The sequence below is a fragment of the Ctenocephalides felis genome, unplaced genomic scaffold (genome assembly GCF_003426905.1).
Source record: "Ctenocephalides felis isolate EL2017-DRISC unplaced genomic scaffold, ASM342690v1 CF-g0.4_SCAFFOLD_03571, whole genome shotgun sequence".
NCBI lineage: Eukaryota > Metazoa > Arthropoda > Insecta > Siphonaptera > Pulicidae > Ctenocephalides > Ctenocephalides felis.
The window spans coordinates 14,205,537-14,267,389 of NW_020539725.1; the positions used below are offsets into that span (position 1 = coordinate 14,205,537).

General features: G+C 29.5%; 4 protein-coding genes and 1 long non-coding RNA gene across 6 annotated transcripts in view; 3 read left to right on the top strand and 2 right to left on the bottom strand.

Moving 5' to 3' along the window:
- Positions 1-3,580, top strand: part of LOC113384810 (ETS-like protein pointed) — a 124,924-nt gene extending 121,344 nt beyond the window's left edge. Inside the window, exons 8-9 of the mRNA XM_026622572.1 lie at positions 120-396; positions 3,476-3,580. Coding sequence (XP_026478357.1) covers positions 120-396; positions 3,476-3,539 — 341 coding nt within the window. The 3' untranslated portion in view covers positions 3,540-3,580. The remainder of the gene's footprint in view (positions 1-119; positions 397-3,475) is intronic.
- A 3,545-nt stretch (positions 3,581-7,125) lies between these two features.
- On the top strand, positions 7,126-11,334 carry LOC113385283 (ATP synthase-coupling factor 6, mitochondrial-like). The gene is made up of 3 exons (XM_026623126.1): positions 7,126-7,236; positions 7,400-7,551; positions 11,065-11,334. The coding sequence occupies exons 2-3, from the start codon at positions 7,400-7,402 to the stop codon at positions 11,228-11,230; spliced, it is 318 nt and encodes a 105-aa protein (XP_026478911.1). The 5' UTR covers positions 7,126-7,236; the 3' UTR covers positions 11,231-11,334.
- A 204-nt stretch (positions 11,335-11,538) lies between these two features.
- Positions 11,539-13,494, bottom strand: LOC113385661 (pentatricopeptide repeat-containing protein 1, mitochondrial-like). Its single transcript, XM_026623508.1, has one exon. It carries the CDS (start codon positions 13,492-13,494, stop codon positions 11,539-11,541), a length of 1,956 nt encoding a protein of 651 aa, XP_026479293.1.
- An 881-nt stretch (positions 13,495-14,375) lies between these two features.
- Positions 14,376-39,650, top strand: LOC113384587 (poly(U)-binding-splicing factor half pint-like). Of its 2 annotated transcripts, none has more exons than XM_026622327.1 (12): positions 14,376-14,628; positions 16,591-16,656; positions 17,913-18,073; positions 18,208-18,266; positions 19,037-19,253; positions 23,359-23,486; positions 23,854-24,015; positions 26,812-27,127; positions 35,375-35,523; positions 37,980-38,154; positions 38,801-38,963; positions 39,448-39,650. In XM_026622327.1, the coding sequence occupies exons 1-12, from the start codon at positions 14,547-14,549 to the stop codon at positions 39,555-39,557; spliced, it is 1,788 nt and encodes a 595-aa protein (XP_026478112.1). In that variant the 5' UTR covers positions 14,376-14,546; the 3' UTR covers positions 39,558-39,650. The 2 variants fall into 2 exon arrangements, with proteins under 2 accessions (XP_026478112.1, XP_026478113.1); XM_026622328.1 differs by having other exon boundaries at positions 19,037-19,250.
- Positions 39,651-50,602: 10,952 nt separating this feature from the next.
- LOC113385349 lies at positions 50,603-51,446 on the bottom strand. Its single transcript, XR_003367988.1, has 2 exons — positions 51,288-51,446; positions 50,603-50,919 (listed from the first exon to the last, which is right to left on the bottom strand). It is a non-coding gene; the product is annotated as an uncharacterized LOC113385349 (long non-coding RNA).
- Between the last annotated feature and the right edge of the window lie 10,407 nt (positions 51,447-61,853).

Consider the following 61,853-nt stretch of genomic DNA (forward strand, 5'->3'; position numbering starts at 1 on the left):
GACCACAAAATTTAATTAGAATAACACATCCATGTAAGGCATTTTATCTCAACAATGACAACTTACTACTCTTAAAGTATTAATTTATTTGTGATTGATTTGTGAATTTCTTTCACTAGGGTCCGGTCCAATACAATTATGGCAGTTTTTACTAGAACTTTTAATGGACAAGAATTGCCAGCCTTTCATTTCTTGGACTGGCGATGGCTGGGAATTCAAATTAACAGATCCTGATGAAGTGGCAAGGAGATGGGGCGTGAGAAAAAATAAACCGAAAATGAACTATGAGAAATTATCTAGAGGTTTACGTTATTATTACGATAAGAATATAATTCACAAAACGGCTGGGAAGAGATATGTATATCGATTTGTTTGTGATCTACAGAATTATTTGGGGTAAGTGGATCGAAGTCTAAATAAAACCTAAATTACCTTTTATTATACATGTTAATTTGTGTAACTTGTTTTGCGTTGTATATGTTGTTCTGTTTAATTTTTTATTACATTTGAGTTGATTCATAATAAAAGGGTATGGGCAATACAGAATCGGCCCCATCCTAATATTTTTATATTTATACGCCATATTAAGGGTTTTTTTTTTGAAAAAGGATATACTATTTTTTTTTTAAAAAAAACGAGATAAAATTTTCAACTTCATCTTATGGCCGAGATCTCATTGAAAAGATGCCAAAGTGGTCCATTCTTTCAAACTAACTTTTTGACGTAACCATAAAAGATATTGAAAACAAAATTAACGTGATTCTACTCATATTGGCTTAGAACACATTATGTACAATGTTGTGCCAATGCTGATTAAGTTGAAAAATAAAAAGTACCCGAATTAGAAAGAAAATACTTGATGTCCTTAAGTGCTTCTAAAAATATTATAATTTTATTGACAAGGCTCGCCCGTAGGTAAGCGGTTAAGAGCGACGGGACTTGTTTCAGAGGTCCCGGGTTCGATTCCCACTGAGAGCAGCCTGTTGTCAGGCAACGTTGACAACGATTTTCACTTGGAAATATAGATAGCAATATGTTTCCAAGTGAAAATAGCCCTCACCCGGCATTGTTGCACCATACTTGCCCTATTACAGAGATTGTAATAAAAATTTATCATACAGAGATGTGACAACTGTTTGGGTTGCTATCTGTAATAAAACAAACGTAGTTTGTAAGAACTTACTCACAACAGCTCATAGAACCCATTAGTTCTGATTGCTGTTCAAATAAAATTAAAAAAGAAAATTTATTGACCAATAATCCGCTACTAAATTTTTATTACTCGTTTACTTATACTAATTTCGTAGAATTAGAACAAAGCTAATGAATTGATATATGCAACATAAAATATTACTAAATTTTTAAAACGGAATCAATTAAAAAATGTCATTTTTGAACAATTAAATTCTTGAAAATTTGGAAACTTATAAAGGGGTATTCTAGTCTTGAGACACAAATTTTATGTTATTTTTGAAAGGCCTTAATAAAGGCAGGCAATGTTTCTACTATCCATTTTTTTGAACATTATTAGTTCATCATTTGATTTCATAAATCATTATTAGGCTTCTAAATAATATGATGAAAAAATAAAGATTATTAATCATTCATAATAAAATATGTACTCGAATTATACTCGATGTTCTCAGTGCTTCTAAAAATATTATCATTTTATTGACCAATAATCCACTACTAAATTTTTATTACTCGTTTAGTCGTACTATTTTTGTAGGATTAGAACAAAGCTAATAAGTTTATATAAGAAATTGACATAAAGTGTTAAATAAAAAATGCGATTTTTATCTATTAAAATCATTGAAGATTTGGAAATTCATAATTTTTGGTATTCTTGTTTAGAGACATAAATTTTATTTTTGGAAGGCCTCAATAAAGGCAAACAATATTTTTACTATCCATTTTTTAAACGTTATTAATTCATGTTATAAAAATATAGAAAAAATTGAATTTAAAAATAAAATAAAGATTATTAATCTAGAATGATGGCATATTCGTATGAACTACGAACAAGTCATGAAAATAGCTTTGGTATGAACTACGGAAAAAATCACGAAAATAGCGACTGTCTGGAAAAAAATTACATTTTTTTTATACTCTAGATAGAATTTAAAAAAATCGTAAACATCGGAATTTGAAGATGAGAGTAGTTCATTCGAAGAGAAGTCTATAAACAAGATTCTTCAAAAATCTGTAAAGTAAATCGTTAAGTTCAGTAGAAGTTCAGAAATCGTGGGTATCATATCGAAAAAGATATTTTCTAGAAAAACGCGTTTAAAGTTTTGCGAAGGAAGTAAACGCATGAGAATTATTGTGATCAAACAGCTATATTTCCGAAAGTATGGAAATTTTGACAAAAAACCTCTTATACACATATTTATTAAATAGATAAACTTTGAAGATATTGAAAAAAATCGATTTTTTAAAACTTCTAGACTAGTATATCCTCTAAAAATAATTTAATTTGATTTATGAAAATAAATCCAAGTTTAGATTTATATAGGACATAATATGGATTAACATTAAGGCGACCATATTTTTTTAAGTCAAAACCGGGACGATAATTTTTAGCTACGCTAAATCGGGACACGAGGGGGGGGGTTGCAACAAATGCTACAAGAAAACACTAAAAATCAGTTTTTATATGATTTTTTTTAATCGGAACTGCGGCCTTTTAGTAACAACTTTATTATTCATTTACATGTAATACTTTTTTATCTATGTTTTATCTCTGTGTTTCTCGCTTTTGAGCCTTGTATAAAACTCTTGTATTTTGTTAATTTACCTATTAAAATTAAAAAAACTGGACATTCCGGGACAAAAGATCTATATCTGGGACAAATATTGCTTTTAGAAAAACCCGGGCCACAAGGTGGAAATCCGGGACTGTCCCAAACCGGGACATATGGTCACCTTAATTAACATATCATATACAAACATATTTATAGGCATATTTAAATATAATTTAAATCTTATTACATATTTATATTACATATATAATACACATACATACACATATATATATATATATATATATATATATATATATGTGTGTGTGTGTTAAATTATATTTATTATAAATATTTTAATTTGAACATTTTTGAAACCAATACTATTTCGTAATAGAGCTAATAATATCCAAAGGTAAATAGGTAACAGTACATCTTTTGAATCATTTTATTATTCATTAATTCGAGCTGGTACATTATAAAAAATAACTATTTTTATTATTGAAATTGAATCATAACTAGTTTATTTATTTCTTAAGCATCAGAAGCAAATTTATGGTAATTCAATTTTTGCTGATGATAGTCGGTAACAAAATGCAACAAAGAATCGCTAAAACCTTACGTTATTGCAAAAATGATTTTTGTTTACCGAAATATATTTCGCTTATTTTTGTAGTAATTTTGTAAAGGTATATTAAATTATTATTAATGTTATGAATCCTTTTTGTTCTTAGATATTCTCCCGAAGAACTCCATGCAAAGTACGATCTGAAGCCAGTGAAAAAGGAAGATGAGTGATTTTTGTATGACCCAATATAATAAGTGATTGTTATGATTTTGGACATAATGAAAATATTTAAATATAATTGAATTCTAGAAATTTATCAAAGACAATATTAAAATTGTTATTAATAAAGCAAATGTTCTGAGAGTGATTAATATTAAAATAGCCGATTATTATAAATTCTTAAAAAAAATATTAAAAAAATTATATTTATAGTTATATAAGAGAAATATATTTTTAATAACAATCACTTTCAGTATATTTGCTTTTTTGTGTGATCTATAATGATTAATTATTATATTTAAGATTTTTTTTATAGAAATGGTATCTCATTGCAATGTTTTGTCTATTTCATTTCCCACCGTTAAGTTTTATATAAATCAACAAAAATATTGTTCATAAAAATAATTACAACACAGTTTAACTTTTATTCATTAGTTTCATTTTGAATTAATTTCATTAAATCTTCAAATTGTTTATACTTTTATATAATGTTATTTAGAAGTGATCTCATTATATGGACAAAGTTATCAAAATGCAAAATTATATTGATTTAATTTCAATGTTATAATATTAGGTTTTTTCCACTAAATTGTAATATATAAAAAAAGTATTAGTTAATAATTCGTGCCTTCAAAGATAAAATAAAATATATTTTTACAAATACACATACTGTACAATTATATATACTATTATATTTGTACGATTTGAATATTATATTTAAAAAATATTATTTAGGTATATGTGTACATTTTATTTATAAATAAATAATAATTTTATACATTTGTATAATATATAAGCTAAAAAGTTAACAATTAAGTTTTTAGCTAATAATTTTATAATAAAGCTTTTAATATATTAAATTCAGTATACTGATATTTTATTTAATACATACCAATAAAGTAGATCAGCTACTTAAAAATAATAAAATTATTTCTAATTATCTTTGTCTGTTTATTATATTTTATAATGAATATAATATAACTACGAAAAATATCATATGTAATGCATCGATGGTAAAGAGGACTAAATGGGATTTTTGTGTTTAATATGAATGTGTAGTAACTGTAATAATTTTTAGGTAGTTTTAAAAAACTGAATTGTTAAGAAAATTGTATATAATTTATTGACTATAGTACTTGCAAAAATAGAAGATATTGCTTACATTTCTAAAATTTAAAAGTCATTAGATGCATATCGATGAGGACTATCGTTTCTCAGTCTTGAGCGACGATCGACCGAGCTGTCTCTTTGTAATTTGCATAAATGTGAAACTTTTCGACCACGTTTTAGCTTACAATCCTGAATCGATTTTGGAAAATGATAATGTTCAGTTTTCGGTAAAGATCTATCGAGCGGTTTTCTTGTAATTACAACTGTTGAAAACAAATTATTTTTCGATTTTTATAAAATCTTTTTGTGGAGATAGATACAAGTAGTTTAATTTTAAAAATTCATCAAAGTTTGAAAAAATATGATATCAGAATTTAGGTCAAAAGTCGCTTTTGTGATGTACACAGTCAATCAAGTCGTGAAAATTAAGAATTATCTCCTCCAAAACCAATTCATTCCGGCGTTCCGCAAGGTAATGTTCTCGGTCCAATATTATATCTGCTAGTCACTTGTGATATGCCACATTATAAATGGTTTTGGAATTAGCAAAAAAGTAAATAAACAGTCTACAAAACTTCTCTGGTTTTGTAAAAAAAAGTTGCCATTCATTTAAATCATTAAATAATATATAAGCATATTATATACGTACTCGTGCCAGTATTTTCTTATAATATTTTACAAAACAATTTATTAGGTTTAAAAAAAATGTTTCGACGTGAAATTTTACGTTGCGATAAATTCCATGCACTAAACAGCCCTATGAAAATTGGTTGAATTTTATAGGTTTATTAATATTTAGAATAAGAAGCTTCAATTTTAGGACACACAAATACGTGCTTATAATATACGTTTGAAAGATATAAATTGGAAATCGCAATGTTTTGACTTAGTTGAAAGCGAAAACATTATTTTCGAAATAAATAGTAGAAATTTTTATCTAAATATTCAAATCTCAATTTTGGTCGATTAAGTCAATTATCACATCTATCGAAAAGTTCATGCAACCTGCCTTAAGGCAAGGTCCAAAAAAAAGATCATGTCTCTTGAAATAAAGCGTGAAATTATTGAAAAATATTAGGATGGCGAAGATGTATAATACATCATGGATTTGTACTGTGTTTGAACAGAAGGGGTGGATAAAGGGTATAACTCCAGTTAAGGTCCTTATAATAATTTATAAACAGCTTTCTGACTCTAAAAGTTCGTGGATAAACATAATCATCTCGAAAAAGTTGCAAAAGTTTTAGCTTGAAAAATGCTCATCAAAACATGTTTTAATTCATTTACGCATTATCATGAATGGACAGGAAAAATAATCATTAAATTAAAAAATAGTGAATTTATTTTTACAATTAATAAAAAACACTCTGCTGGCACGAATTAATGGCATTTTAATGTATTTTACGGAAAAAGTTGCTTCGAGATACGAGATACGTGCGTGGTTACGGAACGAATTGAACTCCTATGTAGGGGCACCAGTCTATTTTGAAAACTAATCGAGTTTCCTCAAAATTACTTTTAAATTTTTGAAATTGGATCAATTATTTATTTCTGAAAACACGTCGACAAGTTGCAAATAATAACGCATTTTAATAAATATTAGAACTAGTTGTGCGTGGCCTCATGCCTTAAGGCAAATTGCCTTATTCTAGTACCAAAAATTAAAGTTTTTAAGTTAGAACTTTGATAAAAATAGATTTTGAAAATTTAAACAAAATAATTAATACAAAATACCGTTTTAAAAAACTGTATTTTTATACTTTGAAATATTTTAGAAATTTCGTTTTTTTTTTTCAAAGCAATCGCGATACGTTAGCTGCGTAGAAAGCGCGTGGGCGCCGCGTTGCAATATAACGGATAAACCATGGTACGGAACTCATATAAATAAGAATAGTTCATTTTTGACCGCCAAATGACATTTTTTTTACTTTTTTATTGGATCTCTGAAACCGCTGGACCTGCTTTTACAAAAATATTCATTAATTGTTCATTTTGTCAAGACAAGTAAAATGTTTTTTGAATTATTTAAATCGGACGCTCCGTTATCTCAAAAACTGAAATACCATAGATAAAAGAAGAGTATAAGTGAAATACCATTTTTGGCACTTTTTGCACCGTATCTTCGAAACGGTTTATCAATAGGAAACGATAGAAAACGTTTCCTTATCAATAGGAATTGAATGTTTTTTGAATCATCCAAATCGGTGAATCCGTGTTCTCGAAATCGTCGACGAAAAATTGTATCCAGACATACATACACACACACATGCATCAATTTTTGTAAGATATGTCTAAATGTTCAGAAACCTCTGAAACGTAAAGATATATAAAAATTTTCATTTTCTATTTTTTGCTATTAATATACTTACCCTGTAGGAAGTTAATAAAGTGTTGAGAAGCTTAATAATTTTATACAATTTAAATTTTTAAATGTTACATCAACTGTCAAAGAGCGGATGTGGCGCCATCTATGCTGTGACACTGGTAGTAAGTGATTTACATCAAAGCATTGGGGAAAAGTCTTCTTTATGGTTGACATTTGGTAAATTCATTAAATATTGTAATAATATCGCAAAAAGACTTATATATATAACAAAGGTTAGTATCAATTGAAATGTGTTCTTAAATTCAAGTAATATACTTTTGTTTTGAATATTATCTTAAACTCGCAGCGTAATAGTTACGTAATTTTTGGTTATGTAGCACAATTTGAGTTTTTAAGTTTTATTAAATTAAACTGGTTACTTATTATAATTTGTAGATGATGTCCAGCAAGTTAATCGCCGTCAGAAAGTCCCTTGTGGATATCACCAAAAGAGGAATTAGCACAAACCTGCCAGCCTTACAAAAAGCAGATCCCATTCAGCAAGCTTTCGTAGCTAAGTTGAAGGAATACAAGCAAAAAGGAGGATCGTGAGTTCATTAATAATATAAATAAAAATCTTACTAATACTCATAGAGCATAAATTTGTTTTTACATTTTCTATATGAGTGCTTTTATTTTATGTTAGTTATATAATTATTTTATAGTGATTAGAAAAACAGTTTCTATATTTAACTAGATGACCTGATAGGTGTTGTCCTGTACCCATGTCTACAATTCAAAAGTTCTAAATTTTTTAATATTCTATCCTATACTTCTTAGTATCCTATTTGATGTCTTACCTTTGTGATTCATTTATGGTCTTAGCATAAATGCAGTATAAGAAATTCAGAAAAAAATATAGTATCTGCAATAAAAGAACAATATCACTCTTGATTTTACCACACAACATAATTGCCTCAATAATTTAGTCTATAATTTTCATGATCTCGTAAATTATATTAGTTGCTCTTTGGCAATTATAATTTCTAAAGTACATTTTTCTTACTAATAATTTAATAAACATTATCGCTTATGTTCAAATATTAGGTGAATTAATTTGTAAAATTCTTTTTTGTTATACCACGTTTTATAGTGACTGACATTTCATGTCAAGTCGCACGGGAATCCTGCCGAATGGGATAAAAAGTATTTTATGTCCTTCTCCTGGCTCTAAGCTGCTGTTATTGAGTTATAAGTGGAGTAACTAACACGACTTTCTTTTATAAATATATAGATGTAATACATAATTCATAATTATGACGCCAATCCTTCCAATAAAAATAGTAAATATTAATCATTTTTAGTACCAAGTCCAACATTATTAAATATGGAATCATTGTTGAAATGTTCTTTATTTATTTATTTATATATACGCCAATCGGCTATGTACAGTAAATTTATAATATTACACTAATAATTTTATAATTTGAAAATCTACTAATATTAAATTTCAATACTAACATATAATATGAAAGAATATACATACACTTTATGCATAATACTTTGGTAACACAATACTTTGGTTGTATAATCTAATAATTAATTGCACGTATTATTTTATTGTATAGATGTGCTCTAAGGTATTATTTTTTTTTTATTTTAGATAAAAAAACATCTTAAAATATTAACAAATATAACATTGCCAAAGCATTTTAAGTCCTCTTTGTGTAAATAAACGCAATTATCCTCTTTAGTACATGATACTTATATTAATTATTTAAAAAAAACTTCCAATTTCTGATTGTAAACTTCTGTTGTTTTTGTTTTATTTATTTTTAATATTTAGATTTCTGATAACTTTTTTAATTTATTATATTACATTCTATATTTTTTATTATTTTTGTGTTTGATATTATTACATGTTAGATATTTTATTTGTTTGCTATTTTATTAGTTAGATCTTCTAGTAATTTGATAAACCTATAAATATTTATATTTTTATTAAGAATTGTATACAGAATATGCATGAGATTTTATATCAGTTATGATACGCCAAAATAGATGTACTGTTAAAAGTATATTCAAAGAAATTGCATTCTTTTAAAAATATTGAATCCTATTTCACATAGAGTAGATTTGAATAAATAATATATTTACAATATTGATGTCAAGCATAGTTTTCTTATTCTAAATAATTAGTTTTGAAATAACAACAAAATTAAGCAAATTTTCATCTCATTCTTTGCTGGCACTGTAAATTTAAATGGATTAAATTATTAAATAAAAACTAGTTGGTTTGGTATTTAGCCTTGAGGCAAGTTACATGAACTTCCCGAAATGTGTAAATAATCGACTTAATCAAAAAAAAAAGTGTAAATAATCCTACTTTAAAAAAAAACGATAATAATTTTAGCAAACTTTGACGAATTTTTAAAATTAAACTACTTGTCGTTAGGCCGTAATATTACAGTAAGTTCTATAAGACCATGATGTATATCGCCAAAAAAATTTCCATAAAAATCGGCTTAAATTTTCTTTTCAACAGTTAATTATAAGAAAACGGCTCGGTAGATTTTCACCTAAAATTAATCAGTACCATTCCCAACTAATATATTTCGAACAGTTTTTGATATTTTAAAATCGGTTCGGTAGGATGAGCTTAAATGTCGACGAAAATTTAACACTTTTTTTCAACAGTTAATTACAAGAAAACGGCTCGGTAGATTTTCACCTAAAATTAATCAGTACCATTCCCAACTAATATCTTTCGAACAGTTTTTGATATTTTAAAATCGGTTCGGTAGGATGAGCTTAAATGTCGACGAAAATTTAACACTTTTTTTCAACAGTTAATTACAAGAAAACGGCTCGGTAGATTTTCACCTAAAATTAATCAGTATCATTCCCAACTAATATCTTTCGAACAGTTTTCGATATTTTAAAATCGGTTCGGTAGGATGAGCTTAAATGTCGACGAAAATTTAACACTTTTTTTCAACAGTTAATTACAAGAAAACGGCTCGGTAGATTTTCACCTAAAATTAATCAGTATCATTCCCAACTAATATCTTTCGAACAGTTTTCGATATTTTAAAATCGGTTCGGTAGGATGAGCTTAAATGTCGACGAAAATTTAACACTTTTTTTCAACAGTTAATTACAAGAAAACGGCTCGGTAGATTTTCACCTAAAATTAATCAATATCATTCCCAACTAATATCTTTCGAACAGTTTTTGATTTTTTAAAATCGTTCGGTAGGATGAGCTTAAATGTGGACGAAAAGTTTTTTTCAAATTACAAAGAAACGGCTTGGCAGATCGTTGCACAAAACTGACAAACGATAGTCCTCACCGAAGTACATCAAATGGCTTTTAAATTTCTAAAATCGGTTCAGGCGTTTTTGAGAAAACGTCGATCAAAAGTCTAATTTTGACAAATGCCAAAAAGACCATACTGATTTTTGCAAACTTTGACGAATTTTTAAAGCTGAACCAGTTGTCGTAGGGCCGTAATATTTTAGTATGATCTAGAAGACTATGGTATCTATCGTCAAAAAAATAATCATAAAAATCGTCGAAATTTTTTTTTTAAAAACTTTATTACAAGAAAACGGCCCGGCCGATCTCTACCAAAAACTAATCAGCACGATTCCCAACCAATATCTTTCGAACGGTTTTTGAATTTTCAAAATCGATTCAGAATTGCGGGCTAAAACGTAGACGAAAAATTTTTCACTTTTCTGCGATTTATAAAGAAACGGCTTGGCCGATCGTCGCACAAAACTGACAAACAATAGTTCTCGTCGAGATACATCGAATGGCTTTTAAATTTTTGAAATCGACCCAGCCGTTTTCGAGAAAACGTCGATTTACGGCAAAAAATCTGTTCACATACACACACACACACACACACACACACACACACACACACACACACACACACACACACATACTTTTTCCAAATTTGGTCTCATTCGATTCAGAATGGCTTGAAACGTCGAGAAAACATAAAATTAGCGAATCGGGTTTTTTGATGAAAACATAAACTTCTCCTTCGGGAAGTTAATTATTGATTAATTAAAAAGTTATTGATTAAATTATTTTGTGATCATTTTTTTCAGTGGAACTAAACTTGTTGAACCCACTCCTCAAATTCAACATGAATTGAAACAAGAGCTGGACAAGGTAGCTAAGCAATATGGAGGTGCCGAAGGGGAGGATATGACCAAATTCCCAAGCTTCACCTTCCCAGAACCAAAAGTTGACCCAATTTCGGCAACAGCTTAAGTGATATTAATAATTAAATGTTAGTATAAATAATTCTGAAATTAATGCCATCATTATTTGAACTTCGTCTTGTTGAATAAATAAATTACACCATTGGAAGATAATAAAAATATTTTATTTTCTATATATATATATTCTAAATTTTAACAAATTTATATGTACATAATCAATAAGTTTGATTCATTATTATTAATACTATTGATGTCATAGTATATGTATATACATATAATATATGCATATGTCTAATGATGCCAAAAATTAAATAAGACATGCTGATTAGGATATAACATATAACCATTACTATGCTATTATGCAATAGCTCTTATAAACCGTTTCTTAATCTTTCTTCGTTTCTCAAATATTTTTCTTCCTTCAAAACCATCATCTATTGGTTTACGATATTGATCCCAAGGATGAATATCACAATTTGGATATTTTGCTTGAACTTTATCAATCCAAGATTTGTATGAATTTGAAAACTTTGGGTACAAAGTTAAGAAATAATCTCTATTAATATGTTTCAAATCCTCACATGGAACATTATTAGCTAACTCTTCATTGCATCGTTTACATTTTTGATAAAAATTTTCAAGAGTGCTATAAAAATATTTATTTGGTTCAATATCTTCATTTAATATTTCTTCCATAATTAATAAAACATATCCGAATGACATCTTTTTACATGCAACATTTAGCATTGCACCCATAATTTCAGCATTGCCTCTGAATCCAGCACCACTGATATCATCTAGTAAATCTCTAGCCTCAAATTTTGATTGACAAGTCATTGCCAATACTCCGTAAGTAATAATATCAGGTTTCAAACCAGCAGTTTTTATCATATTCAAAACTTCCTTTGCGCTTTCATATTCATAACGTAACACTCTTTTTTTCATCAACATGTTAAAGAAACAAACATCAACTTTAATACCAGTTTTTTTCATCATTCTTAGCAAAGCAGTCTCAGCAGCATTTGTTGAAGGTATCACTTGGAGTAATTGTGTGAAAGTTTTTAAATCTGGTACTGCTTTATGAACATACATTTCTTTTAAGAAACCAGAAGCACCTCCTAATAAAAGTAATCTATGCTCTGGATTTGTTATGCCTGTAATGTCCACGATTTTCCCAAAATGGGGTGTTTGAGATAGTAGATTAGGCAAATTGTTCTCTACTTCATTTGCATCTTGTGTTTTTAATACAGAATTGTTTGAAGAAGAATTTAATAAAATTTGATTAGATGGTCCATCTAATCTTTTAGAACCTTCATTTAAATTATCAAAAAATGATTTTGATTCTTCAATATCGCCAAGTCCACAATCTCTTATACAGTGCAGTAATAAATTGAATGTATATACATCGGGCTTTTTCTTCATATGTAATATTTTTCTCCACACCAATAATCCATGTCTAAAACCTGCAATTTTATCACTAATACTAGCTTGTAACAAAAAATTCATAGTACTTATAGGAACATTCAGTCTTTTATCAATCATTTCATCAACAAGCATAAAAGCAGTTTTAAGATCACCACATCTTCCAAAAGCTTTAATCATCGCATTATAATTTGTAATATTTGGTTCATAATGTTTTTCAAACATCAATTCCCGTAATTGAGTGGCTCTTTTTAAACCATCTTCTGGCCAAGGACTATTAGCGCAAGCATTAAACAATGAAGTATATATCCCTCCTGAAATTTTCAAGTTTCTTTTTTTCATATCATTAAACAACATAAAAGCCTTTTTAGTATAACCAACAGCTGCACAGCCTGATATTAAGATACTATAAATGTACTTATCAGGTTTAGCCCTGTCTTCTTTTAACATTTTGATTTCTAAGATATCTAAAGCATTTTTCAATCGTTTGTTTTTTAATTCCTCCTTCATTAGTTTTGCATAATGAATTGTAGGTAGATAGTTAGGCCGCTCAGTTAGATATTCATCTTCTTCCTTATCTCCAATATCACTATCGTACTTGCTAGTAAATATTGCAGTTCCTGACAAAACACCAAATCGATCGGGATCATCTTTATGAATTAACTCTCTAGGAATTTCAGGTTTTTGTTTGAAATTTTGAGAATTTGGAAGAGATCCTTTAATGATGAGTTCAGTTGACCCCTGTTTGAGATTATTGTTATGATAAAATTGTTTCTTAAGGCAAAACAATACAAAATTAATTGCTGGTTTTTGATTAGCTATTCTGTTAAGACAGCTTTTATAATTTAGTAGTCTATTCACAGAAAACATGGCATTGTTGATATTATTCATTTGTCATATGTAAAGATAATAAATTTTCAAATAATCGATTAGGGTTAGTTTAAAATCAACGCATAACCTCTTTCAAGTGTGACCTTATAATTTATTAACAAAATGATTTTAAGTGTATTTTGATTATAAATACTCATAGAAAGCATTTCCAAGTGGATAAGGAATAATATTTTTTAAAAACACTTTAGTTTCTTATTTATTACTTTTTGTAACACACGCAAAGATTTGACACAATAAAATGCAGGTTATGACTCCTTACTCTTAGGCAACTATATAAACATAGCATTATTCTCGTACGTGAGTTTCATCAAATTTTTAAATTCCAAGTTTTAATTATTTCTAATGATTAAAACTAAATAAAGAATTGACAAATGATTGAAATACATAATTTACTTTATAAAATTGACTACTTGCATAAGGAATAAAGTTGTAATATTTAAATTCAGTCCACTTTATAACAACATATATAATAATAATTTAGTAAATATTCCTTTATCGTATTATGATCGAATTATTATTTTTAGACTCACTTTTACAGCTCAATTAAATATAAGTTTGAAGAATTAAATATGATAAAAAACGAGACATATGAGTTTTATTTCTTAAAATTGATCAAATTGCAAACCTTTATTTTTGGAGAAAGTCAAAGAAACAAAACGCATTTGTAGTTTTTAATAATCATGTTAATGCTTCTACAATAATATTAAATTATTATTATTTTAAAATTAGCGCGTTGAACTCATTTGAAGTAGGCAAGGTAAGATCTGTTTATAAAGCGGACAAATGTCACTCGCGCGCACTTTTGTTTGCGGACAAAAGTCATTCGTTTGCGATTATTTGCATCTGGCAATTTTCATGGCCATCTTGATTTTGATATCAATTCTAACTGTGATGCAGATTTTGACTGAACGTAATAAATATATTTTTGCGTGTAATGTAATTGTGCTCGAAAAGTTATATGTTGATAATTCTGGACCGCTCTTCTATAGGAATTACTTCAAGATTCGATGATAAATTTACGCTTGAATGCTGTAGCAGATTGAAATTGCAAAATGCCCACTGAAACGACCGAAAACTACTGTGAAGACATGGTTGTCCATCAAACTCAAGAAATTGAACAACAATTCATTAAAGGTATGACTATTCCGCGATGCATTCTTTTTATAATAGATTTAACGATTTATTTCGGCGCAATATACTAATTGCGGTATATTCTGTCTGCTTGAGTTGTTCCAGAAAACCAGGTAGAACGCCTTCACTTATCCCGATGCCGACGCTGTGTTCTTGAGCTTGGCCACGAATTTACATAAAAAACTTTAATCGTAAAGATATCTTAGTCATAACTAGGGAATTTGCATGAAAAGATAGTTCATATTATTCTATCAGCGTTCATACAATATTTACAACTTATTCCTTACTTTGTAATAAATATCAAATGCAATAAATATGATTAAGAGGTATTTCATAAAGATTTGTTTTAAAGAAATCAGTTTTTCGGTCTGAAATTAATTTTGAAAACTTAACAAACTACATGCAAGTTCTCCATAATGTTTAAATTATGAATGAAAGAAACAAACTATTTGAAGATGATCCACAATACTTTCACTATTTAAGAACTTTTATGCTTTATAATTTTTTCCATATTTTCATAATGACTACTATATAGTTATTTATAATGACTACTATATAATTATACACACCGTGTTTACAAATGTGAAGTAAGTATGTGCTACATGAGCGAGTTAAATTTATATGATGTTTCATGAGATTGGTAACCGGCAAGAGTAAATTTTAGTTAAAATAAAAATCATTTATCATATTAATGTTTTCAAAAATTGGCTAGACATTTAGTAATAAGTTTTTTAAATCTGTGTTTCACTCGTCGTCTTATATAATAGATAAAATTTCAGTTATAGATTAAGTAATTTGAAGTATTTTGTGCGCTTGTTTTGTATTTTCAGGTTAACATCTCTTTCTAAAGATTGGGAACTATCGCATGTACACTCCATGATTCATACTAAATCACCATTGATAAGTTTAGTGGCAATTATAAATGGTGCAAATATCTACATAATACCACAATTTTATTTGTTTTAAATTATTTTTTTTGCATTTTATTTCAAATGATTTAAAATGCATTCATACATCATTTTGTTGATTAAATAATGCAGGTATTTGTGGTTTTTTCTATTTGTTCAGATAACTGCCTGCTTCACTGAGGATTTGCAGATGCTACAAGACTTCTACAATAATATTGTGACTATTGTGAGATCTCCATTATGAAAACTCAATTCCAAACATTATAGATATATATATATATATATATATATATATATATATATACACAATTATTTCTCAATCTGGGTGTTCGTGAAAATAATTTGACAGATAAATTATACATGAGAGCATTTAGAGTTAAATTTATTCGAACAGTCTATTAAATATTATAATTAGTGAAAAATAGTAAAGATATAAACCATTATTTATCATTAATATAATTGCATTATGCACATAAAATTTATTTACATAAGTATAACAGAATTATATTTAATTTACTGTTATATGTTTTCTTAAAGATATCCTTTGAAACAAATTTCATATGAAAGAGATGAAGGGGAAAATTATTTTATATATTCGGTAAATATCTAGTTCAATTCATGGGATCACTATTTGTTCATTATTATTTTTGGAAACTTAATAGTAACGTGCATTCCATTTTTCTGACTTCAGTTTGTGATCTTATTACTGGTCTTCCTAAACCGAAGTATTTGCTATAGTAGTTAATCTGAGAATAATATTACAATCTAATATTTATATCTGAATATGGGTGGTTTTCGTTAAATCATTCCAGGAAATATTTTGCTTCAGAGGTGATTGCTAAAACGTTGGTGTAACCGATTTGTTTACTCTCTTCCCATGCGGATTTCATTCATGTTTCAATGTTAAAATGGTGATGAATCCAATCACTATGCAGGGTAATTTAAATTATTAATGTTTTGTTTGGGTTCAAGTTGTATTATTTATGTTAAATTAAAAAAAAAGTTTATTACTTTTGTGATGACAAGTTTTGGCTTACACTATTTTATTTTATTTTAGGACCTGCGCTGCCTTATCTTACTAGCCCTTTGTATGATATTCAGCAAACTGGAGAAGTTATTTTAGGTAAGTCTTTCATTTTTATTATACAGTAGTATAATAATCTAGTTAATTCTATGCTATTCAGATCCAGGATATATTTTTGCATATCATAATATTTTACAAAATATCTAATTTAAATGTCTATAATTTCATATTGATTTTTTGTAATTATAGTTAACTTGCTAAAACATGTTAATATGAAATAAATTCATAATTATATAAAACTAATTTTTATTTATCTTGATTAATGTTATTCAACCTTTAATTTGTTATATCACTATTACATAAATGTTTTTTTTGCAGGTTTATTAACCGAATCCATATTAATGTTTGATTTACCCAGAATTACATAAATGTACTAATAGTAATTATTATAAATTATATAATTATACAAATTCAGGACTAATTTAACTATCTATAATGTAGTGAATTGCTATACTTAATTAACTTCCTGAAGAACATTTAGTCTTTTTGCGAAAAAATCCTATTTGCTAATTTTGTTTTCTCGACGTTTCAAGTCATTCTGAATCGAATGCCAAAAAATTTGGATAAAGTATGTGTGTGTGTGTGTGTGCATGTGAGCAGATTTTTGAGCTTTTATCGATGTTTTCTCGAAAACAGCTATATAGTTTTCAAAAATTTAAAAGCCCTTCAACGAAGTTCCATAAGAATTAGCGTTTGCCATTTGGCGACGATCGGCTGTTTCTTTGTAAATATCAGAAAAGTGTTAAATTTTTCTATCTTCTTTCAGCCTATAATCTTGAATTGAATTGATTTAGAAAATTCAAAAACTATTTGAAAGTTATTGGTTGAGAATCGAGTTGACTAATTTTCTAGTTTCTAATCAGAACCAGTGCCGAACATCTATATACAGTGTTTTGTAGGTAGAGCTACTAATTAGTAATTTTAGCCGACACTTTGTTAAAATACATTTCTAGACAATGAAATAGATCAAATGAATTTTTTGAACAAATTAATTTAATTTATACAATTACAGATATTATAAGTATGTTTGAATGAATCAATTGGAAATCGTATTGATCTTTTTTTAATGAAAGTGAAAATGTTGTTTTTGAAATAATAGTTGAACATTTTACTAACATATCTGTATCTCAATCCTTATTGATTGAAGTTGATTTTGTATACATATTGGGTAAGTATATTCAACTTGCCTTGGCAAATTGCTGCTTACTAGTTTTTGAATGTGAACAATTTAGTTACTTGGGTATATTGCAAAACTGTATGAATGTGGAAGAAAAATATATATCTGTTTTTTGCAGGTCCTGGAGCACACAGTGGCACATTGATGTCCATATTGGGTGGTGCACTTCCAAGATTATCTTCTGATCAACATGATGCAGTTGCTAAAGCAAAGAAATATGCAATGGAGCAAAGTATTAAAATGGTCCTGATGAAGCAGACCCTCGCTCATCAGCAACAGGTATTTTTGATTAGGAACTTTAATAATTCAGAAACATATTTTTTTTTATAAATATCCAACAATAATTTTATTTTCATGTTTATTTTAAATAAATAGTAATTTCATTATATTTAAACGATTTGAATTTATTTTAGCAAATGGCAAGTCAAAGGACACAAGTGCAACGGCAACAAGCGTTAGCATTGATGTGCAGGTAAGTTGAAACTGATTTAAGTGTAATTGTTAAATATCTGAAATGAAATTTATCATAAATTGAAATATTTTTTTTTGCAAGTTTTATCTAACTTACATAAATATCATTATCGATTTATCATTGTTGTATCATTAACGATTTTTGTTAAAATCAGAAACATTTCACTAATCTTATGGTTTGAGTAAAAAAAATCATTTTCACTTAATTCTTTAATATTTAACCATTTTTGTTATAGCTACATCTACTACATATGTATATATATATATATATATATATATGTATATAATATGTGCGTGTACATATATATTATTTTTTCATAATGCAAATTATCAGATTGATGCTAGTTCTTCTTCTTCGGCATTCTTCAATACATTGTTTAAGATCTGTTCTTGAAGTTCTTGGTTTACAAGATAACTTGATAAAATGCTTAAATCATAGCATGAAGAAAGTTCTAGTAGCATAGATGCTATATTTTCTCTCATTGTTAAAATATGGTCAATAGCTTGATCCAATGTTGCATCAAGTTCTTTAATTTTTTTCTCCATTTCCTCATAGAATTCATTTTCATCTCTATCTAATGTCATGATTTAGAAATTGTTCAATCTTTTAATACTATACTATATTTTGAACTATACTATATGTTGCTTCTGTCAAAATGAACAATTCAAAACCAATATGGTGGTAATGCATAATTAATTGATTTCCATCAGATCATATTTTTTATTGTTTTAAATGTGGAGGCCATGCGTAATCAAGTATTAATTTTCCAGGGTTTATGTTGGTAGTATAAGTTTTGAGTTGAAAGAAGATACAGTCAGGCAAGCTTTTCTACCATTTGGCCCAATAAAATCAATAAATATGTCTTGGGATCCTGTAACTCAAAAACATAAGGGTTTTGCCTTTGTTGAATATGAAATTCCAGAAGGGGCACAGCTGGCTTTGGAACAAATGAATGGCGTCATGATTGGAGGACGGAATATTAAGGTGGCAAGTATTTATTCTGAGATAAATAAAATTATCAGACTAAGAAAATATAAAATTTTAAAGCCCTTCTTTCTAAATATATATATTGCATCATATTGACAATTAAGTATTACCTTTAATGCAAATTTGTAATGATGAATTTATTCAGATACTGTTTATCTATACTTGTTTTAAACATTGAACTTCTTTAAGTATTTATACTTGGGTTTTTATTTTTTAAATTATTCACTTTGAAAAGTCACTCAGCCGCTTTCAAAATATTAATATATTTGACTTTTACTACTATTTTTTTTTGTATTGTCATCTCAAATTGTTGGATAATTGTTTTCAATATTACTTTACTTTATATATAAGGTATTATTAAAACAATTATCCAATAATTGACTTTAATAATTTGGCTAAGTGTGCTTTGAAATATTGTTCATGCAAGCTCTGCTTATGAATGAAACGTAAGTTGATCATATAAGCAAAAAAATGAATTGGATATTTTTTAAAATATCTAATAAAAAAAAATTTATTATTATTTTGAGAATACTCACAATTGTAATAAGCACATGAAATAAATATTGATATTTCGATTATATCCAATTCAGATACATTTGTTATAAAAAAAAATTACAAATTTATAAATTCTCGATGCTATCTCGTTTCAGATATTGATCCATTGTCGAACTTTGTAAAATAAATATCAGTTCAAAACTACCTTTATATTGAATAATATTGACTCTAGAAGGACGGCACTAAATAACTGACTCATTTGAGCTACAATAATTAAATTTTTGGTGGCCAGAATATCAATAATAATGCTATGCAAACTATTTTCTTCTAAATTATTTTCTATTATAAAATATATCAACTTTATATACTACATCGGGTATTTATGAATTTATTACTTTGTTTCAGGGTTCGGAACCACAAAATTGTTTGGTTGAGGTTCAGTAGTTGAAAAATTCGGATTATTTGAAACTTAAAGCAATTATAAAACAAAACTGAAATTTATAAAAAAATTATTGATGCCTGGGCAATGAGTCAAATTATCAAGAGCCGTTCTTCTAGCGTGCCAGAAATTGCTACTTATAAAAAACACTTTGATTCAAATATAAACATGTAAATATTTTGTCTCAATATTATTTTTCTCATTTAAGTGAAGTGATCTTTGACTGGTAAGTTTGATTGTATAACATTTTTATATCAACTATAATTATAGCATTGAGATTTTATGATTGGTAACATAAACTTTAAAATGATAATGTATTTCTATACAGGTGATGGTGTTGACATCTCTGAATTATTCTATATTTATTTCATGCAGATGATTATTTCAATTTTGATAATAAATTGAGAATTACAAAAATATTATTTACTTCAGCATGTTAGTTTAATAATGTATGCAATAGGATTGCAGAAAATACCAATAAACCTACCCAAATACACATCTATATATATATATATATATATATATATATATATATATATATATATATCTTGATATTGTTTATTTCGACTTTGAAACATATTGTTAAGGTTTTTCAGACACAAGTCGAAAAAATAAAAACACAAAGTAAATATAAAATCTCCTACAATATGTTTTAAGCTATTATACTATCTAAATACAGCTAAATCTAAATACAGCTAAAATACAAAAAGAGTAATAAAATATAGTAACAAAATAAAATAAAACAGAATTAAAATTATACGTACCAAACCAGTTTAAAATTAATTTATATAAAATTTGACAATAAATAACATCAATATTTTATTCTAAAACAAAAAAATATGTATATATATAAAATTTTAAAAATAAAATCAAGTAATCAAAATATTTCGAATTCTGAAAAAGAAGAAAAGAAAATATCAAGTGGTAAAAAATTGTTGAAATCTTAAAAAAATCAGACTTACATACATTAATTAAATTTTGATAGCTGTCGAAAAACAAAGAAGAAGAACTTGTCTTATTTACACAATGTGAATTTAAAATAATGAAAACAGATTCGACAAACTTTCTTAGGTCAACATTTTGTTCAATATGTAAAATGATGGAATTGTTTAAATCAAAAGTGTGTTTAAAATTTTGCATATGGTCAGATAACATTGTTTTGTATTGATTTTCATTTTTTGAATTATAATTATGTTGAAGCATTTTTTTAGGTATTGATTTTTAAAATTATATATATACATATTTTTTTGATTTTAGAACAAAATATTAATGTTATAATTATTTATATAAAATAATTTTAAACTAGTACGTATAATTTTAATTTTGTTTTATTTTGTTTTGTTACTTTATTTTATTGCTCTTTTTGTATTTTAGCTGAATGATGAGCTAGTATAATAGCTCGAAACGTATTAAAAAAGATTTTATATTTGCTTTCTGTTTTTATTTTTTCGACTTGTGGCTGAAAAACTTTAACAATATGTTTCAAAGTCGAAATAAACAATATCAAGATATATATATATATATATATATATATATATATATATATATATATATTTTGTAGAGTTTCGAACAAGAATCCAAAAATAATAAAAATAAAAAAACAAGAAAAGTTTTTAATAAACAATTTCTTTATTTAATTATTTGTTTACTGTCGACGTTTCGGAACTAGGTACGTTCCATCTTCAGGACATATGTCCTCTATGAAATTGTTTATTAAAAACTTTTCTTGTTTTTTTATTTTTTATTATTTTTGGATTCTTGTTCAAAACTCTACAAAATATACACAAATCCAAGATTCTACTATTATATATATATATATATATATATTAGGGTGGTCCTTAAAATGGTCATTTTCGAATTTCCTTGCTCCCAGGGGCTCAAATGGTTCCAATTAGATAAAAAACAATTCTCTGAAAGTTTTAGCTCTTAATATTAACGTTTAGATAGAGCGCAATTCAATCAAAGTTTTGTATGGAAATAGCATGCAAAAATTTTCAAAAATTTTAAAAATGTTTTTTACATGTAATTTAGCGAACCAATGAATGAATAAAACTCATTCATTTGTCGCTAAGTTATACCTAAAACATTTTTTTTAAATTTTCAAAATGTTTTCCATGCTCTTTCCATACAAACTTTGATTGAATTGCGCTCTATCTAAGCGTTAATATTAAGAGCTAAAACTTTCAGAGAATTGTTTTTTATCTATTTAGAACCAGTTGAGCCCTTGGGAGCAAGGAAATTCGAAAATGACCATTTTAAGGACCACCCTTATATATATATATATATATATATATATATGCAATACTTTTTTTCTTTTTTCCTGCGGTGAAAAATTTGTTGAGAAAAAAATCAACAGATATGCATCCTGATAATAAATAGAAAGAGGGCTAAGATATGTTTTTTAAAATAAGTTCAATAGATCAGTATGTTTCGGGTCCCAATTTGACTCTTCTTTACATAGAATCAAAAACAGAAACATGTCACAGAAATTATTACTTCGCAACAAAGCATGTTAGTGAAAAAATAAGTAAAAATGATTAAAACTTGGAAAAAGAAATAAACTAAAAATAATTTATTTTTTCACCAACAAGCTTTGTTGTGAAGTAATAATTTCTGTGATATATTTTTGTTTGTGATTAGTGTATTAATTATGCTTTGTTTCCACTGAAGAAGAGTCGAATTGGAACTCGAAGCACATGGATCTATTGAATTTATTTTAAGAAACACCTTAGGACCTTTCTATTTATTATCTGAATGGATGTCCCTTAAAAAAGCTTTCTGTTTTATAAATTTGAATTTATAAAATATATTTGAAAGTAGTGAAATTTATAAGCTTATTTTTATTGTTTTGTTAATATCTTGCTCATTTTGTTTGTTATTGATAAGATAACTTTAAAATATAAGGTTATAGAAATATAAATAAATTTACTGAAGTTGCTGAATAAAAAGTACCGATATGCACAGAGAACCAACGATAATGTGATTTAGGTACTTGTGGCTGTATTACATATACCCATATGTTTAAACTTTGGCTGATGTTAATAGGATTTGTAATCTTAATATGTACATAGTTATTAATTTTTTCCCAATACTTGTTTTGTGATAGCTGTTATATAATTACAAGTGCAGTTTTATAAATTATTTCTCTTACTTCATTGTTTAACTATACAGGTTGGCAGGCCAAGCAATATGCCCCAAGCTCAACAAGTCATTGACGAAATACAAGAAGAAGCTAAAAATTACAATCGGATATATGTTGCAGGCATTCATGCAGATCTTACAGAAAATGATATAAAAAGGTACGACAACAATTACTATGTTTTTTTTTTTAATTTTTAATAAATATTATTTTCTGAAAACTTCTAAAAGTTCTAAATATTTCCAGAAAAAAAAACATTGTAGATACTGTATAATTTTCAGAAAACTTTTTTGAAGAAAATTTATTAAGAAAGTGTAGTAATTATGCAATATATGTATTATACTTAGTAATTTTAAAATTATTTTTTTATAATATGGAGGATTACATCACCTACAAATTTATAATACAGTATTTGCTTCAAGATACATTACTATTTCTACATTATTTACTATGATCACATTACAATTGTAAATGTTTATTTGTTACATATAAATCTTATAGTTATTATGCTTCAATTTTACTTTCAGTGTATTTGAGGCATTTGGACCAATAACTTATTGCAAATTAGCTCAAGGCAGTTCAGCCCATAGACATAAAGGTTATGGATTCATTGAATATGCTACTTTACAAGCTGCTATTGAAGCAATCAGTTCAATGAACATGTTTGACTTAGGAGGCCAATTTTTAAGGTAAACATATGTTAAGATTTTTAATTTTACACAAATTTATTTAACAACATTACAATGTTTAATTATTAAGCATATCCACATTAGCTTTGTCTATTGCTGCAAAACAATTAATCAATATTTATTTGTATTAAACTTTCACATTAATAAATTTTATTGCGTCAAGAGTGCCAACAAAATGGACACTTAAGATACTAAGCAATTCACCTTCATTATTTTATGATCAACTTATTTAAAAGAACAGTTGTCATCAACATCAATTGTTTTGAAGATTGGCTGGGATGCTTCTTTGTAATTTCCCAATGGAGATACTTTGATTTGCTTGCTAATAGAAATTCTCAACTTATATTTCAAATCACTTAGTCAAATTTGATTAATAGTTCAGTCATTATAGTAAGTTCACCTCGGAATTCAAGATACCCAGCTGTAAGTCTGTAAATACTTGTGTATTGACATCCTAAAAGTTGTCTCAAAACCTACATATGGTTTTGACACCCTACCATATGTAGGTTTAGAGACAACTTTTAGTGTGTCAATATACAAGTATTTGCAGACTTACAGCTGGGTATCTCAAATTCCGAGATTCTTACCTAAAGTTAAATGACTGGACTATAATCTAATTTAAAATATTTCTTTGAAAATTAATTTAATTTATTTTTGTGAGTTAATTTTTCCATGTAAGTTAGCATGGTAGATTTCATACATTTTGCATTAAGGTATTATTATATTTTGTTTAAAATATTTTGAGTTTAAGGGAGTCTTCCTGTGTCATGGCCTGTTTTTTAGGGATATTTTAGGATTTTTTTTCTATGACCAGTAAATATTTAGAGCTTCAAGTTTTTTATCATTTATTAACACATATTTGGACAGTCTAAATATAAAATTTCAGCTAAAAATATTCAGTCAAAATAGAGTTACAGCGCTCTGAACACCCCCACCTCGAAAAAAAGAGCTCCCACTTCCTCCACGATTCCGGCTGATCGGCTTATCTGAAAAAAAAAAATAAACGGCGTTTTAATTTGTAGGCTTAAAAGCACGGAATGAACTACAATCAAATGAATATAAAAGAAATTGGATGTTTTATAGACATTTGAAATAAAAGTTGCAAATTAGTCGTTTTTTTTTTTGTTTTTTGCTATAAAAAAATCGAAGTTTTGAAAATTTTTGATTGATAATAGTTCATTCCATGCGTTTAAACATATTGAGTGTGCCCTGTAAATTTCAAGTAATTCGGTCCAGCCGTTTCTGAGATACAATGGAGGGAAGTTTGAAAAACACAGTTTTGAGAAAAACGCGTTTAAAGATAAAATGATCTTGTACTATATAATATATGTATACTTTTTAAATGGCTGTAACTCAAAAACTATTTGAGATATCGATTTGAAATTTTAATATGTTATTTTTAAAGGTGTAATCTACCGAAATATGAAAAGAAAAAAAAAATCGATTTTTTCAACTCATCACATAGGAAGACCCCCTTAAGATACTAAGCAATTCACCTTCATTACTTTATGATCAACTTATTTAAAAGAACAGTTGTCATCAACACCAATTGTTTTGAAGATTGGCTGTGATGCTTCTTTGTAATTTCTCATTGGAGATACTTTGATTCGCTTGCTAATAGAAATCCTCAACTTATATTTCAAATCACTTAGTCAAATTTGATTAATAGTCCAGTCATTATAGTAAGTTCACCTCGGAATTCAAAATACCCAGCTGTAAGTCTGTAAATACTTGTGTATTGTACCCTAAAAGTTGTCTCAAAACCTACATATGGTTTTGACACCCTACCATATGTAGGTTTAGAGACAACTTAGTGTGTCAATATACAAGTATTTGCAGACTTACAGCTGGGTATCCCGAATTCCGAGATTCTTACCTAAGGTTAAATGACTGGACTATAATCTAATTTAAAATATATCCTTGAAAATTAACTTCCCGTAGGGTAAGTTATTGTAATGGGCCCAAAATTTTTACATTTCTCGACGTTTTGAAGGTTTCTGAACATTTTGGCATACCACAGAAAAAAAGGATGTGTGTGTATGTGCGTGCGTGTGAGTGTGTATGGATACAAACGATTTGAATGGTTCAAAAAACATTCGATTCCTATTGATAGGAAGATGTGCTGATTAGTTTTTGGCAAAGGCAGGTCCAGCAGACGGAGCAAAGAGTGCAGAAAATAGAAATCGAGTTTTTGAGAGATAGGAGCATCCGAAAGGCAGGTCCAGCGGTTTCGGAGATACAGAGCTAAATGTGCAAAAAAAATGTCAGTTTTTGAGAGAACTAAGCGTCCGATTTGAATGATTCCAAAAACTTCTTGCTTGTTTTAGCAAAATAATTGATTTTGAAAAAAAACATTTTTGCTTAAAATTTTTTAATTTTTTTTTCCAAAAAAATTTTTTTTTGGTATATCGAAGATAATTCAGATTTTTATTTTAATTCTGTTCTAATATACTATAATATAATTTGAATGACAAATAATTTCAACTTTCCAATTTAGTTTATATAATTCTTACAAATATTGGACAATGTTACAATATTTATAATAATCTGTTTTAATACATTTAATATTCCTCGAACATTTCGTTACGGTACGGGAAGTTCCAGCAATTTGCCTTAAGGCACGATGCCATACGCCCCACTAGTTTAATTTATTTTTTTGAGTTAATTTTTCCATGTAAGTTAGCATGGTAGATTTCCTACATTTTGTTTGCATTAAGGCATTATTATATTTTGTTTAATATATTTCGAGTTTAAATCCATTTATCCAATCAATTGTATGTGTTTTATCTTCATTAGAGTGGGACGTGCTATAACGCCACCGAACGCTCTCATGGGACCGACAACTGGATCTATGATGCCGACTGCTGCTGCTGTTGCCGCAGCTGCCGCCACAGCTAAAATTCAAGCGATGGATGCAGTTGCTAGTAATGCTGTCGCTTTGGGGCTGCCGAGTTTGAGTTCTTCACCTACAATTCCGTTATCAGTGCCGACGATAGCGGTGCCGCCTATCGCAACGATAACGCCATCAGCTCCCGTTGCTATATCCGGTGCTGTTAAGTTACCAGGTGTCGTCATACCGCCGCCAGGTGTCGTCGTACCTCAAGTCATACAGGTAAATTACTAAAAAGTAAAGTTTTTATTGTTATTAACTTTTCGAAGGAGAAGTCTGTTTTCGCCAGAAAATCCGATTTGCTAATTTTGTTATCTCGATGTTTCAAGTCATTTTCAACCAAATGAGACAAAATTTGGTAAATGTATTTGTGTGTGTGTGTATGTAGTGTAAATATGTAACCCGTCGACCATCCGTCGACGTTATCTCAAAAACGACTGAACCGATTTCAAAAATTTAAGTTATTCAATGTAACTCGAAAAGATATTGTGTGATTTTTGCGCGATCCGTTTTTATGATTAGCAAAAAAAAACTGCAAAAATTATCGTCGGCGATCTATATACCACAATCCTAAATGAACTTTAAAATTCAAAAACTATTTGGAAGTTATTGGATGGAATTTGTGCTAAGTTTTTGGTAGAGATCGGCCGCAATTTTTTTTCGAAATTTTTTGTTGAGATTTTTTTTTGATAAATTTTGTATTGAGAAAGATTTCCTAGAAGAAATAACATGTTAACCCTCTATGGGCCCTTGTAACTTTCAGGTCAATTTCCAGTTTATTAAACTTTTCTCAAATAATTACGACTTTTTCCATAGGATAGCACGTAAGTTAATTTTATAACCTTGTCAAGACAACCAATATAAATATTTATGAATTTTGCTATACTTTTTAACCTTGAATAACAAAGTAAACTGACAACAGTACAGATAAACGAATCAATTAGTTCGAAGTTATATTATTTGTGTTTCTGATAGTAATTACGGAACTAACTAGTGGTGAATGGCATCGTGCTTTAAGGGGGTATTCTAGTGTAGAGCGATGAATTTTAGGTCATTTTTAAAGTGTTGTAAAAGAAAGCAATGAATGTTTTTACTATCCATTTTTACCACTTGTTTATTAATATTATAAAATAAAAATACAATACAATTTTTTTTAAAAAAAAGTTGAAAATTGAAGAAACTGGCAGCAAATAAAAAGATTATAATATATAGTTTATAATTATAATGAAAGATTACAGTCTACAATGATGTCGCAATCGGCCGAACTAGCGATGAATAAAAAAAAAATTTTTTTGCAAATTGGCGACTGTTTGAAAAAAAGTGTCTTTTTTACTGTTTTTTGAGTTTCTCGAATTTTTTAAATATAGTAAAAATTCGAATTTGGGGATGATGCTAGTTCAGGCTACAGATAGGTCTATAAACAAGACTCTCTGAACATTTCAAGTGAATCGGTCGAGTAGAACTCGAGAAATCGTATCAACAGTACTGAAAAAGTCTGTTCTGAGAAAAACGCATTTAAAGTTTTGCTTGAAGTTTTTTGCTGTCAAAGTCATAAAATGATATGTTATGGTATACTTCTGCTTCATGCATCGGACCTTCTTCTACTTCAAAAAAACTATTTAACCCGGATTGTTCAATCCGGGCGTTGTCTCGTCTTACGGCAAATGAGTTTCTGGCCCAATTTGCATTACCACAAGGGTCATCATTTTTGAAATCGGAAAGAAACCTTTATTGAATATGCAAACAGCAATAAATGTTGCTTTTCAAATACCCGAGATTGGGAATGAATATGTTTTGGCGCGAAAATCCAAATCAACGAGTTTAGAGATTCATTATAGTTCTGAGTTTCTGAACCTACACATCGAATTAATAATTCATCTGACGATAGACTGTCTTAAATTAGTCTAATGACTTCCTAATGCCAATCGTTCAATAGTAAGTAAAATATATTATATATATATATATATATATATATATATATATATATATATATATATCTCCGAAAATAATTCAAATTTTCAAAAACCATCTCGTACCCATATTCATAGTTAAACTTTGAAAATATGAAATAAAAGAAAATCGATTTTTTGGAATTTCTACACTAGAATACCCCTTAAGGCAAATTGCTGGAACTTCCCGTACCGTAATGAAATATTTTTCAAATACTGTAACTTATTTATGTTTACAAAAATCTAAATAAACAAAACTTCGAATTCAATCGAATTTAAAATGAAGGACATTGTCTAATATTTATAAGAATTATATAAACTGAATTGCAAAGTTAAAATTATTTTAAGTATATATAGTAAGGTTTAGAACTTTAGCTACAAAATAAATTAGCTCGATTTATTTTCATTTTCATTTAAATTAAAACTCGATTTATTTTCGATATTCAAAAATAATTTTTTTTTAGAAATTAAAAAAAATCCCAAAAGCATTGAATCATTCAAATCAGATGCTTATTTCTCTCAAAAACTGCTATATTTTGCACATTTAGCTTGGTATCTCCGAAACGAGTGGACCTGCCTTTTCCAAAAACTATTCACCACTTCCCGTCATTACGAAATGAATGTTTTTTTGGATCATCAAATTGGATGCTCCGTTCTCTCAAAAACTCGATTCCTATTTTCTGTACTCTCTGCACCGTACTTCTGAAACGGCTGGGACCTGCCTTTGCCAAACACTAATCAGCACATTTCCCTATCAATAGGAATCGAATGTTTTTTTAACCTTTCCAATCGGTTCCAATCCGTGTGCCCGAAAAGGTGGACGAAAAAATTGCGGACACACAAATCACACATGATCAAACACAACATGATCCAAAAAACATTCATTTTGTACTGATTGGGAGGAGAGGTGATTAGTTTTTGGCAAAGGCACTTCAAGCCATTTCGAAGATTATAGAGTTAAATGTACAAAAATTGCAGTTTTTAAGAAAACTTAGCATCCAATTTGAATGATTCAAAAAAAATTTGTTTTGACAAAATAATTGCTTTCGGAATTTTTTTTTCCAAAATTTCATTTCATTTATGTTTCGAAATTTGAATGCTCTTGAATGCAATGTTTTTTATGTTCAACGCAAAATGCGAACTGTTTTGCCACGCATAAATTTTTATACACTTTATATATAGGTCGGTTTTACTTGAAAGTCCTCTAGTTAATATACTATAATAAAATTGCTTAAACAATTTTAATTTCATTTATATATATAGACTCTTAATTACTGATTTTTGTTCCTCTATTTTTCTAGATTTAAAGCAAAAATTCGGCCTATAGAGGGTTAAAATAGTACTGTTTATAGTTGACGCCCCCACATAAAAAAATGAAGTGTTTAACGGATTAATTTAATAAGCACAATTAAAAATATTATAAGTATGTTTGAAATACATCAATTAGAATTCATATTGATTAATTTTTAGTGAAAGTGAAAATTTTAATTTTAATAATTTACCTAAATAGCTGAATTAAATATACCTATCGGGAAATTCATACAATTTGTTTTAAGGCAAAATATCTTCTTAATTTTAGCATATAAATGAAGTTCCTAGATGTTACATAGTTGAACGAACTTTTTTCTGAAACGTGCAAATAATCGACTTAAAATATAAGAATTGAGTTTAGCGTTATATCTTTTCTATACTTATATCTTTTTTTGTATTATTAATGGCGCACTGATACGAATTTACACCACCATATACAATGGCTCTATAAGATTTAATGAATTTCAAAGTTTAATTCAGATGTGAAAAAAAAAACAGAATAAATATGAAATACAAACACATATTCATAGTACTCACACACACACACATCATACACATCTTTTACAAATTAGTCTCAATTTGAGACCCTCTCAAAACATTCTGAATGACTTGAAAAGTATAAAAAAAACGTGTCGGTGTCATTCATTTTTATGGTTGATATAAACACTAATCATTATATTATTTTGGTGCATGTCAGATTGAATTTTACGGTTTATTAAAATTGCATGAAAAGCTTACAAAAGTGTACAGATAATTAAATAATTGCTTACAAAAAACCATACATAATCGAGATTCTAATGTGCGTTTGTAGAATCAAAAAATGTCTTACATTTCAATCAAGATATAGAAGCGAATATGGAATCGGACAGTAAACCATCAGAAATCCCAAAACTACGAAAGACCGTTATTGGATCCAGCAAATACAGCAAGATACCTCGCGAAGAAGGTCGGACCAATATGTTTACATCGGAAAAGGTCTCGCTGCGTTCAACTTCATCAGTTTCTGACTCAAGACAGGAAGTAATATCATCTAGTAATAATGCATCTACAAGCCTCACTCAACCACATTCTGATGTCAAGAAACCTCCTAATTCATGGCAAGTAGTCAATTTCAAAAAAAGAAAAACTTCATTTGAACCATTAGGAATAGATGTCAAAATTCAAAACAGATTTTCGGCCCTTTCAACAATAGACACAGCTAATGACGACAACTTAGTTAAACCGGCCCCAGTCAGTAAGCCCCCTCCAATATTTATTTACGGAGTTGACGATATTAATGATATGTCTAATCAATTAAATGAAATAATTCCGCATGATCAATATTTCCTGAGAAGTTTGGCTAACAATACATTTAAAATTCTATGTAATTCTGTCGACCATTTTCGAACTTTATCCAGACATCTAAAAGAAACTAATGCCGTATATCATACATATCAATTAAAAGAAGAGAAGGCTTATAGGGTTGTTCTTAGAAATGTACACTTTTCGACAAGCACAGATGCAATTAAATTAGAACTATTAAAACAGGGTCATGTCGTACGTAATATCCTAAATATTAGACATAGAATAACAAAAGAACCTCTTAATATGTTTTTTGTTGATCTGGAACCAAATAGAAATAACAAAAATATTTATAACATTTATAAATTATTCAACTGCATAATACGCGTCGAACCACCGAGAAAGTCCAACAACATTATACAATGCACTCGCTGTCAACTCTTTAATCACACCAAAAAATACTGCAATAGACCATTTGCTTGCCTAAAATGCGGTGACAATCATAATACTAACGCTTGTACCAAAGATCCGAATGCTCCGGCATGTTGTTATTTTTGCGACGGTGCTCATCCAGCTAATTATCGCGGTTGCTCATACTTCCAAAAAATTAAAGAACAAAGAAACAAAACTCCAGTAAATCAATCATTCATAAATCCAAATCCAAATAACCAAAATTTTAAAAATTCTAATAATTCTAATTCTAATAATAAAATAAACAACATTTCTCCGGCCTTAAATCCAACAATTCAAAATTCATCCTATGCAGACATTGCAAAAAACAATTACTCTGCTTCTAATCATTCACCTTCAAATCCGGATTCTGATTCTCTAGCAACACTTATTTTAGAATTTAAAAATATCTTCAATCAGCTTTTGCAACAGAACACCATAATAATAAATATGTTATCCACGTTAGTCAACAACAAAAGCAATGGCAAAAATAATTAAAATTGCTGAATGGAATGCCAACGGTTTAATACCTCACAAAAATGAAGTAGAATGTTTTTTAAAGTTAAACTTAATAGATATCTTATTAATCTCAGAAACTCACTTCACTGAAAAAAACTACTTCAAAATTTATAACTACACTACTTATAATTCAAATCACCCAAGTGGCAGGGCTCGCGGCGGTTCGGCTATATTAATCAAAAATAATATAAAGCATTTTGTTCTACCAAATATTTCTGATGATTTTCTACAAGCAACTCAAATTTCTGTTGAAACAAATTTATATAATTTTTGTGTTTCTGCTGTTTATTGTCCACCAAGATTCAAAATTTCTTGTGCTCAGTTTTCTTCATTTTTCTCTCAATTAGGTAATAAATTTATCATTGGTGGTGACTTTAATTGTAAACATATTGCCTGGGGTTCTAGACTGACTACAGCCAAAGGAAAGATTCTTCATGCAGCCATAGGGCAAAATAACCTCTCCTTTGTTTCAACTTGCAGTCCAACTTATTGGCCTTCTGACCCTACTAAAGTTCCAGACCTTTTAGATTTTTTTATTGTGAAAAGTATTGATCTTTCAAATCTCAATGTTGAATCTAGTTACGATCTCTCTTCAGATCATTCTCCAATACTTGTGATGTTTAGCACATTTCCTACTCCAGTTATCAACAATCATATTTTACACAACAATCTTTCTAACTGGATTCAATTCAAATCCATACTTGATTCAAAATTATTTCCAAAATCTAGGCCTACAAGCGTTATTGATATAGAAAATAATATAGATTATTTTTCTGAGATTGTACGTGAAACAACCAAGCAGATCACCCCGAACATTATTCCAAGAAATGATAATCTAATAATTCCGCAAGAGATTAAGAAGCTAATTGCACAGAAACGAAGAGCAAGACGTACCTGGCAACATTCTCATCTACCAACGGATAAGACATCGCTCAATCATCTCAATAACACGCTGAGGAAAAAAATGAAAGAATGGAAGAATTGTACATTCAGGTCGTATATATTGCAGCTAAATAGATACGATAATTCCATATGGAAACCAATCAAAAACAAAAGTAAACCCCTACAACAAAACCCTCCTCTGAAAATAACCAACCAAAACGGATTCATTTGGGCAAAAAGCAACGAAGAAAAAGCGGAGGCATTTGCTGATCATCTAAGTAGCATTTTTAGCGCTCGAAATATTTCCCAGAATAATTTAATTAACAATTTCGTAAATCAACCCATACATTCTACACCGTTAGGACATTTTTCACCAAATGATGTCTTATGTGAAATAAAAAGGATAAAAAATAGATCTTCGCCGGGTATGGATAAAATTACTCCAAAGATGTTAAAAGAATTGCCTACAAAAGGTATCTTATATATAACAAATATTTTCAACGCCATACTTCAATACAATTATTGGCCCACAGCGTGGAAGACTGCAGAAATTATTATGATCGCTAAACCAAACAAAAACCATCACACTGCTAGTTCATACCGTCCTATCAGTCTTTTATCGATATTATCGAAAATTTTAGAGAGACTTTTGTTGCAGAGATTGTCAGAAGATCATCCGAATGATAGTTGGATTCCTCACCATCAGTTTGGCTTCAGAAAAAATCACTCTACAATTCAACAATGCAACAGAACGGTGTCTCGTATTCTTGAAGCCATGAATAGAAAGGAACACAGCGTAGCCGTATTCTTAGATGTTAGTCAGGCTTTTGATAAGGTTTGGCACTCAGGACTCCTATATAAAATCAAAACAACTTTTCCAAACTACTTCAATATCTTAAGCTCATATTTGCTTAATAGAAAATTTAGAATCAAAATTAAAGATGTGACTTCGAGCATCAGAAATATAGAATGCGGGGTACCACAGGGCAGTGTGCTAAGCCCTGTACTTTATCTTCTTTTCACAAACGATATGCCCACAGATGATCTTCTAACCATATGCACTTACGCCGATGACATAGCAATTATTTCATGCAATTCCGATATAAGAACAGCAACTTGTCAGTTACAAAATTATTTATCTAGTCTTGAAAAATGGTTTTTAGATTGGAATATCAAAATCAATATCGAAAAATCTCAGCACATAATTGTTTCTCTAAAACATCACAACAGTCCACCTATCATCATGAACAATTCAATAATTCCACTATGCAATTCTGTTAAATATTTAGGCATGCACATTGATTCGAAATTGACATGGAGAACGCACATTGAATATAAAAAGAAACAAATCCAACTGAAAATAAAAGATTTTTACTGGCTTTTTGGGAGGAAATCTGAAATCTCTCTCGATAACAAGGTACTTTTGTATAAAACTATCATAGTGCCCATTTGGACTTATGGAATCGAACTATGGGGTTGCTCATGCAAATCTAACATAAACATCATTCAAAGGTGCCAGAATAAAATTCTGCGTATCCTTACTAATGCGCCTTGGTATATTTCGAATTTTTGCCTACATAAGGATTTGAAAATCTCAACAGTCAACGAAATGATCAAGATTAGAAGTTCATCTTTTAACAACAAATTAATCCAGCATACAAATCCTACAATTCAAGCGATTCAGAGACCGATAAGAAGATTGAGCAAGAAATGGCCTTCCGATCTACCAAACACCTAGCCCAATGTCTGCACGCGTCCTGACGTAGTACGCGGCATACATCATCACGTCATCGTTCATTTATGTTATTATTTTTGTATTACTGTTTTAATTTAATTTTTATTTTAACTTTTTTCATTTTATATTCAATGTATTGCATTTTTTGTTTTTTTTGTATTTTTTTTTGCTCATATCAATTTTGTAAATAAGACATTAAAGTCTTGATTAACAAAAATAAATTGTAACAAAAAAAAAAAAAAAATTATATTATTTTGTAGTGAAAACAAACTTCTCTTTAAACTTATTGTTCTTTCAAATAAATATAACTCATTATTCCTTCAAATAAATTTAAATTTTTAGCCTCCAGGAATTGTGACGCCGACATCGCAACCAGTTATAATTCCAGTATCAGTATTACCTAATTGTGAATCTTCTCCGACGATGATATCAACAAGCTCACCTGCCACAACAGCCGCATACACAATAACTACACAGAACAATGAAGCCAGGTGAGATTTTAAAAAAAGTGTAGCAGTCATGAATTTAAATTATAAAAGTGAAGTCAAGAACACACCAAAACCAAAAAAAAAATGGTTAGGCTTAAAATATACTTTGAACCTTTTAGAATATGAGGAAAAATTTTCATACCTAAAACTTTCTTTTTTTAACTTCCCGTAGGGCAAGTTATAGTAATCGCAAAAAAATCGAAAATGAAAATTTTTATATATCTTTACGTTTCAGAGGTTTCTGAACATTTTGGCATACCTTAGAAAAAATGGATGTATGTGTGTGTGTGTGTGTGTATGTATGTATGTATGTATGTATGTATGTATGTACGTGTGTGTATGTATGTGCGGATACAAATTTTCGTCGACGATTTCGGGAACACGGATCAACCGATTTGAATAATTCAAAAAACATTCGATTCGTATTGATAAGGAGACGTGCTGATTAGTTTTTGGCGAAGGCAGGTCTAGCCGTTCCGAAGATACGGGGCAAAAAGTGCCAAAAACGGTACCTTCGTTTTTAAGAGAACGGAGCGTCCGATTTGAATAATTCAAAAAACATTTTACTTGTATTGGCAAGATGTAGAATTGATCAAATTTTCATGAAGGCAGGTCTAGCGGTTTCGGAGATCTAATGAAAAAAGTAAAAAAAATGCCATTCGGCGGTTAAAAATGATCATTAGACATATGCACATCAAATTATCAGATATTTTATAGAGATTTTAACAATAAGTATAATTTTTTTTACATTTCTATGGGTTCCGTACCAATGCTTATGCGTCAGACGGCGACGCGGCACTTGCGAGCTTCGACATTTCGTCTCTTTGCAGTTCAAGCAGTGCGACTGCTTTGAAAAAAAGTTCAGAATTTCCAAACTATGTCAAAATGAAGAAAACATTTTTTTCAAAAAATTTTTTTGTTTTAAAAAAAAATTTTTTTTTTCTCAAAAAAAATTTTTTTTTTCTCAAAAAAAAATTTTTTTTTTTCAAATGAAAAAAATTTTTTTTTCAAAAAAAAGTAATTTTTTGTCAAATTTATAGTTTCTCAAAAATCTATTTTTTTGAAGTAAAATTTTTTCAAATCAATCGTTAAAAATAATAATTTTTGGTACGGGAAGTTCCAGCAATTTGTCTTAAGGCGCGATGCCCTAATTGCCTTAAGACAGAATTCCACTTACAGCTAGTTTTTACTTGTAATTATGAGCTTTTACCCATGCGCGTCGGGCTGTTCCGAACCGACACCACTCAAATATATTAACAACTAGCTGTAAGTGAAATTCTGTCTTAAGGCAATTAAGGCATCGTGCCTTAAGGCAAATTGCTGCAACTTCCCGTACCAAATATTACTATTTCTTCAAAAACGATTAACATTTTTGAAAAAATTTTACTTCGAAAAAATTAGATTTTTGACAAACTAGGAATTTGACAAAAAATGACTTTTTTGATTTTTTTTTTTTTTCGAAAAAAAAATGTTTTCTTTATTTTGACATATTTTGGAAATTCTGAACTTTTATCAAACGTACTGCTTTAACTGCACACAGACGAAATATCGAAGCGCGTAAGCGCCCCGACGCCGTCTAATGGATAAGCATTGGTACGGAACCCATAGGAATGGAAACAAAATTTTTATACTTATTGTTAAAATCTCTATAAAATATCTGATAATTTGATGTGCATATGTCAAATGATCATTTTTGACCGCCAAATGGCTCATTTTTTTACTTTTTCCTCCATATCTCCAAAGTCGTTGGACCTGCCTTTCCAAAAATTTGAACAGTTTTTCATTTAGTCAATACAAATAAAATGTTTTTTGAATTATTCAAATCGGACGCTCCGTTCTCTTAAAAACTGAGTTACCGTTTTCGGCACTTTTTGTCCCGTATCTTCGGAACGGTTAGACCTGCCTTTGCCAAAAACTAATCAGCACGTCTCCTTATCAATACGAATCGAATCTTTTTTGAATTATTCAAAGTTGATCCGTGTTCCCGAAATCGTCGACGAAAATTTGTATTTGTTACTTTAAAGTACAATAATTAACTATAAATAACTATCTTTAATATCAAGATTTTTTTACTTTTCTTTCCGCCCGAAAAAAATGGCAAAAACATGTTTTGTCAATAGATTGTGTTTAAATATGTTTACAGTTTCAAGTACTTAGCATACTCTCTCTTTCCCTTCAACAGATGAAAATATTGGATTATCTTGTCCTAGAGTAGCCACACATTATTATGCAACACATATTATACACTTCATAATTAAATGAGACAATTTCAAAATGGGCACAAACTTGTAATTTGTGTTATGGAAACCGTCAATCCTTTTTAAGAATAGAAGTTTACTATTTACTTATTAAACTGCGATATTATTAATCATTTGGCATAGTCTTTTAAATAAAAATATTTTATTTTTTTCTAAATCTTGACTTGAGTTTTTTGATATATTATTTCACTATTGTTTCAGAATGGCGCAAGAACGCCAACAAGAAGAACTTCAAAAAAAACTATTAGATGAAACTGAGCCACAAACTTTACAGCAGCAAGAAACAATGTGCATAAAGGGTCAAAGTGCACGGCACTTAGTTATGCAAAGGCTCATGAGAAGAGTGGATACAAACGTTATAATTTTAAGGAATATGGTAGTAATTCATTAAAAGCAATATATTTTTTTAATTTAATATTTATATATGTATATACATATATATATATATATATATATATATATATATATATATATTTTGATGAGTTATTTAGATCGGGCAGTAACACCAAGTAAAAAAAAAACTAAAGTATTTTTTGAAATACTTTATTCATCCATCTATCGATGGTTTCAGACTTTTTTCTTTCATAAATACTTTTTTGTGATATGAACATACTTCGCAAAAATTAAATTGAACAAAAAATTTAAGTACATAAAAATTTAAATCGTGCTAAATGGAATAAAATCGTGTAAAAAAATTAAAAATATTCAATTTTCAAACTGTGTTATATCAAAACCGTGTACAAAAAGACCGTGTAAAAACAGTCTTAGGTGTATATATATATATATATATATATATATATATATATATATATATATATTATCAACGCCTATGCCGTCTGTCTCATGGCAAGTAATAAGTTCAAGTAAAACTTTTAAGCATAGGCGCACATCATCAAACAATTCACTTGAAAATTCAATAAAAGTTTCAAATAGATTTGACATATTAAATTTGACAACTGAAACATCAAATTCCAATATCGTAAATCAAACATATATATGTGTGCTTTTTCTTTTCACTCTAGGTTGGACCAGAAGATGTGGATGAAACATTGCAAGAAGAAATCCAGGAAGAATGTGGAAAGTTTGGATCTGTCAAAAGTGTAATTATATATAATGAGAGGCAGTCAGAAGCTGTAGATACTGATATTCTAGTGAAAATATTTGTTGAATTTAGTTGCATGAAAGGTAAAAATTTATTTTAAAATGATAAAATAATTATATTGCAAAACAATGACTTGAGAATGTCGAATTTCTAAAGGTTTAAAAAATATTAATTTATTAATTTTATTTAATTTTTTATTTAAGTGTTTAACTTCTTAATTTAAATTAAGAAGTTATATACAGTTAGGCCGAAAAAAGGCGCTTTTTTGATCATTTTTTCTGAGAAAATTTTTAAATCCTTTGAAAAACAAAACTATACACACATAACGGTATCTTTTAACTGTATTTTAAAAAGAGCCGAAGTACTAACTAATTTCATCCAGCTCAGCCATGTTTTCCTTTTCAAATTTGCGTGCATCTTCGAAAATATTCGCCGGAATGATTGAAAATTTCTGTTTTCTTAAATATATTCACAAAATAAAAGAAATCGATTTTTAGAAACCCCTAACAGTAGTTGAATGAATCACTTGACTTATTATTAATCCATATTTTCTTTAAATTATTTCAGAAGCAGAAACTGCTAGAGATGCTTTAAATGGTCGTTATTTTGCAGGCAGGCAAGTCAGTGCACAATTATATGAACAAGCTTTATTTGACCATGGTGACTTTTCAGCGTAGTGTTGGATGTTTTATAATATTAATACAAATAATGTTACATAAAAATGTTTTAATTATTTTAATTTAATTTAAATATGTAAATAATTTTGTAAATAAATGAGTGAAATGAAGGAAATAAATGTTGTCCAATTTTTTCTCAGAAAAGCAGAAAATCGAGTTTTCTAAATTTTCACGTTTTATGAGAATTTTTAGGCAATTTTTGCGTTTTCAGTCAGGCTGTTTTTTTTGGAGGCTTTGTTCCAACCTCAATAACAACAACATTTAATTGGATCTCTCAATCAATGTCAAGGAGGTGATGTGTTTGATTAGTTTTTGGCAAAGGCAGGTTCAGCCGTTGCGGAGATACGAAGCAAAGAGTGCAGAAAATAGAAATCGAGTTTTTAAGAGAACCGATCATCCGATTTGAATGATCTAAAAACATTCAATTGATGGGGAGAAGTGGTGATTAGTTTTTGGCAAAGGCAGGTCCAGCCATTTCGAAGATACGGAGCTAAATGTACAAAAAATGGCAGTTTTTGAGAGAACTAAGCATCCGATTTGAATGATTCAAAAAAAAACTTTCTGATTGAGTTGGCAATACAATTGCTGTTGAAAAATAATATTAATTTCTTTTTTCAAAATTTTTTTTTGTATATCGAAAATAATTCAGATTTTATTGTAATTCTTGCCAAAGTTAATTGTGAAACTCACTTATATACTTTAAATAAATAATTTTAACTTTGCAATTCAGTTAGTATAATTCTTATAAATATTGGACAATGTTACAGTATTTTTAATAATCTATTCAAAAACATTTAATATTCCTCGAACATTTCGTTTTGGTACGAGACGATGCCATACACCACTTGTTGTTTTTATACTTAAAATTGTGTTTTCTTAATTTTTGTTCTTGTTTTCACGCCTCTGAACCCCTCATGTCTCATTTGTTTGAATGGCTTTTTTATACCTCTGCTCCCATCTAAATAATTCTTTTATTAGATATAATTATAAGCATAAGTATTACTTAATTTGATATCATACTAAGTATATAACATTAACGTTCTCATAATTAAATATTGTTGTAATTGACAGGTTTCAAAGCACCCAACAGGACAAGAGGCCGAGACAATCAAACACAAGCTAGACCAGGGGTCGAAGGCAAAACAAGAGCTGTCTGTATCCGCTGATGAAAATAGTCTACACAATGGAGCCAATTGAGGTGGTTGCACCGAAAAATATCAAAAAGGTTTGCCGAAACGTTTTGGAAAACCGAAAAGTATAAATGCCTGAGATAGCTGACACCCCAAAGCTATCAATAGAACATGCTGGATATATCATACACAAATATTTGAATAAAAAAAAACCCTGTGCAAAATGGGTGCCGGTCGAACCAAATTTTGAACATTTGATCAAAGGTATAACGAGTAAGAGTATTTGGAGTTGTTTAATCGAAATCGAGTTTTTGCATTAATACGTTACCATGGACGTGACCTGCCTTCACCACTTCATTCCGGAGTCGAATAGACAATCATCCAAATGTACAAGACACGATGAGGAGAAAAATATACAAACATTCAGCAGGCAAGGTTATGGCATGGTTATGGCGTCAAATTTTTGGGACTTGCAAGAAATGAACTTTATCAACTATCTTGAGAATCGCCAGGCCATCAACTGTGACTATTGTATAATGTTATTGGAACATTTGAAGATCAAAATTGGAAAAACGGTCCCTCTTGAAAATAAAACTGTGCTGCTTCACCAAGCAACGCACCAAGTCACAAATCCGTCAAAATAGTGGCAAAAAAACATGAATTGGGCTTCGAAGTGCTTTGCCACTCACTATATTCTCTAGATCTGTTCCCCAGCAAACATATCCTCATCTCAAAAGAATTCTCGCTGTGAAGAAAATTTTGCCAAATGAGGAGGCGATAGCCGAATTTTGTGGCAAGGCACAAATCGTACTACAAAAATAGTTTCTAAAAGTTCGAAGTTTGCTATAATCAGTATATCGTCTTCGAAGAAAACATATATTGAATAACAAAAAATAATGTTGCCAAAGAAATGGGTTTTCTTAGTCATCCTATGGACTTATTGAGTGAAGGGATATTTAAATAGGAAAAATTGGTTCAAGATACGAACAATTCGACATGCGAGACGAATTAAACTCGTATGTCAGGAACCACCGTATTTTACTAACGTTGCAATTGAATAAAACCTGATTATAGTATTTAATGCATGTTTATTTCTGATTAGGGTCAGTTACATAAATCTTACAACGAGAGTGAAATTTATTTCCTAATAATAGCAAAGCCGGTGCGGGAACTTAGGGAAGGCTGGGCACGGCTGGACCCACTGGTAGAAATCACTTTCTTTATAGTAACTGGGTTGCTGGTGTACATTGACGTAGTTGTTGGCAGTTGCGATGGCCGCTGGGCTATTGTTACCAACGGCGTCGGCGAGTGTGACATCACGAGCGGGGTGACACGGCACTGGGGCGCATGGTGGCTCCTCGTGGAGCACTGGCAGCGGGTACACATCGACATGGGGAATATGGGGATTTATAACTCTTGAATGATAAATCGATTGAACTACCTGAAAATATAATAATGAATAATGCAAGAGTTTTTCAAATAGGAAAGATAATTTATCTTGGATTGGACAACGCCGGGCGAGAGACAATCAAACCTTTTGTTTAATGTGAAATAATGTGTAATACGTATATTGCTTTTAAATATTTACCTATACGGCTAAGATAATAACGATTGCAACAACAAAATATTTCATTTTCTGCTCAGCGCTATGGATTCGTAACTAAATGTTATGCAATTATTTTTTTCTGCTTTTATATATCTAAAACTCAAAGGCAACATATTTACATATTAATTGTTTAATAATTACATTTATTTTTTAGACGATAAAACGTGATAAATTCTGATATCATTTATGCGTCTTAGATGACGCAACAGGTTAGCATACGTGAGAAATATTAAATAACATACATATGCTTAGGTACTATCATAATATCAAATATATTATGTTTTAATTAAAGTAATTATTTATTTACATAAAACATTTTCAAGGTCCAATTCATTGTATTCCTAACTACAAGTATAACCTAAATTATTATAGCAATAATAATAATTGTAAAAATTAATTATTATGTTATATATATTATATTATTATATATAATAGATTAATATAATATAATATATATATACACCTAAGTCTGTTTTTACACGGTAGATTGGTTCCAGAAGAATCCGTGTAAAAAAAAACGTGTAAAAAAAGACATTGATCTTATACAAAAATGGGTGATTTGTTCCTAATCTCTAAAACTTATTAAAATCAGTGAAAAACAAGAGTTTTTAAGAACAAGAATTCATGTTTATTTTATTAAATCAAATATAATAAAAAAATCAAAGTAAAAATTGTTTGTACGCGCTAAAGGGCGTTTTAATTCTTTTTATTTTGAGACTCCATTGGAAACGCATGGCAAAAAGAAAGACCTCATCAAAAAGTGAGTATTTTAGGCAGTGGCGTACCTAGGGGGGGCGGTGGGGGCGGTCCGCCCCGGGCGGCAATTATTTTGGGGCGGCATTTTACTTATATTTATTTTATATTTATTTTCGTTCTTGAATTATAAATGATTATTAACTTCCCGAAGAAGAAGTTTATGTTTTCATCAAAAAGTCCGATACGCTAATTTTATGTTTTCTCGAAGTTTCAAGCCATTCTGAATTGAATGAGACCAAATTCGGAAAAAATATATATGTGTGTGTGAACAGATTTTTCACCGTAAATCGACGATTTCTCAAAAACGGCTGAACCGATTTCAAAAATTTAAAAGCCATTCGATGCATCTCGATGAGGACTAGCGTTTATCAATTTTACGCGAAGATCATCCAAGCCGTTTCTTTATAAATAGCAGAAAAGTGAAAAAAATTTCGTCCACGTTTTAGCCCGCAATTCTGAATCGATTATGAAAATTCAAAAACCGTTCGAAAGATATTGGTTGGTATTCAACCTGACTAGTTGTTGTTAAAGATCGCCCCGGCCGTTTTCTTGTATTGAGTTGTTAAAAAAATCGTCGATTTTTATGATTTTTTTGACGGTAGATACCATAGTCTTATAGATCAAACTAAAATATTACGGCCCTACGACAAGTCGTTTAATTTTAAAAATTCGTCAAAGTCTGCAAAAATTATTTTCCATTTGTCAAAATTAGACCTTTCATCGACGTTTGCTCAAAAACGCCTGAATTGATTTTATAAATTTAAAAGCCATTTGATGTAACTCAATGATGACTATCGTTTGTCAGTTTTCTGAGACGATCTGCCGAGCCGTCTCTTTGTATTTTGGAAAAAAAAGTGTTAAACTTTTCGTACACATTTGAGCTCATACTACCGAATCTATTTTAAAATATCAAAAATTGTTCGAAAGATATTAGTTGAGAATGATACTGATTAGTTTTATGTAGAAATCTAGCGAGCCGTTTTCTTGTATTTAACTGTTGAAAAAAAAATCAAACCGATTTTTATGGAACTTTTCTTGACGATATATATCATGGTCTTATAGAACTTACTGAAATATTACGGCCTTACAACAAGTCGTTTAATTTTAAATATTCATCATAGCTTGAGAAAATGATTAGTTTTTTTTGACGTTTGTTAAAATTAAAATTAGACGATTTACTTGGTATAACGATAATAGTTCTTGGTCTTAGTGAACATACTAAACCATTAAAGTCTTACGGAAATTGTTTCAATTATAAAAATTGTTAATTTTTGAAAATTTGCTTTTAGGAAATACTCCGAGTTAACTTGTTCGTTCGTTATCAATGATGTGTAGTAAATCCACTCGGAATACTTTTAATCACTCATAAATAAATTTATTTTTTATTGATGAAGTCGATTATTTACACAGATCGGAAAGTTCATGTAACTTGCCTCAAGACAAAATACCAATACCAACTAGTTTACTTTTCTGTAAACATATATAAGTTACAGTATTTATAATAATTTATTTGAAAACATTTAATATTCCTCGAATTTTTCATTACATTACGGAAGTTCCAGCAATTTGCCTTAAGGCACGGTGCCATACACCACTAGTTATGATTATTATTATTGTCAATATTTGATTTATGTAAATTATGATTAACTATATGACCTCGAATATTATTCCACGATGTGTATAAATGTATTTCAGTGTAAATTTTGATTTCTAAATTAAGAACAAGATAATAATTTTATTTTATTGTATTCATTGAAATTCGTTGAATTTGTAAAAGGATCTTTACGATTTTGTTTAGCGATTTTTTCTAACTAATTTTTTTTTTATATCAGCTTATAATATAATTTTTTTTGAAAAGTTTTTGTGATTACTTTGAAGTGATATATCAATATTTTTTTAAATAATCAATTTTTCTTTTGAAAATCAGGGCCGGCGAAAAGCGGTTTGCTAGGTCTGCAAACTTTAGTGCATTATATAAATATGTTAACGAGTGCATACAAACATGTCTAAAAAATTAATATTGATTAAATATTTAATAACATAATAATTTAGTAACTTTCGGTTGGCTAAGTTAAAATAATCGCAAAAAAATCGAAAGTGAAAATTTTTATATATTTTTATGTTTCAAAGGTTTCTCAACATTTTGGCATACCTTAGAATTAGAAAAAATGGATGTGTGTGTGTTCAGATACAAACTTTCGTCGACGATTTTAGGAACACGCATCAACCGATTTGAATAATTCAACAAAACATTTGATTCGTGCTGATAAGACGTGCAGGTCCAGCCGTTTCAAAGATACTGAACAAAAAAGCCAAAAATGGTAATTTAGTTTTTGAGAGAACGAAGCGTCCGATTTAAATAATTTAAAAAATATTTCATTTGTATTGACTAAATGAAGAAATGTTTTTGGGAAAACACGCCTAGCGTTTATAGAGATTCAATAAGAAAAAGTAAAAAAATGACATCTGGCGGTTTCTATTTTTAATAATAAGAATAATCTTAATTTACATTTCTATGGGTTCCGTATCAATGTCTATCCATTAGACTGCAAAGCGATATTCTTCATAACAGTTTCGATATTTCGTCTTCAAAACTGCTACGCAGCGCGATTGATTTGAAAAAAAAGTTCCAAATTTTCAAAAAAATTTAAAATATAGAAAAACAAATTTTTCAAAAAAGTCATTTTTTTGAAAATTTTCAAAATTCTCAAAAATATATTTTTTTCAAAGTTTTCAAATTTTTTTTTTTTTTTAATTTTATGTTTCTGTACGGGAAGTTCCAGCAATTTGCGTAACGGCACGATACCATGCATCACTAGTTTATATGTATTAATTTATAAAAACCACTATTTGATTGACTTATAATATAAAGGGAGGCAATCTGGAGATCGCCCCGGGCGGCAAAAGTTCTAGGTACGCCACTGATTTTAGGAATATTGTAGTTAATCGTGCAGAAATATTTCGTATTCGGTGACTCCTAAAGTAACATACGGTTTGTGCAAGTGTAAACTTAGTTCAAGTTGTTAACGCGTTCCTTGGCATCGTATAAAAGTTCTTGTTTGAACATGGAAAAATGGAGTGCCCTTTAGCAGTCACGAGCGGCTAATCGAATGGCATTTGAAAGGTACGATAATAGGCATTTAGTGTACACTTTTATTATATTGCTGGTGGATTTTTATTATCGATTTTTCTAAATTATTGACGTCTTTATTAACAATGAGTTTAATTGGCTATTAATATTACAATTGTAGTAGTTCACTTTTGTTGTATCGATTGAGCAGTAATTATCGTAAGTATATGAAATATTTATATACAATCAAATAATTCATATGTCGATTGTCGATTTTGGTACATAGATTTTATTTTTTCCCCCTTTATTCAGGTTGCCGGTGAACCACAATTAAGAATAGTAGCTCTTTAAGAGGTAATATCTGCGGAGGGATCAGAAAAACCCTCTAGATAGGTCGGATTTTATTTTAAGGCTTTGAGATATAAAAGTATATTACACTTGTTTAGTAGTTTACTTATCTATTAAGGCACTCGAGCTCAAGGCAAATAAAAATTGAACAGTACGTCAAAACAAATTTACTGAAAATTTTTAAAACTATTTTAGTTTAGTTCTTGTCTGAAAATGGAAAAATGGAACCCTCTTAGCAGTCACAAGCGGCTAATCGAATGGTATTTGAAAGGTATGATAACAGGCATTTAGTGTACCCTTTTATTATATTGCTGGTGGATTTTCATTGTCGATTTCTCTAAATTTTTGACATCTTCATTAACAATGAATTTAATTGGTCGGTATTATTACAATTCTAGTAGTTCACCTTTGATGTGTCGATTGAGCAATAATTCATCATCATATTTCGAAATATTTATACAGAATCAAATAATTCATATGTCGATTATAGATTTTGGTACTTAGGCTTTGTATTAATTTTTTTTCTTGATTCAGGTTGCCGGCGAACCGCAATTAAGGAGAACCCCTTGAGACATGATACCTGCGGAAGGAACAGAAAGACTTCTCTAGAAAGGGCTATTTATTGGACGGAATATGCTTTGAGATGTTAAGTAACTAAACTTTTATTTACTTATTTATTTTATTATTATCATATTTGTTTCATTATGCATTATGTTTTTTTTAAATTTATTTTAAATATTTACATACTTCAATATTCAGTTTATTACTTATAAGAATATATTGAATTAATTGTTTTTCTTATTTAACTACACAATTATTTTTTAATTATGTGTCCTTCGGTAATTTTCAGTATTTGATCATTTATCCATCTATGTGTTTGATTATTTATTTATACCTACTTATCTTTTTATTTATTATTTACACATTTTGATACTTAACTAAATATATCTATTTATACATTATTTATATTTATCTTATTTATACATTTATTCCATTATGTATTTATGTATACATTATTTTTATTCTATTTATTTTTTTATTTTTTAATTTACTAACATATTTATCTATTTGTTTATTCAATTATATATTTGTTTATTCATTTATATAAATTATTAATCAATATACTTTTTTCTTCAAGCAGTTTCTATTTCCTATTTTTTTTGTTCATATTTCTATTTTTATTAATTCATTAATTTTTTTTATCAATATTATTATACTTATTTCAATTTTTCAATGTTCATTCAATTTTTTAGTGATATCTTTGTTTTCTTGGGGTTTATTATTATGAGTATTTATACTTTTTGTCATTTATTAATATTTATATTTAACATTTTATTTTATTATTTTTATTCTGTACTTTCATTTTCATATTTTGAGTGTTATATTTGTATTTTTTTATTTTTAAATTTAATTATTATTTTTAACAGTTTATATTTTATTATTATTGATATGTTTTTATTTTTATATTTATATTTGTATTTTTATTTTAATTTATATTTTTATTTTTAGAATTTGTTGTTTTTATATAGTATATATATTTCTCGAATATTTGTTTTTTATTTTTTAAATTTTATATTTATAATTTCTGTTATTTTTAACATTCTTAAAATTATGTATTAAATTTATTTTAATTTTATTTAATATTTTAATTATTTTTATTCTTATCTTTTTATTTTAAAATTATCTTAATTTGTTACTTTAGTATATTTAATACTTACCATTTCTATTTATATTATGTTATAATTATTTCTTATTTATATGTTTACATTTTACTTTTCGTATTTCATATTTTAATTTTCGCATCATTCATTTTCATACATCTTTCTATTTGTAATTCAATTTATATTTCTATTTTGTTTTTTATAATTTTTTAGTTACATTTTCATATTAATTTATACTATTTTCATTTTCATGATTTCTGTTTATCATTTTTTTCATATGTAATATTTCCTTTTAACTAATATATATTGTCATTAAATTTTAAGTGTAATATTTTAAGTGGAATGTTATCGGAGCTGCCTCATAATAGTATTGTGAATTATATTAACAATACTATACTAACAATAATACAAAACATACACATACATTATTTAAATATGGATTTGCATTTTATCTCTAATTATGACATTAGGAAGAAATGCTTAGGTCCAACATATGCATATTACCTAGTCGTGTTATTAATATTTCAATATTCGACTGCTTTTAGACACCACCTTAAATCAGGCTAAGAATTTTGACATTTGCACATTTCAGCCAGCATGAAGTTAGCGACGAAATAGAAGTTACCTGTCAAGTTGAAATGTATTGGATTCATAACTTTGACAGCTAAAACAGGGCTAAAACCTGTCAAGATCATTATTATCACAGCCAAACAAGTATTATTATTATTATGATTATTATATTGTGTAATAGCAAGATGATAGCATTTACCTTAGACAATATATTACGTTAAAATACAATATATATTGTTTCCTCATAGCAAATATTGCAGAAAAAACGAAATATATCTGTCAATTCCAAGACAGTATGAAGTATTTTGATATAGTATTATAACATCAAAAGTGTTTCAATTTTATTTCATTTACTGAACCTTCTATTTGTTGTTTGTTGAGTTTTAGTTAGCTTCCACAGAATTAAGGTTAAGATCGTAACCAAACCTAATAATGTATACAACGTAAGCCTAACAAAAATAATGAATAAAATATAACCCTATGCGTAAAACGTAAGTCTAAATTATTTTTTAAAACAAAATTATAACTAAAACATTGTATAAAATCTAAGCTAGACTAAAATGATCTTTGAATGAAAAGAATCCTAAAACATAACCCTAAAATGTAAAAATTAAAATAAGAACTAAATAGGCGCGTAATCAAAAAGCCAAAGCAAATAAACTTGATCGGACATAACAAAAATAAACACAAAAAGAATGAATCATAACAAAAAGCTAAATAATATTAATATCAAATATGAAACAAGCTTATTTGATAAAAAAAACAATACACCGACGCAACGCTGTCATAAAAATGAACAAAATGGTCGACGCTAGTGATGGGAGGAGTCATTAAATAACAAAAAATTACGATTGCCAGAAAACCCATACACACTGAAGTTGGCTCCGGTGTTGATCATAACCTGTCAAAATTTCAGCAGTGTTGCTTTCTGCAAATCATTTAGGGGAATATTTAGTGCAATTCTTCTACCACTACTGCGCATATGCTCGATCTCATTTTTTTCTTGTAGCGTTGTATCGTGTCATGTCCGCCATTTTCTGTTCAAGTAAGACCTTTATTCTGATTGTGCGTTTTTAATTTCATTTTTTTGCAGTTATGCCTTTTCATTTCGTTTCTTTATGATTCTTTCATTTATTTCATTTTATTTTATATTGTTCTTTCCTCTGCGGTTACCATTTTAGTGCTATGCAATCAATTCGCTTGTGCACGTTTCTTCTTAAGTAAGGCTTTTATTATTATTTTTCTTACATTAACATATTTTATTATAATTCGTTCTGTTTCTTTTCATTTATATTTCTTACTGCGCTTTTTGAAATTAACAAATTTACTTCTTCATTAGGTTTGTTTTATTTGAGGGTTATTATCTCACTTTCTACATTAAGGTCTAGCTTAGGTTCCACTTTCTTTACCTTCTTTTCACATTTAGGTCTAGCTGCTTCCATATTATTTTGCTAGTTTTTACATTTAGGTCTAGCTTAGTACTTTTTACATTTAGGTTCGTTACTAGCTTAGCTTCCATATTATTTAGATACTAACATTTAGGTCTAGCTTAGGTTCCATATTATTTAAGTAGTTTTTACATTTAGGTTCGTTACTAGCTTAGGTTTCATATAATTTAGGTACTTTTAACACTTAGGTCTACCTTAGGTTCCATATTATTTAAGTCGTTTTTACATTTAGCTTCGTTACTACCTTAGCCATATTATTTAGGTATTTTTAACATTTAGGCCTAGCTTAGGTCCATATTATTTCAGTAGTTTTTACATTTAGGTTCGTTAATAGCTTAGCTTCCATATTATTTAGGTACTTTTTTACTTACTTTTACATTACTTTCTATTTTCATGCTCTAGCCTTTAGTTCATACTCATTTCACAATTTATACAATTTAGTCACTTTGCTCTTTATTCTCGATATCTATTTTATTTGTAATTTATCCAATAAACCAACATGGACTTTGCTTGTAGTGAATGCAAAACCACGTTTACAGCTCGTAGCTCTTTATATCGACACTTCAGGAGACAGCATGACAAAGAGCCACGAGCCATTTATCCTAATTCGTGTCAATTTTGTTATAAAACCTTTAAAACCATACATACTTTAGATAGACATGTACGCCAAGTCCATTGTAATATCCCTGCTCCTTCAACTACACAATCCTGTTCATCATCTTCCGAAGATTATACACATTTGTATTTATTTTGTATCATTCTTCTAATGTTTTCTATAACATAGGTCAAATTGTAAATAATATAATGTGTATATATTTCATTTTTAATAAAAATATTTATCGGAATAGATGTTTTTTTTAACTATGTTTGGTATTTTTCATGGCAATCATATTGTTAAAATTTGTATGAGATACACCTGATTATTTTAAAACATTCTAAATATCATTACTATATTTATATACAATTACTATAAATGCGATATACTCGTATGTGAGTTAGGTGTTGATATATATTTTAATAAAACGAAAGACTGAAAATATCACAATTTAATACATATCATATGTTTGACTTCATTTTATTATATGATTATAAATATATACACAAAATATAAATAAGTTGAGTTCTAATGAACAGAGCTTACATCAAGAACTTTGATGTTCATTTAATATTTAAGCGTGTAAATTCCTGGTCTTAATTCGATGAGAAATGTAAATAAAACTGACCATAAAGTTAAAACATAGAAAATATTGTGAGTAACTACAATAACTAATCTAAAACACTCTTTAATGTCCTAATCAAACAAAATTTATCGTTTTTCGTAATAATATTCGCTAACAAAGAACATTTCACCATTATTATATTATTATTATTATTATATTGTCTAGGTATTTCACTGTGAAAGCAATTCTTTCATGGAGGTTATGTGTTATTTTGACGTTTCATTTGCAAATGACAGTTTAGGTGTATTACACAGTGTCTTTCGTCTCTGAATGTTGGTAAGTCGTTTTTTTTTATGACGTCTGTTGGGTTTCTTAGTACATGGCATATTTTTTGGGTTTTAACGGGGTGTCGACGCGCTCTTGACATCTGAAATGCTTGACAGCTTGATATCTGTCTTCGCCGGCAACTTTATGCTGGCTGAATTGTGTCAAAGTCTTAGCTTGATTTAATGCCTCCTTGCTTTTAGATATTTTGACTTTGACAGCAACCGGCAGATTTTATATCAAAGTACGGATGACTTGCAGAATTGCTAACTGTCAATGTCAAGGATCGAGGAATTGAGGAAAAAAATCAAAGGAGAAAAAGAAGCGGAAAGTGCCACATTAAATACTTGGATTTTTGGTATCTACATAAGGCAAGTGTTTAATAATAAATCGGTAGCGATATATTATTTTGTTCCTGTTAATTGTGTAGTTATTATGCGGCATGACATTGTAAATTACGTTACTTTTTCTATTTTCACTTTCTTCAATCCAAACACGTTTCATTTGAAACCACTTTGAAACTTATGTAGCGCTGACTTTGGGTTTTTATTCTTAACTATTTCTAATGCTAATTAACGTTCATATGGAAACATAAATGCAATTTAAACATAAAATCACTTGAAATTTTTCACACATTCAATATACAGCCAACTATACATGTATATATTATTCAAACTATTAAAAATGCTAATTCAATTTTTGGTAAATGCTAATAAAACTTTTTTCTTAAAACATTTTCACAAGAACTTTATTTTTCCAAAACAAAACAAAAACTAGCTGTAAGTGGAATTCTGTCTTGAGGCAATTATGGCATCGTGCTTTAAGGCAAATTGCTGGAACTTCCCTTACCGTAACGAAATGTTCGAGGAATACTGAATGTTAGAATGTTGAATAATTAGTCTGAAAAATATCTTGAATTTTCATATATATATTTTTATACGTATTCTTTCAGAGATATTATAATGAGAAATTGTTTGTTTTATTAAATGGATTTTTTTATGAAATCATGCGTTTTTTGAAAATCGATTGTACTAATGTTATGGTATTTTCTAGATCTCTCAAAACAAGTTAATTCTAGATGGAAAACGATTATTTTTAATTTTGGTGGTAATAGCACTCATAAACTATTTGATTTAAATGAAAAAAAAAAATTGTATGCGTCTTTTAATTGCATGATAGCTCACTCAATTTACACGCAGAAGCCCTTCTTTTGAAACTTATTATGAGAAATATAAAAACCCATTTTCATAATTAACTTAATATTGTTCCTAGAACACTGTAAAATAGCGATTTATTAGGATTATTATTGATATAATTTTGTTTATTACCCTTCAGTAGCCAGTAACTTGAAAAATATTTGCTTTTTTGAAAAACATTATTAAACATTTTTCTCTTATAATTAGTTCTTTTATCGATACCCAACATTATTTTGAAAAAAGTAAAATTACACCACTGAAAAGAAATGTCATCCACCCGAGAAGTGGTAAAGGAGTCTAAATTGTTTTCACTTCTGAAGAGTAAGATAAACCTAGTTCCAAAATGCCAAACGAAATGGAAAACAGTAAAAAAAGTTCAGACCGAAAGCGCTCCATTGAGTAAATATTCCGTACCCAATGACAAACATATGAATTTTTGACACAATGAAACTTCTAAATATTTTTTTTGTATTGTGACTTAGTATAGTAAGGCAAAACGACTGCAAATTGAATATTTTTGAGCGCAATCACTTATGGCTCGTCTCCTTTGCACGAACTCGCACGGCGAATCTGTTCGCAAAGTGCGCAAACAAAATTATTGCAAGCAAAAGCAAACAACGCGCAGTTGAGAACACGATTCGCCGTGCGCTTCAGACGCATGCGCAGACTGTCAAACGCATGTTATATTATTTGCATCTTATATTAATTTAATTTTTGGCACATCTCAGCTGCTTTTCGGCAATAATAATGTAGACATTACATTTTCCTTATTTATAATCATGAATTTATTATATTTTAATATTGCCTTAGCCTATAAGTGAATAGAAATGTTTGGCAAATGACAGTTGTCATTTGTTTTTAATGTCAAACCATGCCTTAAATATTTTAAAGGTCAAACAATGATAAGCGGTTTTTTGTATTTTTTTCCATTTATTTCTACAATCTAACTCTATTTCTGTGAATCAAAACATTCTAGAAAATTTCCCGAACAAACTTCAGAAAGATTCATGAAAATCCGAATTATAGTTTAGGAGGATTAATGAAACTTACATTGTTACAGAAGAATTTTATATATAAGATGTAGATATATATATTATACTATATAATATACATATTACATATATAATCCACTTATTATAGAAAGCAGTATTCATAAAGATTTTTGTCCTATTTTCTCATACTGTCTCTTCAAACGAGATTTTTAGTGCAGATTGTATGACCGAGTAAACCACGAGTTAAAACCTAGAAAAATTGTGTGCACTTTCGGGAACTGATCCGATGGACTATAGGTTGTCTATGTCGGTCTCCTTACAACCTCGTCTACTCAAAAATTAAGAAATTCCAAACTTTTTTGGGAAAGACTTTTTGTCCTTTTTACAGATCTAATAAAAATACTGTCTTACAAATGATGTGTTAAATTAATAAATTGATTGAGAATTCGAACCCAAAACCCAACACAATAACCATTTTTACAATTTTCTCGTTTTTTCATGAAAATTTTTAATAAACACGTTTTGCAAATGCATCGATCGACGATCAAAGTAACATAAAGTTAAAACTTGGAATACTATTTTTTATGATCATTAGACATATGTACATCAAATTATCAGATATTTTATGAATATTTTAATAATGTGTATCAATTTTGTGCACATTTCTATGGGTTTCGTTTGTCCGTTAGACGGCGACGCGGCGCTTACGCGCTTCAATATTGCGTCTCTATGCAGCTAAAGCAGTGCGTTTGCTTTGAAAAAAGTTCAAAATTCAAAATTATTCACTATATTCCGAAATTATTTCAAACTAAAAATAAATATTTTTTCCAAAAGTTTGTTTTTCCAAAAAAAATAATTTTATTTTCGAAAATTAAAAATTTCTCAAAAATCTAATTTCTTCAAAGTTTAAAACATATTTAATTTTTTTTTTCGATTTAATTTTTGGTATGGGAAGTTCTAGCAATTTGCCTTAATGCACGACGCCGTACACTACTAGTTTGTTTTAATTTCAATTTCAAAATCTAGGACTATTGTCTTTGATTTTTTCTAAAACCAACTCGACATGCACGCCGATGACTTCGACGAGAAGGCGAATGCTAAAATAGCGATTGCAGAAGGGGACCCAAAGCCCTCAGCAACGAATAATGCCGTTGGTAAAGGACTCAAGTTGGCTCCTCGGAGGACGACGATGTTTGTGGGCCCGAGCAAATGCAGGAGTGGGTCAGTAACGGGTATTTCAAGTTGGTCATCTGTGTCAGAAAGGTCAGCAGCTAGGGAGAGTTTTATACTTCGAATAAGATCGATTTTGAATTGTATTTGTAAGAATCTTTGTTATGTATGTGTTTAATTTTTATATTACTTTGTGAAAAATTAATATAATGATTAGTAATTATTTATAAATATTTGTAATATATAAGAAATATTAATAGAGTTACAAAGTTAAGTTTGTTAAAAATTAAGTAGCTATTTAAAAAAAAATCCCCAACATTTTTTTCCACAAATTTTTCCCTAATTTTTTTTCTTTCAAAAAAAATTTTTTTTTCCTCCATTTTTTTTTCCAAATATTTTTTTCACGTAATATACGCGTATAAAATATATTTTCATCAAAATTACAAGCATGTTAAAAAAATATAAAATGAAAAAGCACAATACCGCCCTCTGTTATATGCTAAGCACATCAAATTTCTTTTGACCAAAATTTTTTTGACTAAAATTTTTTTTTTCAAAAATTTTTTTGCTTAACATTTTTTTACTCAAATTTTCTTTCCAAAAAATTTTTTGATCAAAAATTTTTTTGTACAAAAATTTTTTTGCCCAAAATTTTTCTGACCAAAAATTTTTTTTCCTAAAATCTTTTTGCCCAAAATTTTTTCCAAATTTTTTTTTGACTAATCCATGGTTACCGTTGCTGGCATGGAATTTTCAGTAAAATGTTTTAAGTAAAACTTTTTGTTGGGTTTCATTTTTCACTTACACTTACGTTTTCAACTATGTTCTTTTCCTTAAGGGGGGCGATACATGTAATCGCCTTAATTTTTACCATTTTTTGAGGACTTTTTAAATTGGGAAGGAATGATTGAATCTTTTTGAACTTTTTTAGGGTTATTTATTATCTATTAAAATACACAAAAAAAATTTTTTTTTATTTTTTTTTTTTAAATGGCTGCCGTAAAAATAAATCTGCCAAGACCCTCTCGGAAAACGCCATCAATTTGCGGGCGTTCTCACTTTTCGTACGGTGATCTGAATTTAAAAAAATTAGTTTGTACGTGTTCATAAAACATATATCTTCTAGTTAAACCAAAAAAAAAAATTAAAAAAGTCACAAAATCGTAAATTGGCACACCTTAGAAAAAAAAGTTCGATTTTTCACCTTTTTTTCAATGGTTTTTTTTGGTAAAAGGGTTAATTTTTGAAATTTTTTTTGGAATGTTTGAGGTTTAACTAGAAGCTATTACTGTAAAGTAGATGTGTGCAAAATTTCATTGGAATCGGTTGAGAACTTTTTGAGTTATCCCGCCCGCAAATTTCAAAAATGTCGTTTTTTTTTCAAATTTCAAAATTTTGTTTTGAATAATTACAGGCATATTTTTGAGATGTTATTGTAACGATTTATGAAAAAAAAAATCGATTTTTTTTTGTTACATGTATCGCCCCCCTTAACTTTGGACTTGAATAATAAAAATGAAGTTTTCAACTATAATGTTCTTTTTGCACAAGGACATCCTCATTATTATTAATACATCTTTATTAACGTAATTATTACATCAATTATATTAATATTCCTACCATCTCTTCCCTTACTTTACACTACCTTACTTAATGCTTATCTACGTTAAAAACTGATACTCTTACCGTGGTTACCTTACCACGTCTCGAACCAGCTACCCTGCTCTCTCCATCGACTCCGACACCCAAACGCGCGACGCCATGACGATCACATTAGCAAACCGTTACAAAGTAGGTGATATGGTATATTTTAAACGAAAATAAACTAACAGGACATATGGCCAAAAAAAGTTGCATTGGTATGGCCTGTGTTGGCGTAATTGGTAGAGTGACAGCTTCGTTCCAAAAGGGTACCGAGTTCGAATCATGCCTCCAGCCATAAAACGGAATTCAGCAGTACGACTAACGTTGTGTTATTTATTTAATGTTGAATAACGCAAAGTTAATATTTAGATATAACAAACTAACAAGTCATGAGGCCGAAAAAAAGCAGAATCAACGTGGCGTGTGTTGGCGTAATAGGTAGAGTGATGGCTTTGTACCAAAAGGGTACCGAGTTCGAATAATACCTCCAGCCACAAAACGGAATTCAGCAGTAAGACTAACGTTGCGTTATTTATTTAATGTTGAATAATACGAAGTTAATATTTAGATATAACAAACTAATAAGTCATGAGGCCGAAGAAAAGCGGAATCAATGTGGCGTGTGTTGGCGTAGTTGGTAGAGTGATGGCTTCGTGCTAAAAGGGTACCGAGTTCGAATAATACCTCCAGCCATAAAACGGAATTCAGCAGTACGTCTAACGTTGTGTTATTTGTTTAATGTTGAATAACACAAAGTTAATATTTAGATATAACAAACTAACAAGTCATGAGGCCGAAAAAAAGCAGAATCAATGCGGCGTGTGTTGGCGTAATAGGTAGAGTGATGGCTTCGTACCAAAAGGGTACCGAGTTCGAATCATACCTCCAGCCATAAAACGGAATTCAGCAGTACGAGGGCCGAAAAAAAGCAGAATTAATGTGGCTTGTGCTGGCGTAGTTGGTAGAGTGATGGTTTCGTACTAAAAGGGTACCGAGTTCGAATAATACCTCCGGACACAAAACGCGAAACAGCGGGTATGTTGTTGAAGAGAGATACGCGCGAGAATGCCGTATCATCCCCTAATAAACTTCGAATCATCCCCGAACACGGGAGCAAACCCGTGCTATGAACCCGGGGTGTGAAAGTTCCGCTCGTGGAACATGCACGGATCGAACCCGGCATCACATGGAGGTCTCGGTGTGCGAGTCCCCGAAGCATCGTTGGATGCCTCAGGTGAAGGGGTGGAAGAGGGAGGAATAGAGAATGGTAACCGTTGCTAAGTAACCGTTAACCCTTAACACAAAATTTTCAGTAAAATTATTTCGCAATTTTCGTTGCTATGGTAACCGTTGCTAAGTAACCGTTGCTATGTAACCGTTAACCCTTAACACAAAATTTTCAGTAAAATTATTTTGCGATTTTCGTTGCCATGGTAACCGTTGCTATGTAACCGTTAACCCTTAACACAAAATTTTCAGTAAAATTATTTTGCGATTTTCGTTGCCATGGTAACCGTTGCTATGTAACCAACCGTTAACCCTTAACACAAAATTTTCTGTAAAATTATTTTGCAATTTTCGTTGCCATGGTAACCGTTGCTAAGTAACCGTTGCTATGTAACCGTTAACCCTTAACACAAAATTTTCAGTAAAATTATTTTGCGATTTTCGTTGCCATGGTAACCGTTGCTATGTAACCGTTAACCCTTAACACAAAATTTTCAGTAAAATTATTTTGCGATTTTCGTTGCCATGGTAACCGTTGCTATGTAACCAACCGTTAACCCTTAACACAAAATTTTCAGTAAAATTATTTTGCGATTTTCGTTGCCATGGTAACCGTTGCTATGTAACCGTCAATCCTTAACACAAAATTTTCTGTAAAATTATTTTGCAATTTTCGTTGCCATGGTAACCGTTGCTATGTAACCGTCAACCCTTAACACAAAATTTTCTGTAAAATTATTTTGCGATTTTCGTTGCCATGGTAACCGTTGCTATGTAACCAACCGTTAACCCTTAACACAAAATTTTCTGTAAAATTATTTTGCGATTTTCGTTGCCATGGTAACCGTTGCTATGTAACCAACCGTTAACCCTTAACACAAAATTTTCTGTAAAATTATTTTGCGATTTTCGTTGCCATGGTAACCGTTGCTATGTAACCGTCAACCCTTAACACAAAATTTTCTGTAAAATTATTTTGCGATTTTCGTTGCCATGGTAACCGTTGCTATGTAACCAACCGTTAACCCTTAACACAAAATTTTCTGTAAAATTATTTTGCAATTTTCGTTGCCATGGTAACCGTTGCTATGTAACCGTCAATCCTTAACACAAAATTTTCTGTAAAATTATTTTGCAATTTTCGTTGCCATGGTAACCGTTGCTATGTAACCGTCAACCCTTAACAAAAATTTTCTGTAAAATTATTTTGCGATTTTCGTTGCCATGGTAACCGTTGCTATGTAACCGTTAACCCTTCCGGGGACTCGCACACCGAGACCTCCATGTGATGCACCCAGTTTTTCAACCGGGGGCGCGGAACCTTCACACCCCTATAGCACGGGTTTGCAAACCTCACAACCCCGTGTAACCCACCCTCCCCGTGTTCGAGGATGATACGGGATTCTCGCGCGTATCTCTCTTCAGCAACATACCCGCTGTTCTGCGTTTTATGTCCGGAGGTATTATTCGAACTCGGTACCCTTTTAGTACGAAACCATCACTCTACCAAGTACGCCAAGCACACGCCACATTAATTCTGCTTTTTTTCGGCCTTCGTACTGCTGAATTCCGTTTTATGGCTGGAGGTATGATTCGAACTCGGTACCCTTTTGGTACGAAGCCATCACTCTACCTATTACGCCAACACACGCCACATTGATTCTGCTTTTTTTCGGCCTCATGACTTGTTAGTTTGTTACATCTAAATATTTGTGTTATTCAACATTATATAAATAACACAACGTTAGACGTACTGCTGAATTCCGTTTTATGGCCGGAGGTATTATTCGAACTCGGTACCCTTTTAGCACGAAGCCATCACTCTACCAACTACGCCAACACACGCCACATTGATTCCGCTTTTTTTCGGCCTCATGACTTGTTAGTTTGTTATATCTAAATATTAACTTTGTATTATTCAACATTAAATAAATAACACAACGTTAGTCTTACTGCTGAATTCCGTTTTGTGGCTGGAGGTATTATTCGAACTCGGTACCCTTTTGGTACAAAGCCATCACTCTACCAATTACGCCAACACACGCCACATTGATTCTACTTTTTTTCGGCCTCATGACTTGTTAGTTTGTTATATCTAAATATTAACTTTGTGTTATTCAACATTAAATAAATAACACAACGTTAGTTGTACTGCTGAATTCCGTTTTATGGCTGGAGGTATTATTCGAACTCGGTACCCTCTTGATACGAAGCCATCACTCTACGAATTACGCCAACACACCCCACATTGATTCTGCTTTTTTTCGGCCTCATGGCTTGTTAGTTTGTTATATCTAAATATTAATTTTGTGTTATTTAACATTAAATAAATACCACAACGTTAGTCGTACTGCTGAATTCCGTTTTATGGCTGGAGGTATTATTCGAACTCGGTACCCTTTGGGTACGAAGATATCACTCTACCAATTACGCCAACACAGGCCATACAAATCCAACTTTTTTTTGGTCATATCGCCTGTTAGTTTTTTCCGTTTAAAATATACAATATCACCTACTTTGTAACGGTTTTCATATGTGATCGTCGTGGCGTAGCGCGTTGGGAGGTATGAGTTACTGGAGAGGACGGGGTAGCAGATTAGAGCCCTGGTGAGGTAAGCAAGATAAGAATATCAGTTCTTAACGTAGGTAAGCATTGAGTTAGGTAGTGTAAAATTAATGGAAGAGGTGGTAGAGTGAACGTGGTGGGGAAATTAGTACAATTAATATAATATTAAAATAATCTAATAAAAAGTTAACTTAATAATAATGACGATATCCTTGTGCAAGAGAAAAATGAAATCCAACAAAAAGTTGAGTTAAAACTCGATACATAGTACTAAATGTAACTAAACAGACAGACAGACAGACAAAAAGTATTTATTCCAATAGTTGATCATACATTTGCATTGTTATTTAACACATATTTTCTACCCTTGGGTACTTTATATTACATAATTGATCTTAATATATACAGTGAATATTGCGAATACAGCGAGATGTGTGGCAAATCGTGTGGCAAAAAAGAGAAAAAAAAACTTTTTCTTCAAAAAAAAACACGAAGCAATATTTATAATAATAGTTAATTATAAAAATAAAAATAAAAACAAAATAAAAGATTTATTCTCATTTAAGTATCAATTGCCACTATGGGTCGATCAGTATATAGTTTGGCATGGCGTGATTGCCATACCAAAACAAGTCTCTAGTGTATTGGCCGAGGCCCGCAATGTTAATATTAGGATGATCCCCACATTTTAGATAAAAATTTTCAGTGAGCTTTTTTATATAGTCGATTATTGTCGGTACGTCAGAGTGTGTGTATGTATTTTGAAGAGTAGTAATGTCTAGTCAGTGGGTCCCTTATTTTGTTAAGTACTATTCGTAGTGTCTTATTTTGTAATGTCTGTAGTTTCCGTAAGTTTGTCTTAGTCGTCGCGTTTCATGCTGGAGCAGCGTACGTCAGTAGCGGTCTTATTAGTGTCAAGTAAAGTGTCCGATTGTTTTTCACGCTCAGCGGGCTGTTGTGATTCAAGAGAGGTCTCAGTAGATTTAACATCCCGTAAGCCTGTCCAATTTTTGTATTAATATGTTTTGTGAAGCTGAGTCTATGGTCCAGGGTCACACCAAGATATTTGACATCCTTGGACTACTCAACTTCACAGTCCAATACTTATCTTCAAATGTTCCAATAACATTATACAATAGTAACTGTTGATGGCCTGGCCATTCTCAAGATAGTTGATAAAGTTCATTTCTTGCAAGTCCCAAAAATTTGTCACCATAACCTTGCCTGCTGATTGTTTGTTTAAATTGCGAAAAATACTGCTATGGTAGAAAAATCATTATTACGACAATTATTTTCATACTTTCATTTTGAATTAACATTTTTCTAGCAAACTGTTACTGGCTCAAAACTCATATCTCTAAGCAATGAATTTTTCACTGAAACTATTATCGAATCAATTTAATTCCACCCAAATTTTCTTAAAATTCG

Excerpts from the sequence above, each read along its gene's own strand:
- LOC113385283 (XM_026623126.1), top strand. The coding sequence starts at position 7,400 with ATGATGTCCAGCAAGTTAATCGCCGTCAGAAAGTCCCTTGTGGATATC. Across the intron at positions 7,552-11,064 it reads TACAAGCAAAAAGGAGGATC|TGGAACTAAACTTGTTGAAC; the intron begins GTGAGTTCATTA and ends CATTTTTTTCAG.
- LOC113385661 (XM_026623508.1), bottom strand. The coding sequence starts at position 13,494 with ATGAATAATATCAACAATGCCATGTTTTCTGTGAATAGACTACTAAAT.
- LOC113384587 (XM_026622327.1), top strand. The coding sequence starts at position 14,547 with ATGCCCACTGAAACGACCGAAAACTACTGTGAAGACATGGTTGTCCAT. Across the intron at positions 23,487-23,853 it reads ACAGAAAATGATATAAAAAG|TGTATTTGAGGCATTTGGAC; the intron begins GTACGACAACAA and ends TTTTACTTTCAG. Across the intron at positions 38,964-39,447 it reads TGAATTTAGTTGCATGAAAG|AAGCAGAAACTGCTAGAGAT; the intron begins GTAAAAATTTAT and ends AAATTATTTCAG.